This window comes from Nothoprocta perdicaria, unplaced genomic scaffold, assembly GCF_003342845.1.
Source record: "Nothoprocta perdicaria isolate Ctin4 unplaced genomic scaffold, notPer1 scaffold_197, whole genome shotgun sequence".
In the NCBI taxonomy this organism is placed as follows: Eukaryota; Metazoa; Chordata; class Aves; order Tinamiformes; family Tinamidae; genus Nothoprocta; species Nothoprocta perdicaria.
Genome location: NW_020455171.1, coordinates 1,192,852 through 1,255,362, shown reverse-complemented (window position 1 = coordinate 1,255,362; position 62,511 = coordinate 1,192,852). Strand labels below are relative to the sequence as shown.

At 45.5% G+C, this 62,511-nt stretch overlaps 2 protein-coding genes across 5 annotated transcripts in view; one reads left to right on the top strand and one right to left on the bottom strand.

Moving 5' to 3' along the window:
- The first annotated feature begins 1,905 nt into the window (after positions 1-1,905).
- Positions 1,906-38,475, top strand: FRMD1 (FERM domain containing 1). Of its 4 annotated transcripts, none has more exons than XM_026037387.1 (14): positions 1,906-1,940; positions 12,222-12,396; positions 17,910-18,000; positions 24,333-24,412; positions 25,467-25,543; positions 27,351-27,537; positions 30,074-30,229; positions 32,179-32,244; positions 32,444-32,512; positions 32,710-32,884; positions 34,205-34,540; positions 34,677-34,805; positions 35,476-35,555; positions 37,448-38,475. In XM_026037387.1, the coding sequence occupies exons 2-14, from the start codon at positions 12,301-12,303 to the stop codon at positions 37,733-37,735; spliced, it is 1,830 nt and encodes a 609-aa protein (XP_025893172.1). In that variant the 5' UTR covers positions 1,906-1,940; positions 12,222-12,300; the 3' UTR covers positions 37,736-38,475. The 4 variants fall into 4 exon arrangements, with proteins under 4 accessions (XP_025893172.1, XP_025893171.1, XP_025893170.1 ...); XM_026037386.1 differs by lacking the exon at positions 1,906-1,940 and adding an exon at positions 5,944-6,013; XM_026037385.1 differs by lacking the exon at positions 1,906-1,940 and adding an exon at positions 6,836-6,896.
- Positions 38,476-54,726: 16,251 nt separating this feature from the next.
- Positions 54,727-62,511, bottom strand: part of KIF25 (kinesin family member 25) — a 41,015-nt gene continuing 33,230 nt past the window's right edge. Inside the window, exons 12-15 of the mRNA XM_026037375.1 lie at positions 60,464-60,615; positions 57,678-57,875; positions 56,368-56,523; positions 54,727-55,118 (exon numbers count right to left, since the gene is read on the bottom strand). Coding sequence (XP_025893160.1) covers positions 54,961-55,118; positions 56,368-56,523; positions 57,678-57,875; positions 60,464-60,615 — 664 coding nt within the window. The 3' untranslated portion in view covers positions 54,727-54,960. The remainder of the gene's footprint in view (positions 55,119-56,367; positions 56,524-57,677; positions 57,876-60,463; positions 60,616-62,511) is intronic.

The following is a 62,511-nucleotide window of genomic DNA, read 5'->3' as shown; positions in this document are numbered from 1 at the left end:
TCCTGGCACTGCAGCCCGTGGCTCGCGCCGCCGCGCTCGGCGCCCCGCGGACGCTGCCCGGTAAGCGACGCCGTCCCCGTGCCCCGGTTGTCCCGGGGCCGCCGCGGTGCCCGCCGGGACGGCGGCCGTTGTGGGAGCCGCGGCGGGGCGGGACGGAGAGCGGCACCTGCCTCCCGCCGCCGGCTCTCGCTGCCGCCCGGCCCCGCGCGGCGGCCCGAGCGCCCCTCGGAGCGGAGCCTCGCCCGGCCGCCGCGGCGGGACGGCGGCAACGGGAGCCCCTCCAGGTGCCCGGTGTTTATTTAGGACTTTTGGTTGTCTTCCTCTTTTCTCCTTCCGCGGCGCTGCTTGTCCCGCCGCGGCGGGCCGGGCAGGTCGGGGCTGCGCTCGCCTCGCGGCGCTGCCGCGTGTCCGTGGGCGCTTCCCGTCGCAGCTTCCTCGGGAAAGGATGGCGCTGACAAGGGTCGCTTCCCCTTGCCAAGATAAGGAGCTCTCGGGCTGTTGAGCCTTTAGTCCAGAGTGCTTGAAACCCTGTCCAGCTCTGCCGTGAGTTCTGTGCATTGTTGTTTATTTAGTTTCTCACGTGAAGCACTTGGTCCTGCAGGGTTCTTCGGGAATGGCAGCTGGCGGGAGCTTCTCGGGTGGGCTCGCGCGGCAGATCCTGCCCTGGCTTTGAGGGGCATTGGCTGCGGATGGCGGTGAGGGGGGAAAGGCCCCGGCGGCTCCGTCAGGGACGAGCCCGCAGCCCTGCCAACCTGGAGGCGTTTGCTTCAGCCCCTTGGGCGCCGAGCTACTGAGATTCTTGAACATGAACGGCAAAATGCACCTTTGCAACTTGGTCAAAAAGAGACTGTTCAGACTTCAGTTGCAGCTAGACTATAAATGTTATTTCTAGTTTTATTTCATTATCAGTTAGTTTTGCTGTTGAGGTAGTAGCGATTTTGAAGTATTTTGAAGCAGTGGCAACTCCTTGCGCCCTCAGAGCCGCCCGCGTTCGGCTGGTCTGGCCGCATCCCCAGGGCATCAGCRGGCTCCGCAGCACCCCAGGCTCCCTGTCCAGACCCCGGCTGTTCCTGCATGGCAAGGGCAGCTTGTGGCCACGCGCTGGGGCTGCCCCGTCGCCCCCCGGCACTCAGCGAGCAGCCTGGCTGCGCCTCGGGTGCCCGCAGCGCTGCTTTGCTGCCCTGGGCTCCCGGGGGGCTCCGGCCGCGCCGTGCGGCGCTTGCGGCAGGCGCCCGGGCTGCGGGTGCCCCGGGCGARCAGACAGGCCCCGGGAGCTGCCCCGGTGCCCGGTGCTGCCCCGGGCAGCTCTCGGAGCCGGGGGCCCAGCGCCCGCGGCGGCTGCTCTGCGTGCTCTGAGGTGGGTGCTGAGACAGGCCCGAAACGGGATGGGAGGGGGAGACATCCCGCTTGGAGCATCCCAAGACGCACGCAAGGGAGCAGGGGCTGTCAGAAGGCTCTGCATTTGATTTTCTCTCCCTTTTAATCCTTTCTTGGCACTTACTTACATCAAAGGCTCTGCGTTTCCTATGCTGCTTGTATTGAGAAGCCGTCACCCCCTGCATTGACAGATTCTCTCCTGCTGCTCCGCAGTGACAGACTCTTCAGGTCCCAGGGCACCATTTACAGGCAGCAACAATTTTTTTTCCAGCACACCGGGAAACTATAAGGTGCCATTTGAACCTTGTCACTTCTTCCATGAACTATGGTGGTACTCAAGCCTTGACCATAAATATTTCAAAAGCATAGGGAATGCTTGTGTTTTAAGACTATATCCAAAGAAAATCAGTGTTTACTTCTAGCACTGGTAATTTGGGGAGAARTGTTCAAAAAGAAACTTTTTGATTTGTTTTCCTTTTATTTTGTTCCTAGAAAACTGGAGTGACAACAGAATACATTGTCCTCATATCTCAGTTAATCAGAATGCTCTGTTTTCAGCACAGGTAATGTTAAGAATTTGTGTAGTAACCAGTGTTTTGACTTCAGATGAGGAATGTCAAATCAAAAGAAAACATAATCCTAGAGGATATTTTTTCCCCAGAGTTGCTTTAAAAAAAAAAATGGGGGGAAAGCGGGAAACAAAAACAAATCTATAAAATGCTGTGAAGGAACATGGGTTGTAACAATTCTTTCCTGTGATGTACCAAATTTTCTGCCCATATTCTTTGGACAGGATTTTGTTTTAAGGATTTTTGTTGTTGCTGTTTATGCTGTTTATATAAAAATGGATTTAGTTATATTACAGTAATTCACAAATGTGTATAACTGTTTTTCTTTTTTTTAAAAAAAAAAACTTTTAAACTTTTAAAAAAAAGTTTTAGTTGCATTTATGTGTGTTTTTCTGGTGTAATTCTAATCTTTCATGGTAGAGGAAGATTTTTAATAGCAGAGGTAGGGTCTGATTCTTCTTTGAAGCTACAATGCTTTTCATTTCCTAACACTTCAGGTAAAAAGTGTATGAATCCAGTGATTAATTCCATATCAATTAACTATTGTAATAAAGAAGGTGCCCTGCTGCTAGACTAATTCAAGATAATGGAAATTACTTGCATGCCTAATGTGCTCCAAGGTTACAGTTCTTTATTTGCAGAAATTCCTGTGCTACTATGCTGCTCTTTGATTATCTTAGTATTATTTAGCAGCAATATCTTAATTCTTACTATTGTAGTTAAAAACTGAATATGGACAAACTGAAGAGTGAGCCCAAAACAAGTCCTCTCACTGGTAGTGATCACTTTTTTTTTTATATTTCCTTCCCTTTTCTTAAACTTAATTTGTCCTTTTTTTTCCTAATGTCTCTTTCTTCTTTTTCCAAAACTCAACATCAGCACCAAAAGAAGAGACTGTTGTTTCTATAGTCGCTTGTTTTAGTTTTATTTTGTGGTTCTGTTTTGGGCTTTGTCTTTCTACTTCACCATCCTTTGCCAAAGCTAATTTCTAGCAGTAGCGTGGATAATATTGCAGTTGCATCCAATCTTAAATACTCTGTTGTTTAATTTTGTCAGGGTTTTGGCAGACTGGTGATTTCACACTTGTAATGAAAGCAAATATGTTTCAGGCTGTGTTATATCTATTCTTTCTGAAAGCCTTTTCATTTTACATAAACATACTCAGGGCAGGTAAGAATATTGATTTAAGACTATTGTTACTTTTTAGGGAGAAAAAGAAAGGGAAAGAAACTGATGCAGAATCTGAATAGTTGGTCTGACTACTTAAACTGTGATTTAAATGTTTTAAGAACACCAGTGGATTTTCTTTCTTTCCTTCTTTCTTTCTTAGTAACGAGTTTGTTTCAACTTGTYCGTATTCTTGCTCAAAAGAGTTCTCAGTGTGGCAAACTGATTAAAAACATGTCTGTTCTTATTCATCCTGCAACCCCAGGTATTGCCTGTAAAGTTATAATGATGCTTATTTATTTACTTTCTTAATTCAGACTTAGTCTAGTTACTTCTGGAGCTCATGTAAGACATTACTTGGAGAGGGTAGAAATGAAGATTAATGTCCCCACACCTTTTTGACAGCTCTGCAGAATACTTCAGGTGGTTTGGTGGTCTCTTCCAATTCAGTCTGGCCCAGCTCAAATGTAAAACTATTTGATTTTTAGATCTGATTGTCACCACGGTGTAGCAACTTCTTCAGAATCAGCCTTGTAGAAGACTGTGTGTCAGCTGTTTTATGCAGGCCAAGAGGAGGATAAATTTGCCTGGGAGAAATATTCATTATAGACTTGGTAGACTTGAAAAAAAGAATATGCCTCCAGTTGGAGGATTAGCCCAGAGGCTTTTGGGTGACAGCATCTCATGCGGTTCCAGTTTGCATGCTGTGGGAAGATGCCTCTCTGTTGAGCTGCTAGTAGCGGGATGATCATAGAGCTCTTCCCACGCGTGGAGGGAATGCAGCCTCCTTCTGCCCTGCTTCAGAGGCCTTGCTCTGACTCTCCATCCATGCTCTCTGCAGCTGATAAACAGGAGCTCTGTGTTTACGAGCAGACTTTGCAGTTATTTCTGTTCTGTGTAATGGACTCYGAAGCGTCTTTGCAGCCTGTTCTGTGCTTCTTTCTTGTGCTTCTGCAATTGCTCAAGTTGCTCATTATTTTCAGTTGTTTCTAAACCCTAAAATTCAATTCATGTGTTTGATTTATGAAGTCTGAAGAAGATGTGTAATGATTGTTAATTGGTAAGAGGAGTCCAGTTACAGATTATATAGAAATAAATAAATTCCTTACGGTGAAACACTTGATGTTGGTAGTTTGGCACACTAGGTATAGTGTTCCTTTTATCATTTACTGAGAAGATGGGATTACTTGATCCACTGCTCTTCATGCCTTTGGCAAGAAGATGCTTGTCCTTCAAGGAAAGCCTCATGCTGGAAGAGGAGGTGCATGTTGTCACCGCAGGCTTCCTTGTTTCAGACATGCACATTGCTAAGTTTGGCATGTTTTTGGTGAACTGGTGTATTTTAAAAGTCTCAAAGTCACTCATTTGGAAATGATGGGGAACATCTAATGGACCCTGTCAGATCTTAGCTCATCCCCTTTTGCTTGGGGTCTTTAATGCTCATTGCGTGTTCCTCTCAAAAGCTTTCTGAGTTCAGTTTGAGTTCCTGGGAAGGAACTCAGTCCTGCCCATGCCGCCCCTCGCCGCCCTGCTGTGGCCCTTCCTGGTGCYCCTGGACCTCTGCATCCGCTGCTGCTCTGTGCTAGGCCAAGCCTTCCCTCTCTCCTTGCAGCCTCCTTCCCAGCACCACGATCCGACAAGGGTCCTGAAACGCACACCTTCCCACTTGGCTGCTAGGAAGCACTGCGTTATCGACGGATGGCAAAGCTGTCTCATCTCTAAGGTGAGGTCTAGGGCTCCACACCAAGTAGCGTGACAGCGTGATCCCAGGTAGGAGCTAGAGTCCCAGGAAATTTGGGGAGAATTGTTTCCTCTTAGCCCTTGTTGTGGGAGGCAGCATGCAAAGCAGAAGCGTTACTAACCCGCAGCRCACCCCATGCCCTAGGATGCGCTGTTAGCCAGGGGCGCTGCTTGGCTTGAGCCTGGGAGACCTTGCAGCACGTGGGCGGAGTGTGGGCAGTCATGCCTAAGAGCTGTGTCTAATCTTGCAATGAAGGCCAACAACAAAGCGTTTTCCTCTCTATTGTTAAAGCTCAGTGTCATCAGAGTGCTGTTTGTACAGGAGGAAAAAAGATGTCGTTTGGTATCTAAGAGCAATGTTGAGCAATTCGGCCAGCTGTCCCTGAAGATGTGGGATGAAGACTAAGTCTGCTAGGGCTCCCTGGCTCCATTGCTCCTTTTGAAAATCCCAGAAGAGGGAGACAGGCCCACATCTCCCTGCAAACAGAGCACTAAGTTCTAACAGATGCTGGTAGTAGATGGAGCAGGTTACCTGCTGTCACCTTTTCCACATCTGCGGACCGAAAACCTTTTGTATTTGTCAGTGTTACATCTATCCTGTGGCTAACCGAGTCACRCTCATTTTGGGATCTCACTTTCTGCCACTGAAACAGGAATTTTCTTTCCTTTCATGTTTCCAGAGAAAGTTTCATCCCCTCTGAGAATAGTCAGAGGTGTGCACAGTCTTAAGTTCCTGATGCTAGGAAAGATGGACACATACCATCTGTATGGTTTTACTTGCCCAGGCTGTGTATTCCTCTCCTTTGCAGATTGCACTGGTGTCCAACTGGTGTCTCCGAGATGATAAATATGTAGGTGATGTAAGTTARTTCCAGTTTCTAAGTCTGTGTTTCATGATCAGTGTAAGCAAGGCAACCTAGAAGTAGGCTGACTCCAAATTACAGGTTTGCCTCCAGATGGTTCCTCGAGCAGTCTTGTTGCACAGCTGGCTTGATTAGAGCTGCTTAAGCTGATTGTGAAACTGCASACTAACAATCTAGTTGGCTCCAGCTTGTCCAGAAGAGTCTTAACAGTTCAAGGTACTTCTTGACAGGACTCTGTAATGCCTCTTCAGGCTAAAATTTCCTGCTTTGGCCTGGGATGTTGAATGGACCAATCTGGTAAGCTTTCTTCAGGAAGATTCTCGGTGTTCACTATGAGTGCAGTTGCCAACTTGTACCCAAATATTGTTGGAGGGAGGCCCTCTTTCGGATGGGCTACCCTTGGTGTGGCCCAAAGTTCAGCAAGGGGCAAGTCCTTTCCATGCCATCGTGTTACACTGGCTATGGGGGTTCCGTTGCCCTCTGACGTCCTGCAGTTACAGTCCCCTGGAGCTGCCCAGTATCAGCTGGGGCTGAGGACTGTGGAGGAAGTCCCTGGGACAGAGCAGCACCTGGAGGAACAAGAGTTGCTGCTCTGTTGGCTTAGCAATATTGCTGAGCCTCCCCTTGGTGACTTTTTTTAGGTTCCCTGCCCCTTCTCCTGGCCTAAGGCCGGCATTTACATAATGCAGCAGTGAGCTCATTCTGGAAATTACCCTGAAAGAGAATTGTGCTATAGTAGGAGCAGTGTCTTGCTAGCTTAGCTCCTGCAAGAGTGCTGGATCGCTGCAACTGGTGCTCTGCAAGATGAGGCTAGCCCAGATCCTTCTGGAAAGAAGATGAAAAATGTGGAGCACAAGAGAACTGGATTTAGCAGGAGAGGGGGGGAAAAAAAAAAGGCACATCTGCAACCAACCTCACTGGTAATTGCTGTCTGCAGGAACAGTTTCAGCTGGTGTCAAATTAGCTCATATGCATGAGCTAGTTCTTCAGAACAGGTTAAGTTTGCAACCTGAGGTTGCAGTATGTGAGGGGAGTTGTGTTAKTTCCTCTGATGAGTGGCTAAATAGAGGCTTGTTCTTTCAGGTGGCAGGGTTTTTTTGGGAAAAGAGGAGCCAGATTTCAAATTTACCTGTGAAATGCAGTAACCTGTCATCTCTAGGGGAAGCTGGAAAATTATTAGGTAAGTTGTTGTACTGGCTGTTTGACCAGTAACTTCTGCACAAAGGCAGTGCAAATGTTTTCTAACTCTGAAATGACTGATGAGGAGTAAGCTGTCCAAGCAATCCTGTAGGTAGGCATTCCTGAATCTTTTTTTTTTCTTGGAAGCCTCAGTTATTCTGCTTGCTGAAGCAAATTTAAGCAATTCTTGCTTTTACCAAAGAAATGCTGKATTTCTGTTCAGATTCTAGGAAGCAGCGAGTCTTCGCACAAGTCTGTGGAGAGAGAAGGGGAAGACCAGCTTTTTGCTTAATTAGCTTTTATGACAGTGTTTGAGCTGCTTAAACAGAGGAGTCTTGAAATTAATGACAGATTATTTTCCAAAGCTCTGGTGCACATGTGCTTAGGTGAAATAAAATAAACAGTGCTAAATAAACTGTGCTATCACTCTGACCACTAATGAGACTCTGGACGGGTACCAGAAGCATACAAATAAATAGCATCTTTGACTCTTTCACTGATAGAGTGCAGGGACCTTTGACCAAGCCATTACATCTCAAAATGCCCTTCTCCAGGAGCTAAAACATGAAGTGATGTTATTTAGAAAAACAAACAAACTATAGAGTGTCCCAGAGGAAGATGATTGACTTCAGCTTTTATTAATTCATCTGCAGTGCCTTTGCAGGAGCTTTTAGGGTTTAATTGAGGTTAAGAGGTTGGAATCTGTGGTAAACAAAAGAATGGCATATGGGCAGTCTGAAATTGTGTATATTTAAGTAAGAGCATTCCTTCTGGCCACTTGTTTTCGTAGAGCAGTTATTCCTGGCTCACAACTTAAACAAAAAAAAAAGTGTAAACATCAATGCCTAGCAAGTTAATAATTCATTACATTTTATCACATTCTAACATACCTCTAAAGAAGAGAAAGCTGATCTAAGCTTGTGTTTGACCTCCTCCTTAAGATTAAGGACATTGCTTCTTTAACCTCTTACTTGCTGTTGCACGGTCAAGGAGCTGATTTGTTTTAAAACTTGAAAACAGTAACACCTTCTCTCTATTCTTTTCTCTCTATTCTTTTTTACTYTTTCTAACAGTCCATGGTTGTTCCCTTAAAAATGCAAATGGCCAAAGCAAACTTTCCAGCAGCCCTTTTTTTATAGGAGCTGTGAGGAGTTGGGTTTCAGTCTTGAGCTGTCCACAGAGCTGTATGTGTGCACGTTGCCAGGGTTGTTTCCTTAGTTGCCTTTTCTGAACTGTGCCATAAGCTGCTTGAATATATTTGTTAGACTCCATCTCCTCTTGTGAACGAGAATGAGTAGCAGCTACTGCAGCAGTTTGACGGTAAAGATGCACCTCCTTGGGCTGCAAGGTCTGAGTCCATACTCTGAAGCCTTTATGGTCTCCATTAAATTTCACGGAGCGTATGACATCGGCTGACCATAACAACGGCGACCTGTGGGCCTCRGGCCATTTTGTAGACATCTGTTATTTATGTATGGCTGTTAATAGTGCGTGACCTAGAATCTAAGAGGACTCATCAATATAATTATATTGATAAGAGAGGATAAATGAGAGATTTTCTCTTAATATTTCATCTAGGAGCAGCTTTCACTGTTATTTTCCATGAAGTCAAATGTGCTTTTCTTTTATTCCTTGCTTAAAATTTAGAGCAATCTTCTTTTTTTTAAAAAAAATACTAATTTTTAGACTGGAATTCTGATTTTTCTTTCCCACTCTTTCTGAGTGGGAAAAGAAGCCAGAGGGTGACTGCCTCATTTTGAGAGCCGTAATGCATTACGTGTGATTTATGTGTATTTTTGTCTATAATTGAAGCTGTATATAGAGAACTTGGGCAAAACATGGTTAGTTAGGTAGTATTGTATATACCAGTGCAATGGAGGAATTGCATGGCACAGCTTTTGTATTTGCAAAATAATGCTTACAGATCTTTACTTGTATTTAAAGTTTTAAAACAATAATAGTTTAAAAAAAAGTAATATTTGAGCACAGAATTGTAAAGAGGAGGGTAAGATTTTTTTCCTCTGAATTGTACTTTGTCTTCCTTACATTTTCCATGCCAGAATATTTCCACTGTATTCTTCCCCTGAAACAAGACAAAGTAAATTTAAATGCCAAAGCAACTTTGTATAATGTTTGAAACCCTTAAAAAAAGTGTGCCTATATATATACTGTATCTCTCTCTATATATATAGACTGTATATACTGTGTGTGCCTCTCTCTCTATATATATGTATGTATATATAGACAGACACACATATAATATAGAGATTTTGTGTGTGTATATATATATAAAATTTGTGACATCCTGTAAGCACAATTGAGTGTCCCTGTTTAACCTCTTTTTTGAAAGAAAGTGCTGGCTTTTCCAATTTATGAATAAGATTAAAAATACCTTCTGTGACTGAAAATATTATAAAGCAGAATGCTTATGAGGGCATCTTGAACTTAAGATAAATGCAAACTAGATGCAAAGTTTTCTTCTGAGAACATTTGCTCTGTAGCGTTTCTCCTGTGTGGTCAGTGTAGAACGCCCTGCTCCCTTGCTGCTCCCGACCCTCTCTGTCCCTGCGCCCGTTTCCGACGCTGCCGGGACCGTCGCCGCTTCCCCGTGCGGCCGCGCGTCCCGACGCGTCCCCTGCGGGACACGCGCGGCTCCCGGCAYGGCGCTTCCTGGGCACCCCGGGCGCCAGTCACAGGGCCCGCGTTTCACTGCAGAAATAAGTCGTGTGTCAGAGTATCTTGTACGTGGTGGAAAGAAATAACTGACGTGTTGTCCTTGACCTTGGAGGTGCAGAGCAGGCCTCGCAGAGACCCTTACTGACTTCTTCAAGAAGCAGCGTGCAGTGGTTTAGGCACTGGGGCAGCAGTGGCAATTACTTCCTTTGGATCCACAGGCAGGTTGACCTGGGCTGTGGACAGGTACAAGGAGCATTCTTGCTCCCTTCTGCCTTCTTTTAGCAACCTTCTGTTTTGTCCTCTTGAGCTRCACTGGAGAGGCCAGGAACACTGCTGTTTTTCTTAGTAGGATAGCCACCTGGAGAAGGAATAGTCCTTTGAAAGCTAGGAGATGGACTGTCTGTAATGCTGGGTTCAGCAACCCCTTGTTGTTGTACTCCCTTCCCTGACAAGATAGGTCATGCTAGGGGGAGTATATAATATCCCGTCCTGCCCATCCTTTGCATAATACTAGCCTGCTGGCAAGAGATGGGGAGCCTTGCAACATGCGCTGAGGATGGGCCCARTCCTCCAGAAACGAGCTCTGCAGCCTCAGGTGCTCAGAGGGAGAGCTGGCCCTGGGCGAGATACCTGTGGATTTTGTGKTGGGCCCCCTCCCCAGGGGGTGGTAGGTGTTGTGGCAGGTAGTGTCCTCACTGGGRGAGGTACCTGCTTTATAGGACTGGTGAAGAGCTGCTAGCAAACAGGTTAACGTCGTGGTCCTGCAGAACGTAAGGCTTTTCAAGCCCGCTTGAACTCTTAGTTGGAACTTTATGTTGGATCTGTGCTCTGTGTGGTCATGGTGGTTCGGGACCCAGTACTAAATGCCTTAAATCTGAACTCTCTGTAGTTGTTTGACTTGTCCTGCGGCAGCCCCTGTGCAGAACAGGTTCTGGAGCCTCGGCACTGTGTCTGCTTGAGCCTGCCTGGGGTGAATTGCACTCGTAACCTCAGCAGGGAGACCAAGCTCACCTGGCGCTAAGGTGCACCAGGAGCATGTGCATCATCCGCAAGAGGTTCTCCACAACCTCTGGCACAGAGGTGGTGACAGGCAGCTGGGAAAACCGTAGTACCTTGAGCTCCCATGGACATTTCTGCTACTACCTCTTCTGCATCTACCTCTTGCTGGCTTGGAGTGCACTTAAAAGGGCAGGAGGAGCTGGCTGAAGCCTTCTGGGCTGTGCRTTTCCTGCMCTCCATCACTGCTTGGTGTCGAGCTAGCTCAGTGTCTGCCAGCATTCACCCATGCCCTTCCCTCAGGGAGCCTTCCCCTTCGTGGCGGACTCGCTTGGGCCATATGGCTTCACRGAGCAGCTCAGGCTGCTTAAGACACCCTGATGTCTCCGTAACAGCCTCAGCTGCCTCATGGAAAAGGATTTGGGTCTGGCTGTTGTCTCTGAGCTTTTGGTCTGTCAGCGTGCTGATCTATACAGCTGCCTCGTGTGCTGCTGTGAGGGAGTTTGTCAATTAGAGCTGTATAAATAAACCAGCCAAGTGGTCCGTATGCATCTTCCATCTGCAGCTGCCAGGTGCCCTAGGATGTTTTCTTGAACTGGAGAGCATTGGGGTGGAGAGGGCTGCAAATAAATGTCATGAATTGCTGAGGAAACTGTATTTAACCTGACTATAATGTGAAGATGATATTGGCTACTGTGCATTTGGGAATKAATGGAATTTCTGCTGTCATTTTTGTAGCTATTATTGTAACTTCAGCTCTAAGATATTTGTGTAATATTCCAGACTGCTGCATTTTTACATCTGCAATTTCAGCATCTTTTACAGTGAACTGAAGAATATAAAACGGTGCCACTTAGGCTCAATTTCCAGGAAGAAGCTGTCAGTGTTTGTCTTGCAAAAATTATTAAACAGTGGCTCAACCTTTTCTCTCCTGCAAGTTTGCACAATTTTCCCCTTGGAGTTTACGCATAGTCTCACAGTGGTTTCCCAGAACAAAGGGCAAGTGAGAGAAAGATGATTCAAATAAAATGCTGAGYCCTCCTCATCAGCGTACACATGCTGTCTATTTTCATCAAGAATGAGATATCCCATTAAAGAATKGGCTGCTCCCTGCCCCCATCTCCGTATGCCTCTTCAGGAAATAGTCTGTGTTGTCATCTGTTTTATTACTTGCTGGTGTCATGAAATCTCTTTTCTGGTTTGGTTTTCTAAGTAGATTTAATTGTTTTATGGCTCTCTCCTGTGATTCCTGGGCCATTTAAAACGTTGCCTGGTTTACGCTGTGAGTTTGTCAGAATCATTAAGGGCAGCTCTGTAAAATGAGTGACTCAGAGGATGGGAACCCAGAGCAGGTGCCACCTGAAAGCCCCATACAGGGATTCACTGCGAGCGTTTATATGGTTTGTGTTCCCACCTCTGGGGCAACATGATTCCCCATAATCAGCATGGGGGCTGACTAGCGCGGGATACCCCGTGACGATCACTCTGTGTGCRGCCTTTGCAGATGCTTCTGTTTTGCCTTTTCTGTTAACACTTTTTTTTGTTTTTCCCCCCAAGAGGAAAACGTCTCGTTACACGTGGGCTGCCTGCTGCTGCCCACGTTTGCGGCCCTCTTCCGAGCAGCGTGGCCCTGATGCTCTCCCTTTCCTGGCAGGTGTGTGGGATGAAGGGAGCCGGAGCGTCGGCAGAGAGGAGCTCCCCGCAGGCGCGCCGGGCATGAGGAGCTGCCCGCGATGAGCAGGACGCTGCTGGCCGGCAGGATGCAGCACGAGAGCCGGAGCATGTGCGTCTTCCTGCCCAACAGGGAGCAGCTCAGCATCTCCGTGGGGGTGAGTGAGGAGCGAAGCTCTCGCCGCGCTCCTGGCGTCGCGGCCGCCCTCGCGCCCGTTTCCACCAGCCTCTGTTGTATTGTTCTCTCCAGGGCGTCGTGTCAGTCTGCTGACCACAAGGCTATTAGCCAGCTTAGTGTAATTAGTGCTCCGTTTTCTAATTGAGCAGTTTCAAAACACTTGCAGAGTTTATTGAAAGTCTGTCCTGGTTATGTTTTGGGGTGGCGGTGGGGAGGGGTTCCTTTGGTTCTCTTTTTAATTATTGCTTTTTTGTTCCGAGTGGTTTTGCCACAAGTAACAAACGAGTGATTTTAAAATTGAACCTGAAATGCCTTTATCCTTAGACTTAGTAGGCATTGCTAATACAGAGCATACCTCTGTTTGCTCTGGCATTTTAGCTATTTTGGGATTTAATACTTTGTAGATCTCTTCAAAGACTTCATGGTAGGGTGGATGGCCTTTGACTTATTTATTTTTTTTTAAGTATTTGTATGCACACAAACCAGAGGTAAGTTAAGTCATTTCATTTCTTTGATCGTAGCTTCAAACATGTAAGTGCGTGTGCAGAAGTGATAGCAAAGCCAGGCTGCCAGTTGGCTGCCAGTGTGGCCCAGTAACCACTGGAATGCAGTGCCCCTTTGTGTGATACTCATTGCTCTTTAAGCTTATGAAGTACTGAGTGTGCTTCAAATTCACATAACAAGCTAGCCTGAAAGTTTACTACTCTTATGAGTGTGTGCATGTATTATATGTGAGTTGATGAGGTTTTGCTTTGTTTTTCTAAACTGGGGATGGGGAGAAGATAGATAAGGTAAGCTGTTATTTTAAGCACGTGATTAGAAATGTGGCTTTTTGAAAGTATGCATGCTAATCTTTAAAATCCGTGCAGGAATTTTCCTACCTGCTATGCTTAAATGTGGCATTATCAACAGAAACCACTGCAAGGACTGGGTAGAGCAAGTTTTAGCTGTAAAATCTGGGAATCTCTGCTTTTTAGATCACTAGTTCAAATCCAGTCCATGTGGACACTCACAAAATTTTGCTGTCCACCAGCTTTTTGCAAGACACAAAATGATGATTCAATTAAGTTCTTGGAGGCAGGTGCCCAGCGGAGGGTAATGGTCCAGTTCGACTGACATTAAATCTCCGTTGTTTATAGCTTTTATCGGAGAGGCTAAAGATCGCAGATAATGGAGCCGGCCCTGCCTTGCTGAAGGTGCTGACTCGCGCGCAGACGTGCAGGCAGGACCTATGCAGTCGCTGCTCCCTGCTGCCTCCCTGGCTCTGTACCTCATGGTGCAGGTGTCTGAGCAGAGAGCACTGCCGTAAATGACCGGCTGGGTCGTGCTCTGCCCTGTTGAATCTGAGCACTGCTTAGTTCAAATGGTCACTGCTTGAATAACTGCAGTTTCTCATCACTGATGCAGGTATGCAGGGGAGGGCAGGCTGGGACATGGGGGCAGCTGGGGGCACCAGCAGGTCCAGCCATCACTCTCTGGCCAGGCTGGTGTGAGTCAAGTGGTGACTGAACCGGAGACACCTGAAATATTCTCCGGTTTTGTTCCTCTGTTCTGGCTTTGATGCATGTCCCTGGCTGCTGTTTTAAGTACAGTGTCATGCATCCGTTCTGACTGCAAGCTTAATTCTCTTTCCAAAGGGTGTGACATCCACAGGTCTGTCCCAAGTTCAGGGCTTTTGAACTGGCCACCCMCCACTGTAGCTGGGCCACAGCAGTGAAGAAATCCTGTCCCTGGCTTCTGCCCTGTCAAAAAATGTTCTTTTACCACCACTAATATCCATGTGAGCTATTTATCCTTTCAATTTGCTATTGTCAGACTGAGTCATGTTGGTGGAGACCTTCTGCTGGGGTTTTCTGAGCTAACCCCTGTGCCTTACGGCTGAAAATTGCGAGCTCCCACCAGCAGCTGCCCTTGAATCCTGAGAGAGCGGGATTTCCCGGACAGCTGGGAGCAGGAGCAGGCGGGGATCGGATGGAGAGGCTCCTGCACACACCTGGAGGTTCCCAGCCCTGGGAGCGGGGAGGACCTCGTGAGCCCTTACCTGTGTGCCTGTGGGGGTTACAAGGTCTCTGGCCAGCAGGTCCGTGTTTACAAGTTCCCTGGAAGTGCATCAGGCCGCAGCAGGTTCATAAGCACGGAAGTCCTGCTGGAGCTGAGCTGCACCAGGCCAGTGGGAATGGAGGGAATGTGCAGGGTCTCTACGGCCGCTTCTGCCTGCCTGTCCGAAGGGCTGCAGGGTGGAAAAGCACCTGGGCCTGCAGGGTCCCTTTATAGCTCAGTGCCGAGCTTGGTATTTTGGGCCTTGGGTGTTTCCTTCCCCCTCCCCATGAATGCATCTATAACATTGACATATATAACATATCTATATCATCTATAACATCTGTCAGTAGCCCTTTATAAAGATATTTTCCCTTTTCACTCTTGTTTCTACTTGTTTTAGTAGCTAGAAAGATGGGAAAATGTGTACTTGGACATGCACGTGTGTGGAAGAGAATATCTGTCTAACTGAAAATGTGAGTTCTCAAAACATAGTTCTGTACTAATTGCATAAAGAGTGGAATGTGAACTGATATAACTGGGCAAATCACCAAAACTAGCTTTTTATTAGACTTCTTTCTTTATCCCACCACTCCTTCAAAACAAAAACAAAAATTGAGATCTCACAGTTGTAAAGATCTTTTTAAAGGAACATCAAAGCAATTTTCTATTAATGAAACTAGAATCCAAATTTAATTAACACAACCACAGATGATACTTTTTGCTTCTATTCCAATAATAATGCCACTACATGGGATTTTCAAAACACTTTAACCTCTGTGGTGTGGAATGCAAATACCAAATAATCTTGCAGCTCTGTGTGGTGGGTGAGAATCATTATCCTTCCAGTAAAGCATAGTTCTTGCCTTTGATAAGCAAAGGATTTATGCACATAAATCCTGCCCCTGCCCCACCATGTAAATTCCCTCCTAGATAAGAATTTTCCTATATGTGTTTCATGTGGTCAGGTTTAGACTGAGGTCTGTTCTTCAAAACAGTTTTATTTTCAAGCTCCTCACAGACATGAATGTTGATGGAAGAAGACTGGGAGCCGTTTTGCAATCCCTTCACCCGTTGTGAGATATTTAACTTGTTAACTAGGTTGTTTGGGGGGACAGTGAACAGGGAAACTCTGTGCTCATTATCAGCTGTGATCACTTAGAAAAGCAGAGCAGGGAGGAGCMGTAGCGGGTGCTGCAGCCACCCTGAGGACATAAAGGGGAGGCTTCTGCTGGGAACAATGATTTTTTCTAATGCTCAGTTTTATATATCTAGCTGTACGGTATTATAGTTTTTATAGTGTTCTGGATTATCTTTTATCTTCCTGGTACTTGAAAACCTGATGATCAATATCAACTTGTTTTTACAAGTATCTCCTATTTTTTTTCCTTATTTTTTCTTGATGGCAGCATCTCAGTAAGAGAATGAGACCTATTCTGGTAGAGAACAGGTTACTTCATGAGTGAAGCAGTACAACCAGCCACTCTATCTGTGTTTTGGTAGCTCCAAGTTGGTCATAAATAGTATTGCTTCTTGCCAACTCGGTGAAAGGAAGCTCGAGTACAGCAGCAGTTTGGGAGGGRAAATCTGGGGAAGTCCCTTAGGTTGGGGAGGCACAGGCATAAATTTTAAATATTCTCATCTATGAGCAGTGGAACAGAGGTTTTAAAACACATGAACCAAGAAAATTAAAAAGGTAACCAATACGTATAAAAATTTTCACATAAGGAATAGTAGTACTTTCTGTGAACTTATGCTTGGTTTTACTGTGGACTAAACTTCATTTATAAAGAAGCTGTGAGTCTGGTCCTGAGCAGAGCTGAGACTCAGCCCTTGTCAAGGGAGGGAATGATTCATGGAGTACCCGAGATTGCGTTTGATAGAAGAACTGCACCCAGAGGGAAGAAAGGCCAAAGAAACCAAACAAAATACAAATGCAAAGGGAAGAGTTGGTGGTTTGGGGCAGTGGTGAATGCAGAAGGAGGGAGCAGAGGTTACAAATGTATTCAATATTGCACAGCCTGGAAAGTTGGAACTAAAACTTAATACAGACATGCCAAAATGAGAATGGATTGGATAAGCACTCCCAGGCCTACTTCAGAGTTAAATCTTTGCTTCAGAGTTAAATGTCACAGAGTCTTTACATGTTCAGTTCAATAGAACTAAGTATCTTACTCCAAGTTTCTCCTCCATGTTCTTCTATGTGTTAAAGTATACCCCCAAGAATGCATCTAATTGTATAGCTTCTACATACAATCCTGTGTAACTAGTGATTGCTGCATGCACATAATCATTTTGGTTGCTAGTAAGTCATCTTTCTCCCAGTGATTTTTAATTTTTTTTAAGAGCTGAGGAAACCTAATTTTCCCTCCAAAAGGAGACAGGCCTATGTCTAACTTTTCCTTCCAATTGCATGTTGTTGGCAGCTGAGCAAATATTCCTTCTAGTGTAAGACTGAACCCTGAAGCTTTTGGTTCCTATCAAGACTATTCGTTACCTTTCCGCCTGCCAAGCGCGCGGGGGCCGCGCACGCGCCTTGGTGTCGCRCGCCCAGAGCTGCCAGGGAAGTGATCCTGGGCAGCGGCCAGGGAGGCTTTGTCAAGTGGAAAAACTGAGCGCCTTCCCGAGCTCCCGTTTCCAATGGCCCAGATCTAGTGGCAAGGTAAAGCCTTGGGCACGGAGGGTTTCCCTGGGGCGCAGCGCTGCAAGGGCTGGAGGAAACGAGCGGGCGGAGTGAGTTGTGGGCGGGCGGGCAGTCTGCTCTGCTCTCTGCTGCTGCCGAGGTGGCTTTGCGTGCTCTCCTCCAGAAGGGATGTGTCCACTGCAGCTGCTGCTGCTGTGTTCCGTCCCGCGGAGACAGCACCGTTGAGATGTGACSCGTTTCAAAGCCAGAGTTTGGCGCACACAGGGCTGAGCACAGGCTGCTTGTGTCTGTGTTGCTCTGCACTTGCTCTTGCTCAAAATTCCTTTCTCGGGTGCCTCGAGGGGCTGGGGCTGAGGGGGCTTTTTATGTTTCTTCTCCTGCTTAATCTGTTTGTCCCTCTCCCTCTCRTCCCACATCTGAAAGCATTTGTTTATGAAATTATTGCTTTCATTTCGTGGTTACAAACACGTGCTCTTTAAGAAGACGTAAAAATAGCCTGGTAGGTACTGCATGAAACTAGTGCTCCAGCCTGATCTCAGCTTTACTTATGCAGGATGCCAATAGATAGGAAGCCTTAAATTCAAATCTTACCGAGCCAAGCCCCTTTGCAATGTAAAGGAGGGAGAATAACACTTTAATAATTCTTCTGTGATAGTAATAATAATGAAAACAAAGCTTGTTCTGTGTTTTCTGTTGTTTAATTGTTTTATTTTTTATTTATTTTGGTAGCCAAAGGATCAATACATTGAGGAAGAATTGCTCCATCCAGGTGTATGAGCCCTCTGTAATGCTGGATTGGTTGTTTCTTTCAGGTCAAAGCCACTGGACAGGAGCTCTTTCAGCAAGTTTGTGATTTAGTGAAGATTAAAGAGCCTCACTTCTTTGGCCTCAGCATTGTTAAAAGTAAGCAAACCCAGTGCGCAGAGCAAACGACTTGGCAGACTTCCACGGACCCGCTTGTGTATTTACAGTGTGTGCATATGTACACACTGGCCATGCCTGCGGGGAATTTGATTGTAATAAGGTCACAACGTATGTAGATTATGCACAACCTTCTTGGAGCTCCTTTGATCTTTGCTATGTGGGCAGGCGCCTTGGGAGAAGGGGGGATTTTTGCTCTCCTGCTTTGTTCTTGTGTTCTGCCTCTTTGTGGGGTTCTCTTTCTGTGCTGCAGCTAAGGGTCTAGCGAATGTATTTGCCACTTTGAATTCAAACTGCCCATAGTTGAGCAGGAAGAGATTCTTTAAATGACTTGGGAGCCCAATGTGTTACTTCTAAAATCCTAAATAAAGAATGAGGCACTGGGGAGTGGAAATTGAAGTGACTTGAGGATACTAAAGTTGGACAGGGGAGGAAACAGGGTTTTTAAATGCTATGTGGGAAATACGCAACTTAAGTCCGTGGGTYGAAGTCCAGTCTGCCTGGTACTGTGCCCCGGTGTTGACCAAAGGGCAAGTGGTGTTTTAAGGAAGGAGCAAATCAGTGCACCTGGAAAAGAGGGAGTGAGTATAAATGTGAGTGAGTGCACTTGTGTGGTGGCACCTCTCCCCATTCTTAATAATCGGATGTTAACTTATTATTCTCCTTTCCTGCACCTCCAAAAGTGTGGGAGGGACTTCTTTTCCCTCCAAAATACTTAAGTGTTTTAGTATTTACTGTTGCAACTTTAAATACTGATGTCATTGAGATGAGATGTCTTTTATTCTCAAGCCCTCTAAATAAGGTTTCTTTTGCATCCTTACAAATTGTGTGTTAGGGTTGGGGGGGAGAGAAATGAAAATAGCAACAAAAATGTGCAAGTCGCAGTGCTGTGAGATCTGAACTGCAGATCTYGAGGCAGCTCTTCTAGCAAACATTACTTAAAGGCTAAAAGAATTTGGGATTTTCCTTCACTGCTGATTCTTACAAACGTGGAGGGTGAGCTCCAGGATTTTAGATAACCTCTCTGCTTTTCACCTCTCTGCTTTTTTTCCTTGTCAAAATGAAAAGCATTTCAGYGAATAGTTTCAGAAGAGAGCTTGCATTTGCAAGAGGAATCCAATCCTTTTGCAAATGAAGCAAATTAAGGAGTGTACATTAGTGGGAAGCCACACTGGCATGAAGWTTGGGACATGTTGCTCTTCTGGTTTTGCCAGAGATCATCAAGCAAGCTTTGCTGTGTGCTCTGTTACTACTTAAGAGCATTTTTTCTCTTGTTTTTGGCTCAGTGAAAAGACCCTATGACTCTCCCAGGTTCAACCTGACTCCATGGGCTTCAGCAGCTGGGTCTTGTATTGTGGCTACTCCTGCTGGGTCAGTCTTATCTGTGCCCTGCAAGAGTTTTTTTTCCTCTTGTTATCAGAAAATGCGTGCAGTGACATAATTCAGTCTTCCAAAGCAAAACTGATTGTCAGCAGACAAAAACCAGCCAGGTCTCCTTTGTTATTGTAACCTGGATCCCTGTGATCCTGAATCTTGAGCTTCTCCTTTCCTGGGGAAAACCATGCGCAACCCGAACAGACGGAAGTTGTAGATTGGGAAGGAGCAAGCCGGCAGCTTCTGCACTCCACCACGCTCTCCTSTCATGTCCTCTTACCAGTTTTAGTCTGGCTTTCTAGTAAAACCAGACCTCTTTGCTTCAGCTCCCTGTCCGAAGGGTCGCCCTTGTGTTACTGCAGCTCTGGCTGTTCGCTTTGCTGGGCCCACGGAGACCGAGTGYGTCCAAGTCCCGGTTACACGTGTGCCTGGCAGAGCTCGCTGGGTGGTTGTTCCCAGACGACCGTATCTGCAGTTACCTCTTCTGTGCTTCATAACGTGATGTTCATGGGTAGAACATGCTGTCCATTGGTTTTATATTCTGTGGGTATCTATTTTGCCACCTTGTCTTTTAAGGCAGATGACAACAGAATTTCTCCTCAAGTAGCCTCTTATGGTTTGTACATCTCAGTCCTTCCTCGCTACCTGTACCAGAGCCAATCCTTTCTCCTCCCTCCAAATATCTGCTTGGGTAGCTGTATCTYCTTTGTGAAGGAAAAGTGTCCATATGGAAGGCCATGTTATAATGATTTGGTTATCCTGAGCAAGTGTTAAATGCAATATAAGGAAAATGTGTGCAGACACACATCAGCTAGAGAGAATTGCAAGCATTCAGGTGTTCAAAAATTGTGTAATTCTTTGTAGCAGTACTTGCACGATCTTTTCCTAGAACGGCATTTTTTCCTGTATCTGTTTTGGATTATTTCTCCATCAGTATCAGTCCATCATCCAGCCAGGTGCTCTACAGTCTGAGGACCAAAAGGGGTTCGTTTGCTGCTGGCTGAGTAGTGATGGGAATGGTTCTGCAACTGTTCCTGTGCAGAGGAATCTCTTTGGCCACTGTCAGAGACCCAGTGAGTTTCTTGTGGGTGTGCTCTGTTGCCAACTGTAAGATAACAACATAACACTTACAAAGGCCTACTCATTCCTGAGGATTTTTCTCAGTCTTCAGACTGTGAGAGTTTGTAATAGCGGAACTACCATAAATTTTTCGTTACTTCCTTTCATTCTTTCCTCCATATACCCTCTCTCCACCCCATTTGAACAATGCCACAAAGGTGGCTACCTTTGTCACCTCATTCCCTGCTCTTGAGCATCAGGTAGTCCTGCAGAGCAAATATGATGCAGGAATTAAGATTCCTACATCACCAGCATATGGAAGCTCGGGGAACTCCACTTGGAAAAGGAGCACAGAGGCCATTTTGTGCTATAACCAAGAATAAACCTGCTGGCATTCAGGGGAGTTGAACACGTGAGGTCTGTGGTAGGTGCTATGAGGCATTTCGCCTGTTTTTTACTTCAGCTCTCTCCCAATGCCACCATCCTCCTCTTCTGGTCATGGTGCCTTTCCTGTTGCCTGGGATGGATGTTCTTGGAGCAGTGGCATCATCTCCTCTCAGCAGGTAGCAGTGATGGTGCTCTGAGGTTTTTCAGCACCATGAAAAAATTGGGTGCCGTAGCCAGAGACAATTTTTTCCGTCCATTCAAAGCAGTAAAAATGCCTGCTCTATGTAGCTATATGGCTTTGCACTAATTCATGTTTTATTTAAGTCCTAAGCTCCTAGGCTGTCTGAATAGTGATAATATTAAAAGATACTTGATTCAACTAAGTGAGTTAATGGGATGTTCCTGGCTGCCAACTGGGATGGAGTTGTTTCTCGTGGTAGGACTGGTGCATAACTTATCTCTGTGCAATTTCATAGCACTATTAGCCCAAAATGGGCATATGAAGGAAGCAGGTCACTGGAATACACTGTTACTTAGTGATTCTGCAGGAGCTAACCTTTCATAAAGACAAAACAGGGAGGCGCACTGCTTAATATAAAGGCTTTTAAAGTAACTGACTTGCAGCTTATTTCTATGTATTGCAATCAGTATTTTCCATTCCTGAATTCCCTGCRTTGTAGATAATGCCCGTAGCAAATTTGCACAACTCATTGGAACTGTGCCATTTTATTCTGATTGGAGATACCTCCCATTATTTTTTGCAGCAGTGCACATTCAGCATTTGCTTAAATACATCAATGTGCCAGGTTAATTTTATAGAGTGGGAGCCCTTCAATGTTTGCATTTCTGTTGACTGCGTAAGTTGTGGCAAGACTTTTACACTGTGCACTCTTTGCAGTTTATGCAGGGGATCTTGCCAGCAGCAGAGCAGTTTTCCCGTTTCTTGGACGTGCCGGCTGTAGAGCGGGTGCGTTGGGAGCGCGGTGCCGTGGCGGATTCCAGCAGGTCTGGTACCTGGACTGGAACAGGCTGCCCAGGGAGGTTGTGGAGTCTCCTTCTCTGGAGATCTTTAAAACCCGCTTGGATGCAGCCCTGTGCCACGTGCTCTAGGCGACCCTGCGTGTGCAGGGGGTTGGACTCGATGACCTCTGAGGTCCCTTCCAACCTTAACCATTCTGTGATTCTACCTGCACACACTCATGTGGGAGCCCTTCGGGAGCGTTCGATGTGACGCTGCAGCGGCAGCGTGTGGCTCTTGCTGGAGGCATCTCTGCCTGTCCGTGTGCTTTGAGGGCAGCTTCTGCTTTGGTCACTCAACTGAGGCCGGAGGAGTTATGGCAGTTTATACCTGCTGAGGATCTGGTGCTGTTGGGTTCTGCAGGTTAGASGAGTTCTTCCCTGTAAGGGTGACCATCTGTGCGTTTCTTTATAGGCCTTTACATGGCTGTTTTGAGGTGCTACAATTCGATGCCTTCACTCTGGTAAAGAGAAAAATGCTTTCAAATTAGAGAATCTCAGCATCAGACAAAGATCTCTAAGAGCTACCACTAATCCAGTTTAAGAAAAGCAAAACAAACAAACAAACCCACAACCCACTTCCCACATAGTGCTGAGGCAGGAAATAGCTCTCTGTTTTTGCAGACTGGGGCTGCACAGCAGGCTGGCATTCCTGCAATAGTAACTTCATTAGAGCAGGAATGTAGCGGCGCATTCCTGCGCTGAAGGGAGGAYGGGGCAGGATGCTGCTCTGCACGGGGGAGGAGCGGGACCCCAGGGAGAGCTGGTGCCTCGGGATGGGCCCCTGCCCAGCCTGGCGTCCGTGGGGTGGCGACGGGCACCTCTGTCACCGTGCACTGGACCTCACCGTCGTGTTTGGAGCCTCAGCCTTCCCTTTCTGACCAAACTGATACGCACAGAAATTAATAGGGGCTGTGCAGTGTGAGCAACTAATCTCTTTGCTACTGTGGAACTGCTTTGTTGTCCTTTTCACCTCTTCTATCCCAGCACATGTGTTAATAGGATGGCTCGGAGAACATCTCCTGTTTGTGGTCACTGTCTTTCCTCGCAATCTTCCCTAAGCGCCTCTGGGCAAGGGATCATTCCTGACAAACGATGGAGCATGACCCTGCTAACTTGTTGCAAAGGAGAAGGTTCCCTACCCTCTTTACAAGATCACGGATAAAGCTGCAGTATTGACAGAGCCTGGGTGAGACCTTAACCGTATCTGAACCAGTCGGAAATGCTTCTGTGCAGCAGTAACCTGCCATGAGGAGCAGTCAGGGTCTGGCTGCAGGAGCCTGTTATGAGTGAGCACCTTGACTGCTGAGTCCACGAAGGGACCTGTGTCATGCTTGTATTGTCCCCTTCCTATTGGTAGCAGTGTGGCTGTTTCCCCAAAACACACATTTAGTTACTTTTTAGGAAAAGTTTTGTAGAGAGACACTTGTCATTGTACAACAAGGGGCAGGGCAAGTCTGAGGGAGGTGCCAAACCTGTTCATCTGCCTGGCCAGGTTTTATAGCATACTTCTCAAAGCAGCATTTTCTGATCTCAATGGGCATGAAGAAGTAAAGGTGGCTGCTGCCTGTATATCCCTGCCTACCACCCCGCCTGGCACACACAAGCGAAGAGGGAGATGCAAGACAGTCTGTCTGTGATGCTGAATCCTGCCTCTCTCCTTGTCAAAATAGCAAAGCAACCTCTGTATCTCATTGTGTGCAAATCRCTTTCACTCCACTCACTAAAATTCAGGGCTTCTAACAGTGCTGTTAGATACTGTTCTGTATTACATGCCTGGGAGATGTCAAATAAAGCAGCAAGTAGAAATGTAGATGTATTAATGTTACAGCTTTGATCAGTACACTGCAAGAAAGACCATAAATGAGGAAATATGATTTTTTTAAGGGRCTGTGTCCTCTTTATTTGTTACTGATATTTTGCACAAGACCATGTGTTATTGTGCATGGAACCATGGATTCTGGCTAGCACCAGATTTGATTTCTATTACCTGAGGGGGAAGGGKTTGGAAGTGATGTGCGGGAGGTTGCTTTGCTTGTATAAAAGCTCGCCTAAAAAGATTTTTTTTCCCATATTTGCACCTGTAAGGAGTTTTGATGTTCTGGGAAGACGACATTGTGACTTAACTCACTTGAGTATCTCTTCTAATGCTAGTCCATGCCAGTCCTTCATGTGCATTAGAAACACAAGTGTAAACTTTCCTTCATTTGCAGTTTGCATTAGGGTAGTTTCACTTCTGTTCTCACRTTCTAGCTCATCTCTCTGAGTTTGGTGCAGCGAGGTTTCCTCTCATGCTATTGAAGCCAGTGTACCTGCTGCAGCCCGAGTGCCCACTCTTTCTCTTGCCCTCTCCAGTCTGCAGTTCAGCTTTTGTTTTAGAATGCATTGTTTGCAAACAGCAGGTATGTTTCTAAGTACTTCATGAATAAGGATTTTTGCTTCTTTAATATTAAATGCTTTTCCCTCCTGTCTTTCAGATAATGAATATGTTTTTATAGACCTGGAGCAGAAGCTTAGCAAATACTTTTCAAAGGAATGGAAGAAAGAGACAAGCAAAGTAAGACAGGTGTTTAATTTCAGAAGATACTGCATTGGGTTTGGTTTGTRCAATAAAGTGGAAGCTCTTAAAATAAGATCCGTTAAGTATTTCTTGAATGCGGTTTGCAGGAATTTCTTCAGTAGCAAGGTTACTTGACTTGCCGGACGTGGTTAATATGCTGAGTTACAAGTAGCTATAGTAGCATCTTCTAGTAGCATTTTGCCTAGTCAGTGGTAGTCATGTGGTTGTTGCTTAMTTGGTGCAGCAGGGGAGAAGGTCAGTCAGTCTTCCATTTGAATGACATCCCGTCTATGCAAATCTGGAGACATCCAGTTGTGCATGAGCAAAACAGGCTAAATGACCTTTTGGGACGTGAGCCATCCTGCTAGACATGAGCTGAGCCTGGCTTTCTTCTAGCAAGCRTCTTAAACATGAGCCAAGCATCAATGTATCCCATCAGTCTGTGGCAGTAGGAAACTGAATAACTAAACAGTAGCACTGCCAAAGAAAAAGACAACCAGCATCACGCTCGTGAGCCTCGGTCTCTGGCAGTGAAGGCTGATGTGTTACTCTCGCAGCARTGCGTGAATCCCTTGTTGTATAATGTGGTTATATGATCTCTGAGCAGAAATAATAGCGTTAGCTCTAGGTGTGTTCTGGAAATGGGGCAGCRGTGCAAGCGTGGCAGGCTGCCTGGGCTGCTTGCCTGGTGCTTTCAGGAGGGTTATATTCGACTTGCTGGGTTCAGCATTAATGTGCCTGCAGAGCTGCCAGGTGCTGAGCTAAGTAATGTTGAGCTAAGCTGGGTATCCCCAAGCTATTGAGACTCCTGTATATCTACTTATCCTCCCAGTTGAAATTCTCCTGCTCTCCACAGGATGTTTTGCCATTCGTCCTGTCTGTATGTGTTGTAATGCTTCATTGATGGGAGATGATCAGATTCCCCCAAACCCTGCTGAACAGCTAAGCATGGAGAAGGAAAATATTACAGGGAATGAGCATGGGAAGGGGAGTGTTACRAGAAAGTGATGATTTGTTTTGTTTTTTAACATGCCTTCTGCCTCTCCTCTAGGGAACAGAGAAATTTAGCCCACCTTTTGTGGCATTTTTCAGAGTGCAATACTATGTTGAAAATGGAAGGGTGATAAGGTAAGTTCCTTTCTGCATTTGTTACCTGTGTTCTAAATTACTCATTGTGTTCCTAAAGCAGGAAAAATCACGTTTATTTTGGTGAGCTCATCTCTGTGTGAGGACCCAAAAAGTAGTTTATGGACATTTGCCCAAATGGTTCTGCCAGTACATTCTCTGGAAAAATAATAAAACCAACATTCAAGTGATGTCTTTTAGGTAATTGTTTAGGATTTTATTTTCTCCGCAGTACATTGTTTTGAACCTAGCCCCCTTTTTTAATTTTATTTTGATTTTACATCTAAGTAACTTGACRATTGTAGTTACTGGATATTTTGGGTTTGCCAGACAGAAATTCTGTATTCTTTTTATATATGATTCTACCTGTTGCTTCTTTGGGCTACTAATATGGCAGCTTGATTTCTTTTTTAAGGTCATCTCAGATGATCTTACTGCAGCCAGGAGTCTCCTTGTTATTCCTAGGAGAATTCTAAACACTTCCTTCTCTGTGTCTAGAGAACAAGTTGAATGGTGACAGTATTCAAATACCTTTAACAACCTTTTGGTAACACCTACAGTGTGACAAACATGAAATATACAAAAAATTGTTATCTGTGCTCTAGAACACCTAATTTTTTTGGCTTTCTTTTGTATCTGAGCAGTTCTGTGTGACCTGCTCCTCAAAATGAAAGGACAACTGGAAGCAGACAAAAGAAAGAGTTTCATAAGTTAGGATTTTGTGTGCGAGTGGGATCCATTCACATGGAATATGAAGTGCAGTCAGCACAATCACTCTTGCTGCACCGATGAGTTAAAATCTGTCAGGTGTTTGTTTTTATTAAGAACTGAGARTATTCACGTGAATTAAGATAAAGCATTATTTTATTATTTTGGCATTTGTCATCATCTAAAACGAAGTTTATTGTTTTTCTCTCTTTTTCTTTTTTCCCCTGCACAGTCTGTCTTTTTGAATGTAGGGGAGTTTTCTGGAGTCTGTTTATTTTTAGGTGTTTTTCATTTAGTTTAGCCCTTTGGTGCAAAGACAGCRTAGCCCGGCATTCTGTACCCCTTCATACCCATTTGCACTAGTAATTTAATCGGAGAGGTTTCTGGAGCCATGCACAGTTAGGTATGTGACACCTTTCAAGCTCCATGCACGCACCAGTACAAGAAGTTTCAGAGTGCAGCATTCCAGCTATGTGAAGCTGTCAGTGCCCTGCTTCCCTTGTGCCCCCCTAATGGGGCTCGTGTGCACTATTAATGGCATTTAGCAGTTAGCATTATTAAGCCATCCCTGGTTAGAGGCTCAAGGAAAGGGACAGAAGGAAGCCCAAGGCTCCCGTCTCTTTTGATCTACCTTGCAGGAACTGGCAGCTGAAAAGCACCTTGAGCCTAAGGCAAGGTGAAATGAAAAAGCAGTGCCAGCTTTAGAGGGGAAAGGCAGGCAGGTGTGTAAGAAGCAAGACGGATTCAAGGTGGTTGATTCTTATGACAGTGCTACAATCTTTCCAGAAAAAAACAAAGTGCCTGATGGTAGTCAGTCTCTGGAACAGGTGTGATAGGATTATCTTTCATCTACCCTCTGCCTTAAATACTTATATCTTTTGCTCYTACAGACAGAGGCTATCACTTCCCATGTCTGTTCAGAGCCTGGAGTGAGGATGCATTGATCTTGGCTTGAGGCTGTCTGAAAGTGCCTAGTTGTGGTGACAATGGCACACATCAGAGTATCAAAGTTTAATTACTTCTTTTGCATGAATTTGAGAGACCTCTTCTGAGCCTGACCTTTTTCATCTTGCTCAAGRAAATCTCTTTCTGTGTCTTGCAGTGACAAGGTGGCAAGGCAGCTCTACTACTGCCATCTCAAGGAGCAGGTCCTGAGGTCTCGGTGCAACCACAAAGAAGAGATCTACTTCCTCCTGGCTGCCTACAGCTTGCAGGCAGACTTGGGCAACTACAAGGAGGAAGTCCATGCTGGCAAATATTTTGAACCCCAAGCTTATTTCCCACAATGGGTAAGTCTGAGAGGTATCTTTCTGTCAGTAGTTTGTGTAGACAGCAGGAGCTATGGAAAGGTGACACCTGATTGTGCCGCACAACCTCCCTGGGCTCCCGTTGCAAAGGATGGGCAGAGCTTTGCCCGGATTCTCCAAAGCTGCATCCTCTCTCTTCGCTGAATGTAGCTGCCCAGGCCTCCTGGGTTCCTCCTGAGCAAGGTGGACAGTCCATGCTCTCCTCAGAGAGGAAATGTGTTGGTGTCAAATGAATGACTCTGACAACAAAGCTGGTTTTGTTTAAATCTCTGTGACTTAAAGGGTTGTATGTATGGTATTGGCAAGATCTGCACAGCCTAAGATCTATAGAAAACCTCAGGGCCATGAAGCTAAGTAAATTTCTCTTTGGTCTTAGCTCTTTAATGTTTACCTGTTGGAAAGCTAGATCCAAATCCTCAGGGGTAGTACTGCGTTAAAGTGCCTTTGGTGCTTGCTTTGCCATTTATATAGGGCCTGGTTGTAGAAAGAGAAAAGGGAAGGGCCTGGAAATATATGTTTTTTCATGTTGGTTTATAATCATGTGCATGTTAGTGTGCCCTCAAAMAGCAGCAAACAGCTTAGTGGGCCAAGAGTCGGTTTAGTCACTGGACCAGTGCAAATTTGCTGTGACTCAAAAGTTTTAAAAAGTAGTCTCTGAGAACTGCAAATTCACTACAAGTCTGTTCTTGTAGTGAAAAGGTCAAGAAACTTGTCTGTAAGTACTTCAATGACCATGAAAACCGAAGGAGAAACTAGGTTTGTTATGGACAGTGGATCAGTGGTGACCGCTCAATGTCATCTGCTGATGAAGGATATTTCCCTGGAACCAGACAGACTGTCCTGCCACCCAACTTAGTTTTTGAGCTCCCTTCTCTGCTCAGAGAAGTGCAGCTGGGACCTTGGGATAGCAGTGGTGTTAGTGCAGCTGGGACCTTGGGATAGCTGCCAAAAAGCCTGGATTCTCTGGTGATTGGATGTGTGCCCCTGCAAGTCTGCCCTGCAGGGCGGTGCAGGGAGAAAGTTCAGAGCAGTAGACAGACTGTGTCAGGGAAGCAAAGCTGGCACAGACTCTTGCATGAGTCCTAGCCCACCTGCTTTGCTATGCAGAAATGTTCCTTTCTCTGGCACACCAGGCCTTCATCCCGTGCCTCTCCTAGTTATCGAGTGCCTGGCACTAGGTAGTTTACAAAGGTCTGGAAAAGATGGGTGTGATGTGCACTGTTTATGGGGCAGTTAGAAATCTTATCGCAGAGCCTTGCTCATCTGGCAAACACTGCAAATGCTGAGGCACAGCCAAGCTCGCCTGCGCTCAGCCACAGCCCTAAGCCAACACGTGGGTGCCTTATCATTACAAAGAGCAGAACCTGGCAGTAATGGGGACGCTTCTCTCCCTGCCCCCAGGCTGCGGTGGGGAGACAGTGGGAGATCTCCGCAACACCAACACGTGCRTGAGATCATTTAGCCGAGGGCTGCTGCAAGCCAAGCCTTGTGCCAAGCCTTGTGCGAGGGGGCAGACAGAGCTGCCCCAAGCGGGCAGCCCAGCTCAGGGCTGGGGAGCTGCTGCTGCTCTTGGTGCTCGTGCTGCGAAGCCGATTGCATCAACGTGGTTCTTGAGAGAGCCCAGCCTTCCTTGTTRGGAGGACAAGTAGCCATGTGAACCAGCCTGCCGGGAAGGGCAGGGATGTTACAGGATGGATGAAACAAGGGGCTTCACTCAATGGAAGGGGAAACTGATTGATGAAGTTTTGATATTGCAAGCTAGGAGAGACTGCTCKTGGCAGGGTGTTCTCAGGTACTTGATGGGGTCTAGTTTATGAATAGAAATATTCATAATTAGTTTATGTTCAAAATAGTTTACGAATACAAWCCAGCCAAAATGCCCCTTGTTTCTCACTGCTGCTCCCAGTCTAGAAAGGACCTCTGTGGTGCAGAAGGAGTCTGGGCTGCACTGCAGTGTTGTAGAGACCACGTGCAACCAGAGGTGGCTGCTTGCAGGACAAGAGTTAAARGTCCAGTGCAGGATTTCTTGCTGCTTAAGGAAGCCATGTGTCTGCCAACTGCTCTAGATGGGTACAAAATACCTTGAGGTAGTGTTTTGGCCTCTTTTGAGGATGAGAATGCTAAGTAGGCATAATGTTCTTCTGGTCTTAAAAATAAAACCCTAACCACCTTGCATTTCTGTAGCATTTGAGGAWGTTGCTGCTGATTGTGGTGGCATTCAGAGCAATATCTTTTTATCTTCCCATGTTTTTAAGCTTAAGAATAAAAAGAGTGGACACAATCCCCATAGCCAATCTGTTATGGTTTTGGCATCTRGGAGTCAGCCTGGAGACATCGCTACCATCTGGGCTGCTTTGAATGCTTTTTCTCCAGGGAGGTAGGGGTGAACTTGAACTAACTTCTTGAGAGAAGATATGAACCTCCTCCAGCTCCAGTCTAGCCCTTGCTGTTGATCACAACTACCTCCCATGGGGATTACTGAAGAGTTGCTGACTTGTCTGTTTCCCTTGTGGTTTAGATAATTGCAAAGAGGGGGAGTGACTACATCTTGAAACATGCCCCTGAGATGCACCGAGAACAGCAAGGCATGACCGCTAAGGACGCAGTGCTGAAGTTCATTAAGGAGTCCTGCCTGTTGGAAGATGTGCCTGTCCACTTCTACAGGCTGCAGAAGGTTAAAAAAAATGCTTCCTATTTTAAACTTTCCTCACTCTTTTAAATGGGTACACTTTGTATTTTTCATGTTGTTTATTTGTTGCTACTGGTACTGAAAGACTCTAATTTTCAGCCTTTTCTTACTCAAGATTGTTGAATGCACATTATGTGCTAAGAGAGTTTAGGGASAGAAATAGGACTAAAGAGATGTTTTCTGTTTCGCTTAGGTGAGTGAAACCTGCTCATGCAATTAGGATTTGCATGGAACTTTTTCCAAAAGGAAATAGCCCACTTTCAGACTTAGAGTTAGGCTCTTTAGCTGTTTCTACTTGGTCAGCATCTTGTGTGGGAGGTATATGTGTCCTTTGACCAGATCTCAAAACTCTACTTAGCACAGAAGCACAGAAAAGAGTCTCATGTCCTCTGGAGGAAATAAGTTCTGGTTTGGTCTCTAATCCAATGTTAGTTTAAATTCYTCACAAACCGTAGCTTCCTTTTCTTTGTCTTTGATACTAATGCTATTAATGATGCAGTCATAAGAGAGTGTGGGTTACACTTGAAGGCTAAAAGAAATCCAGCTGGCAGGACATGATACAATTTATGTCTGAAGGCACTAAGGGCGTGAAATTGGTTGCCCTTAATACCCAGATTCCTGACTTGAACTTATTTTATGCATTGTTAACTCCTTTGTGTGTTGTTGAATTCACAATGTACTTTTCTACCTGCTGTTTAGCATGCAGGAATATTGTGGCTAGATCTGTTCCTCCTTTGTGATACCTGCGTCGCAGAGCTCCTGATCAGATGCACAGAGGTGCTGGGGTGAAGGCTTCAGTGCCACTGCTTTGGCTGCCCTAAGATTTCAGGAGCTGTCACCTTGTTTCAAACCATCCTTATGTCTCCTGGGATTGGGGAGTCTGGGGAAAAAAAAACCTGACTGCCCTAAGCTCTGCATTTTTCCTCCAGAGCAGATGTATTATGAAAGCTCTTTACCTTTGGAAGACAGAAACTATTTCTTAGTCACTTTAAAATAGACTTCTACTGGAAATGGGTAGTAAGAGTAGGTAGAAGGTGAGATAAATGTGATGCCTTGACAAGACAGATGAGGAGAGAAAATTCCAGTGTGAAGTTTGATGTCTTTGACTCCCAAAACTTACTCCTCAGTAATCTTCTTCCTCCTTTTCTTCCTATCATGACAGCAGAAATGAGCAAGCTTGGGATTTTCCTTTTTTTTTTTTTTTTTTTTTTTTTTTTTTCCCCCTCTCTCTTTTCTTTTTTGGGTAGGGAGTGTGAAGAGGGAAGGAGGGTGGTCTTCAAGCAAAACAATGTCCTTATCAGAGAGCAATTATGTTATATCAAGGTACAGCATGAGGAAAAACAAGTCAGTTTCCCTGCTAAGCCTGGAGTATTTTAAACCATTCACTGCCTCCAGTGAGATCAAAAGGTTAAAAAGAAGGTCCCCATAACCACCGCSCTCCTGCCTGGTGAACATCTGTGGTCCAGCAAGTACCTGGGTGGGATCAGGTACGCTGTGGCAGGGGGACAGAGATCCTTCTATTTTGGGCTCTCTGTCTCCTGGAGAACCATCAGGGTTCATGGGGACAGCAGCACATGGCCCTAAGAGGGAACGTTCCACAAATTATCTCTGAGCAGCAACTGCCCGTGCGTTCAAAGCTGCAGGATTCCCTGTGCAGGGTAGTCTGGAGTGCTGTCTGTTTCCTATTGGTGAAATGCTTCATACCCACAACGTGGGGGATACTTAGGTGTTTCTTGCTGCAGAGATTTTTTTTTTTCCACGGCCAAAAAGACAATGTGCTTTTTAGAAGCATAATGAAAAGTAAACGAGCAGGATAAAATGTTGGTGACAGTTGCCTGGTGAGCAGTCCTGCTACCTCTCCTGCAGTAGGTGCCAGAGCAGGAGTGTGGTCTTTGTAGATTAACCTTTGACTCCAGGCTCTTCTGTTCTCTTAGGATAAGAAGGAGGACCGCCCGACAGTTATCCTGGGCCTGACCCTTAGAGGAATGCACATCTATCAGGTAACAGGCTGCCCTGAAAGCCTCCTGGTGCCGTGCTCAACTCTGCGGCCCTCCTGCGCTCCCCCGTCACAGCTCCGCGGCCTGCAGAGCCAGGCTCCGCATATCTCGCGTTCCCAAGTGTCTGCAAATTCCTTGCACATCCCTGGCTCCACCCTGTAGCTGTCAATCCCTGTGTCACTCCAAGTTTGATGTGTTGCAGGAGGTGAATCACGTTCGTCAGCTGCTCTACGACTTTCCCTGGTCGCACATCGGGAAGCTGGCGTTTCTGGTGAGTACGACAGAATGGAGGCCATCTGGCCCCGGTCCATCAACCCGGGACCTGGCGTGGCTGCTGGCCTCCCCAAATTGCCTTCTCAAATTCTATTGCTCGTGTGCACGAGATTGCAGCCTTCTCCGTTAGTTACATGACTGAAGAACTGTTCTTGCTCACGGCTCTGGTATTGCTATTTCCCCTACTCTACGCAGGGGAAAAAATTTGAGATCCAGCCAGATGGTTTGCCCTCTGCACGGAAGCTGGTTTACTACACAGGCTGCCCCTTCAGGTCACGGCACTTGCTGCAGCTCCTCAGCAACAGCCACCGGCTCTTTCTGAATATCCAGCCGGTGTTGAAGCAAATCCAAAAACTGGAGGAGGCTGAAGGTATGTGACAGGAGAGCAGGTGATAACAGTGAAAGTGTGGCATGTTAGTCTTTCCCTGTGGTCTTGCAGAGGCTGCTCTCTAACTGGTGGTATTTCTGCCTTAACAGAAGACAGTGAGAACAGAGGTCTTAGATTGATCTTYCGTTTAGTTCCTCCCTTTAAGAGGAGTTCTCTGTTCTCTGGGTTGTCACATTTTTGCACATTTGACACATGCCCCTGAGATAAAGTAATCTCAGATAAAAAGCTTTCAGTTGAGATAAGATCTTGCTTTGTTCAAGGAGCAGTGCAAGTTGTGAGCCTGTGTCTTTGTGTGCCCCTTTACTAAACAGTGTTTGCARTTTAGTCTGTAATGTCCACCAGTTTGGTGCCAGAAGCAGTCAGAGAGCAGATAAGGGCTCCCAGAACTTCTCTGATGGGATCMCCTTCATAGGGATGATGTTTGAACTTTGAGAGTCCCTGGTATCCCTCTAAGGAKACTTCAATCGTTGCATCCCATCCCTGTGTGTTTTCTTTCCCTCTCTCTCCTCTGTGGGACCCTGGCTCTTGTGTAAACTTCTCAGTTTGCCTTCCCCCAATCCCTGTTTCCAGATGCATTGCATAAATCCTATCTTGGAGGATTTCTGKTTTTTTTTGTTTTGTTTTGTTTTKTTTTTTGGTAGCCTTCTTYTGACTGCTGTGTGTACCAGTTCTTTATTGGCTATGCTTCCCTGCATTCTCCATTAATGTGTTCTCCATCTTCTGGGCTTGTAAGACTTTTATCCGTAGCTTTAAGTCCATCAGGAAGTAGAAGTTAATAGAAGCCAGCCAGTAGTAATTCCTCTTGTATGAGGAGGTAGCCTGTTCCATGCAAGGAGAAATCGGGAGGAAAGCTTCACCCTTAGCCCAGCAGTGAGTGCCAGCAAGGCAGCCCCTGCAGCGGGTCTCTTCTTGGCTGTCTCCACACATCAGTGGCCTTTTAGAGGGACGGTCAGTGTGCTGTTTTAAACACTGAGAACTTATCCAGAATTATGCAGTTAACTCGTGTCTTGTCCCACCTTTATTCTGTAAGCTAATATTTTCTACACCATAACTGTCTATACCTGCCTGTTCTAGTTCATGAGACACTGGATTTACTGTATCTATGCAGACTGTAAGTCTGTTAATATCCAGCTGGGCATCCAGGTATCTGAGCGAACAGAATGCAGAATTCCCTGTCTTTGTTCAGTAACTGCAGTAATTGTTTCCTAATTGCCAAGTTTTGCCAGTGTCAGAATTTACTCTTTTTTGCTACCATTCCTTCTGTCTCGCTTAGCYTCCCTTGGTTTCCTTTGTCTTTCTTAGAGAAGAAGCGCTATCGGGAGTCCTACATCAGTGACACGTTAGACATGGACCTGGACCCATCGGACAAGAACTCGCGGGGCAGTGGGAGCAGCGGCGGGAGCCAGAGGAACAACCGTCTCTCGCGCCAGTCCACGGGAAGTCACGGCAGCTCCCACACGTCGGGCATCGAGGCTGACTCCAGGCACCGGGTATCTGTGGAAATGTCGGTGGATGAGCCCTTCAGCATTGATAGGATACACAGGAAAGAAAAGTCCTGCAGCTCAACCATCAGCTACGGTAGCTCTGGCATTGACAGTGGCAGCAAAGGGAGGGCTGAAGATGACTCTCAAGATGATGGTAAGGAATTTGGAGATGTAGGACAACTTTTAAGAATGTTGCTGTCTTCTGTAGGAGCATGGGGAGTAAGAGAATGTGAAGCATCCTAGAGCAGAAGTGTAATGCTAACCCTTCTCCTGTGGCTCTTTCCTGCTAGAGCTTGAGCTGGCAGTAGATGAGCCTGAGGAGGTACCTGTAGATGAGCCTTTAGAGGGAGACCAGTTAGAGGAGGCCACTGTGGGAGAATCTGTTGGTTCCCTTCGTCTAGATGCTGCTAGCTGCCAAGGTGAGATGGCTTTCTGCTATTGCTGAGTGCTTTTCTGCATCTAAGAAAGCTCTATCTTCACTGCTGTACTACAACTAGATTTTAAGCCAGCTCTTCTGGAGGTTAAAGGCTTGCATCCTGTACTGTAGTGCTCCTCTCCTGTTTGCTCCTCAAGGTCTCCTTTTTCCAAATTTAAAATGTTTTATTTATATTTAGTTGATGACAAAAAAAAAAAAAAAAAAAAGAGGCAAACCTTTGGTAGTGAAGGAATTTAAAATCTTACCACAAAACAGCTAAAGGGTTCAGGTTGCTAATTAATGGCACAGGTTAATGGGCCAGGACAGGAATTACAGGTGAAGTCCTGTGGCTCATTTTACAGGGAAGGCTGCACAATAGGCTCACACAGAACTTGTCTGGTCTTACAGCATGTGAATGACATGTAGTGAGGTGAGTGCATGTGGTTAAGCTGTTGAAAAGTTGTGGGTTTGCAGGGGGAGCAGAGTCTAACTTTGGTTCTTAAGGGCAAAGAAGTACTTGTTAGTCAAACTCACAGGGCACTGAGGCTGCTAGTGGATGTATATGAGAACGAGTTATAGTAATAGAATATTGCTGCTTCAAGGTAGCTTATGAGAATGACTTCTGCAGTAGCCAACAAAACTCAAACTTGTCTCTTTGTTTCCTCCCTTTGCAGCTATTAATCAGGAATCACTGTCTGTGGTGCAAGTTACACTAATAAAAATGAGAGGTCAAAGYGTGGAATCTCTTCATCAGGTAAGGAGAGATGCTTGGCAGGAGGGCTTGTGTGTGGGCATTCAACCAGTTTCCAGTGTGATGGAGACAGCTGTAAATCAGGTGAACTTGGTTGGTCTGGATTTAACTGACTTAAAGAGGGTAACTGAAAACAGCTGTTTGCCAGCTAACCCTATCAGGGATAGGGTAACAGCAGCGTTTGAGTGCATAAAAGCATAAAGAAGTTTGGAGCGATCAGCATGGAAACCAGCAGTAGCAAAYCAGCTATTTATTCCTTTAGGCTTCCAGAGAGGAAATGTAGAGTAGGCCAACATTTTCTGTGCAACGTAGAGCCAAGACCATCCATGCTTTGGTGCATGTGTTCCAAAGTTGATCCACTTTCCTGTTCCTGAAGCTAGAAGGAGCTCCCACTGGAGCAAAACCAGACGCTCAAGTTATAGTAATTAGAACTTGTGTGATTATACTGTGTGTGCTGGGCTCTTTGTTGTCAACATCTTATTTTTATCAAACCCTTGCAAAAAGGCAACCATGTTTGGTAAAATATGTTATATCATAGATTATGTTGTGTGGATTTCTTTTTTTTAAGCCAAACATTATTACTTTTCAAACTGGAGCTGTACACACAGGGGTAGATATATTTTTAAATGGCTCTATTGTTTCTTCTGTCCTGGAATCCAAATCAGCCTTTATCGGCTCAAAGGATTTAAAAAAAAAATCAACTCCTCCTTTTTTGCTTTACTCCAAGTTCTTTTCTGATCAAAAACTTCAGTCACTTAAGATTTTTTTTTCCTCTTATGCCTCCTAGTGGACCCAGTCAAGAATGATAACGAATTTTTACTTGGCACTTAACAGGCTATTTAACTTTGTAATTGTTGGTTTATCTTCTCCCCAAAGATGAATGCTGTGTAATACAAACCCCAATGAACTTATTTCTGTATTTCAGTGGAAAGAACTGAAATGTGCAGGGCAGAGAGCGAACATCCTGCTTTTAAAGTGTATGTTTTTTTTTTAAGTAGTAACTAAAAACTACAGGACTGTGTTTCTTGCTGTTGGCTGGACCAGACAGTGTCTGTCTGCTCCTGAGAGCACAGTTAGCCAGCATAGGGTTATAGGGTTTCATCAGAGTGTGGTGGTGGGTTTTTTTTTTTTTTTAATTAAAAGCCAGAATGGAAGAGTAGCAGGACTGAGAGGCAGTTTTCTGTATTGCTTACAGGAGTTTTTCAGTTTAAACGTTGTATTTTTGAAATCGGCCTTAAAATTAGCACATGAAAGCTAATTGTCAAGAGGAAGAACAAGAACAACTAGCTGAGAAAGCTGGAAATTTTTCAGGTGTAATTCCTCCATAGAAGTGAAGCTGCTACAGCTCGTGTACAACAAAGTTTGCATCCGAGAATTACTGTTGGTTCCATGCCTGTTTTCTTCATTTCTAAATGCTATGTAGATAGAACTGTATGTGGCCCTTGGTGAATGCTGTACATCTTAACCTGTTTATTTGCATCGTTCCTATCTCGACTTCTTTCTGCTCATCTAGTATGTTCAGGCACTTGGGATTTCTTTGTTGCATTTTGGTTTTTTAAACATATACTTCACTCATGACTGAGGCTGACACCTGTACCAAGAAGTGTCAGTTCATTAGATCTATTAGATCAAGTATTTCATCCACACTATTGGATGCTGAGGACACAGTGTACAAAGATCAGCATCTGGCTCAACACAGCAAGGCAGCAGAGTGTACTTGTAATTTTTTTTAATGGTTCACAATTTCTTCATTAAGCAGTGCCTTTCAGAAGGCCAACAGGGTGATTTGAAGGAATGGGAGAACAGTTTTGGAAAGCGTGAGCTTGCRCAGCCAGCATGCTAGGCTGTGTCTGAGCTCATCGCTGCTGTTCACGCGTGTCCCGCTAACCTGGCAGGTCCGAGCGCCCAGGGGCAGGAGCGGCAGCGAGCAGCACAGCCAGAGCCTGGACGACGTCCGCCTGTACAAGCGGCGGCACCGGCCGCTGGGCGCCGCGCTCTCGTCGGACACGTCGCACAGCTACACGTTCGGCTGCGCCCTGGAGGACAAGCTGGCTCTCTACGGCTGCGTCTACTCCACGGCGGACTGCAAAACCAAGTCTGCCCTTTACGGGAAGCGCTCCATGAACTGCCTCTCCTTGGATCTCCTGGGAGAGGACCAGCTCCCGGAGGAGTTTGTGGTGTAATGAGAGTGGAGCTTTTCCACATGAGGGAATGGCTCATGGTGGAAACAGAAGTGATTATATATACCTCATTAACAGGCGGGATGTCAGTCTGSCTCTTGCAGGAGGCTCTAAGTAGCTTTGTTACTCAGCTCCGCAAGCAGTAAGTGACATCGCTTCTGCAGACCTGACTACAGGGCAAATTAACTGGAGTGCAGCACTTAATTTGGCATTTGAAGCGTCTGCTGAGAAGAAAATGGAAGCAGCCTGCACCATTAGCAGTGACATATCTGATGTCAAACCCTCCAAAAGTGGACCAGAACTGATACTGACTTGTTAAAGAAAACACTATCAATATTGATTTATCGGAAAGAAAGGAAACAGTCCATGTCAGTTTAGCTTTCTGCCTTTATGCTATGATCCATTTATGTTAATGCTACCACACAAATACATTTGTTGCCTTGAGTTCGTGCAGCTTCAACACTGCCAACAGCTGTGAGGACAAAATATACCCCGAGTTTATCAGGAGGTGGGTATGGAAAAGTTCAGTCTCTTCTCTTTGTAATGAACAAAAGTTGCCCATTTGCTCTGCTAGGCACAAGACTCTACTGTGACCTTGTTTCTAGTTGTTTTTCTTTTAAGCATCCAGCCAAATRCAGTGTGAGGTTTCTGTTTTACCTTCTCTCTTTTTTAATTTTCCATTTTTTTTAATGTGGGAAATAACTGCCTACTACTGCCTTCCATGATTAGATTGSTATCTCTCCTATATCCTAGGAGAGATGGGGAAGAGGAGAAAACAAGTGACCTGTKTTTTCCTCAGAAAGAGCCAAGATGATGGTGCCGGTTGACTGGCTCTTGACCATGGGAGTGTGACTGGAAGATTTGTCCAAGCATGATCACTCCTTACTTTGAATCACACTTTATGTTGTTTATTTTTAATAAATCTGTTCCTTAAAAATTGTTACCCTTTGCTTTGGAGGCAAGTCTCACCWGGAGAAAGTTGCTTTGGAAGGACAAATCAGGTGGTTGTTGGTGACTTTGTCTCGTTTAGTCCTGGATAATGTGTGCAAGCGTGAGTGTTGCTGCAGGGCCTGCGATGGTGGAAGTGCAGTGGGGTTGTGCACCAAGACAAGAGAATGTGCATCATGACTGAGTCCTATGGAGCTGAGTATACTGGCTCTCACTGATGCAATAGCTATGATTATGCTGTTTGATTAAAGCATTTGTTCGGTAAGAAAAGCATCTTGTTACTTTCTAGAAGCCAAATAAATGAGCATTTATTTGATTTGCTTCTCTACCCCCTCCTTCTCCTCTCCCTTCTTCCCAAGTTGATTCCCAGCATTTTTTTTCCCCATTATTTCAAACACAGCCAAAAATGCTGTTAGAAAATACTGAAGATATTTTTCCTGTTTCTAAAACAAACTCTCCTGAAAGCATCTAAATGGTTTAAGATCAACCCTCTGCTCATGAACAGGCCAGTGTCACTGCCCGCTACCTGGGGCCTGCTGGGCACTAGTGTATGCRGAGGGACATGGCCAAGGCCACACGGCCAGCCCTGTGACTGTGCTGTGGGGAGCGACCTCGTTCTTCCACAGAGCGAAACCGCCTGCCACGATGCTGGTGCCTTATTTGAAATGAAAGGCACCAGCATCAGRGGTTTTGATGTGACCTGTCTGCTTAACTGTTGCTCTCCCACATATGCTGAYGTATTCCAGCCTCTACGGGGGTGGGGGAAGGGGGGGGAAAAAAAAAAGGCTTAAAGTGGGAAGAGCTGTTGGAAGGCTGTTGTATGGCATATGCTCACAGCCATTCACACTTGTTTTCTCAAAGGCAATCACATTTATACCTGCTAAAAGTCTAACCAGCTTTGCTGAAATTTAGCTGAAATGCKTAATCAGCTTGGGTTGTTTATTCTTCCCTGCTTCCCTGCTTCCCTTCATCAAGCATTAAATTGGTGTGAATGAGCTGGTGTTGGAACTCTGACTATTTCTGTTGAGATAACATGAAAACAATATTTCTGTATACACTTGAACTCTTGCTGCCACTATTCCAAAATGCTGTATAGTGTTGCTGGTTTACAAAGTATACCAATGCCTAAAAAGAAATGTGTTTGGTTCTTGCATGTGCATTCATTGCTTCTGCTGCCTGTATGTGCTTGGAGTGGGAAGAGAGAGGGAGAGAGGTATCTATTCATGGCTTGTGGGGAAGGAAGACTCTCCGAGTTTGACTGTCGTCTTTCATTTGCCTACACAGCTCCCTCCAGTACTGTATGTTACATATCTAGATGAAGGGGGAGACTGGACACTTTCCTTGAGCGTGTGTAGACTGAAAATGATTTAATGAATATCTTACAAGCACTGTGAATATCTATTATGCAAGTTTTTGTATTCATATAAAAATGTTAATGGTAGTAGCTTTTGTTATCTTCAGACTTAGGGTTTTTTATTATTTTGTTTTTAATTAGTTTGGTAGAGGGTAATGTAAGCATTTATTAGATGATGTTAGAAACTAGCTGACACTGTATATATTTGTAATATACTCATGGTATAATCACTGTATTTTAAAGGTAAACATTTCTCCTTTCCATGAAAGGAATTTCTTGTTTAAAATAAAATATAAATAATTATATGTACACCTGCAATAAAGTATGGATAGAAAAAGGCAATTGTGTGATTATTTTTTTTCTCAAGAGGTACATGTCACTGACATCTTTCATTAGAGATAAATGTGCAAATGAATCTGCTATCCGATTGCAACACACAGGAGCTCAGTTTGGCAGTCAAACCATAAGCACTGTAAGCAGTGTAAAAAGCTGGTTTTTCGCTTTGCCTGTCTCGGTAGCAAGCTGCCACGCCAGTCTCTTATGCAAAAGGACCCAGTCCAGCTGGTTGGAGTCAGCAGGAGCACTAGTGGGACCTGAATCTACATAAAGAGACAAGTTAAGCTGCTGTGGGAAAGAGAGGAAACACTCTTACAGTTAGTCAAGACACAGTATTTGGGCAACTCTCCATGGAGGAGAGAGATCCTGCAGCACCCTCCCTAGGGCTGCACCTGATGCAAGGCACACCAGCATGCGMTTCAAAATGCTGCTCGAGAGCTGCCACCTGCAAGTAATCTAACAGGCTGGCCTAGTCTGTGGTACATATGAAGGAAAAAAAAATGCTCTGGATAAGTGTGTGTTGTTCTTTCCTAAATTATACAACATGTATTTTCYCTTGGTACTCTTTCAAAGATTTGTCCCATAGTAAACTACCTGCATCTCCTCAGAGTAGCTTGTTGAGTAGAATTCCCTTGCCAGTTCATTTACTTTTTCTGTGGATTATTCATGCTAGCATTCAAAAGAAAAACTTTTTTTTTCTAAATGTATTTCAGTGTTCTATTTCAATGTTGCCCGCAATCTTGTGAGCCCTTCTTCCCCATTCTTCACCTTTTTTTCTCTKGTAGCTGCTGTGCTTCTAGTGTATAAAGCCGCAAATGGTGACTTTAATGTAACTTCACCTCAGCCTGCGGGGGTAGTTAAGGGTTTGGTTTCAAATACAGTTTTTCTACATAGTGTTATTGTGCCTCCTAGCAGCCTAGGAYGAATCTGGCTTGAGCATGGACTGCAGCTGGGAAAGCAGAGGCAGAGAAATGTGCTCCTTTTGCTGCACCAGGAGAGGGGAAAGCAACCCCTGCACCCTGCTTGGTGCCTTGCTGTAGCTGTGYGCCCTACACCTCCCCAGCCTCCCTTTCTGGTTTTACTCTCCTCCTTGGGCAGATTTGCTTCTGTGCATTGAAATGGCTTGTTCTCAATCACAGCTTGGCTGTGCCTGCTCCTCCCCTCCTGTGGGCGCCACTAAGGGCTAAGGCACCCTGTGTCCCACAAGCATCAAAGCGGGGGTCCCTCCCTGACCGGGGACACGGCGGCTCCAAGGGATGCAGGGGCGCAGGGTAAGGGCTCAGCCTGACCAGAAACTGTTGCTTGTTTGGACAAAACAACAGCGCAGGCTTGGCAAAGCTTGACTGAGCCCTGCAGCGTTGGGGGCCTCGCGCTACTGCCCCTTCTGGGAGCGTTTGGGGAAGGGCGGCAGCCGCGACCCGCCTGCGGCTCCAACCGCCACCGCGCGGGGCGGGGCCGGGCACCCCCCCCCGCGGGGGGCTGCCGGCCCCGCGGGCAGGGGGCGCTGCCGCCCCGGCTCCCCCCCCCGCGGCCGTTGCCGCGCGGCGCGGCCGCCCCCTCGCGGGCCGTGGGGCGCGACATGGCGGCCCTGCGGCGAGGCGCGGGGCGCTGCTCGGCGCCCCAGCTGCCTCGTACAGAGCTGCCTGTTTCACCCSTGCCAGGCTATGACGCTGAGAGGTGGTAGCAGGGGCACTAAGGCTGCGTGCCTGCTCSGTTTCTTTGCTTTCCCGTAGTAGTCTTGCACGAGCTGCTGCTGGTCAGGGGACACAGGTGTGGATAAGCCTTGGGTGTGACACAGCAAAGGCTTTTTCCTTTCATTGCCGAGCTGCCGCCTCTCCTGAGACCATTTGCAGACATCACTGTCACTGAATTGATCCCCTAACCACACACAGAAAATCAAATTACAGGCACAGAAACGTACACTAAAGTATTCAGCCTCAGTGATACCTACATCTTACTTATTTGTTTATGTACTCTAGCCTTCAAAAAAGAAAGCCTGTGTGAGGCAGGATTTTTCTAATCCCCTATAACAGCCTTCTAGCTAGTACCCGTTTTGCCAAAGCTGAGGTTCACAGTTCATTTTATTAGAAAGACAGATCTCTGCACTTAGAGCTTTTCCTTCTCATTACTACCAGCTGCGCTKCAGCACAGGCTTGTGCTATCAAGGCAAGTTATTTTCCCTGTGACATCCTCTGAAGCCTGGCCTGGCCCTGATGTCCTGCCAGTCTGCAGCCTTTCTGTCATCTGCTTCTAACAGACTCCATCCTTAGCTGAGAAATGGGCTCCATCTTCTGGCGTCTGTTACCAGTTCTCATTAGCAAACACAGAAATGAAAAGTTGCAGTACGTTTTGATAACACGTCCATGCCATTACAATAACATCCCAGAGACCTGGTCTGTTTGGTGGTGTCTCTTTTCAGTGGTGGGAAACCTCTCTTTTGCTCTGCACCTTCAGCCTCAYGCTCACCAAGGTTGCCAACCTTAGTGCAGGATCAGGATGTCTCTCACACAGGAGCATCCCTGGGCACTAAGTAGCAGCCCAGAACCGCTGCCATCAGCCCAGGCTCCACAGAATCACAGCTTGGTTGAGGTTGGAAGGGATCTCTAGAGATCGCTGTGAGAAGAGGCAGGGACATGGCCTTATGGATACAAGGTGCACGGAGGTGCCTTCCTGTCAGCAGATGGCAGAAGGAGCTGACAGGAGATGATGTACAGATTAATAGTCTAGGAAAGACTGTTTCCCCTCGTATGATTTCACTTCTCACAGACAAACTGTTTTCTAAAATGGCAGTGAATTCACCTCAAAGTAGCCCCCTTCTCATTTGGTGGCATGTATCCTGTCCTAGCAGCTCCTGCTTTGGGGGACTGGAGGTTGGCATGCTCAAGCATGTGCTGCACTGGAATCACTGCTGCTCTTCTCAAAGAAGACGCATCAAAGGCATGAAACCTATGGGTGTGGGAGCACCACGAAGTTTTAGTGGGTATTTCCCATGGCTATGCAGCATTTTCACAGTGATGTTCAGCTCGTTACTGACTGCTTCGGTCCTTATGGGCCTGGAACTTGTCTCTGGGAGGAGGAAATTGTAATTTGCACAATGAGAAACAGGCAGCAATCCTTGCATTGAAAGTCTGCTGTCCTACCACTGAGGTGTAATGGGCAAAAAATCATATATAGGCTTTCTATAGGCCAATAGGCCATATAGGCCCCCTGCAGGGGCAGTAGAACGTAGGCTATTGAAGAGCACAGCTGTTGGTATTTTAAAATTTTGCTTTATTTTTATTTCTGGRAATATCTGCCTTACATTTTTATTTTAAATAACATAAATACATTTATACCAATCTTTATATTTCTTTCTCCTGATCACTGCTGTTCTCAGTATACAATGAGATAATTGGGCAAGGCATGTATGAGAAATCTTAGGTCTCAACTCAGCATGTGGAAAATACCACTGAATATTTCAGAGACAGCAGAGAATTTAATGTAGGAAAAATTAGTTTGCATTAACCATAGAAAATACCCTGCTTCTTTACCATGGCTAGTTAACAAATAGCCTGAATTTTTTGAGGATTGTAGCAGCAGTGACCCACAGCCATGTTCCTCACCCGATAGAAACATAGTTTTGAGTGTGGCTTGTACTCTATAATGAATAGATTTCAAAAGAGAAGACTGTCTGTCCCCACTCTTACACCGGATACAGACTTGAGCGCTACCCTCTCCTACGGATCATCTTAGACCCAAGCACTATATGTGCATTAAAGAGTCTAATACTCCAGGGAGGGAGTCCRTGCCTTCTCAGAGACCCAGAGAGCCATGATTCTGAAGCACAGGCCTGGGTTGCGCTCCCTGTGGCTTTTCTCCTCCCTTCCTGCATTTTCTGAATTTCCTTTGTTTTAGGTGCTGCGCATGTTTGTGTGGCGAGGAGCACTGGTTTGAGCTCTGGCTATTAGAATGGAGATATGTGATCAAAAACATTCATTGTAGGAAGCTGGGTATTTTTCTGTGTAACTTGGCATCCAGGGATGAGAGTGAGGGGACGTTTTGCCTTCTTCTGAAGCATCAGTGCTTACCCACTGCTAGAAACAAGTTATGTGGTGCACTTTGTTGTTATTCCTGGTGACTGAAATCTCCCTTGTCTGGCTTGTGGGTTGTGCTCCTATACTTAGGGTTATATTGTTTGCTGTAGGTATGATGGGGAGGAGTTGAGGATTTTTACCCTGGATGTGCTGGAAGTTCTGGGAGCCTGAAGGACTTTCATCAGGGGTGTCTGCTGAGGTCAAACCTGAATCCTCTGCATTTGTAAGACCAGGGCTGTCAGCCCTGCTGCCATCTTCTCCCATGGCACTCATAGCTCCGTGCATTGCTGGGATCATGGAGAGTTTCTGCCCCCTTTAGTGGGGCCATTGTGGTCAGACATGTACAGGGGGCTCCCATGTCCCCTTTGTTCAYGTGCCAGTGGGTTTCGAGATGCACGTTTGGCTGCTACTGCATCAGCCCCAGCGAAACAAACAAATGGTCAAGGACACACCAGTCACTGGAGCAGATGCACTGAGGCAGCACTTGGGTCCACRTGGACAGTATTTACTGCTGCTGGCTTGAATCACATTGATCTCAGCTGCTGCAGTGTTCTAGGTTTTCTTCTAAATCTCCAACTCCTTGAGTCACGTTCTTGCATAAGACCTTCTGCTTTCCATTTAAAAACAAAATAACAATAAAAAAAAAACACCTTAGCAGCCTACCTGCCAAAAAGGAAGAGTTTGGGAATGGGACTGTTGAAAGAGCCTACACTGGTAGGGCAGTTAAAAGAAAATGTAGTTTTCTGAGTGTCTAGAACTGAGCTTATGCTTACAAAATGTTTTGAGGTTGGTTGTGTAGACACTGGACCTTTCTCTTGGAGCAACCACATCCGTGACTAGTCCAAACCCCAGCTTGGCTACAAGCCCTTGGATTCAGCTAGCCACGTCGTGCAGCAGGAGATGGCTGTCTGGCCATGCCATGGTTAACTGCAGGACTTGCTCTGGGAGCAGCTGGGTATAATTTTGTTTCACATTTGCACTACAAATAAMCCAGAGGGCACAAAACTTTTCTTTGCAATTTGCTTCAAAGCAAACCACTTTCAGAGGCAAAACAGAACTACTGCTGAAAAATATAGGGCGAGGGCTAGTGTAGGAAGGGAGAGCTCTGTAGCTGTTGTGAAGTTCTTATGCTGTTTTCTATACTTTTTTTTGCTATGTAAGCTAACASAGCAGCATAGGAGCTCTTGAAACTTGGTTTTCCCGAGGGCATTGACAGAGCACCAACWGAACCTTGAGATAACATAGTACCTTTAAGGTTAACAAGCCTTAAAGACCCCCACAGCTGCTCCCATTGCTCATCAACATGGTCCCGCAGCCTCTGAGCTGCCAGCTCCAGGCAGGTGTCCCTAGAGCTTCCAGGGCAATTCCTGCTCAGGTAGGATGTATGAACAAGACATGGAGCCCAAGAAGCCTGGTGACAGCTGGGACAGCCACTCCACTGGTAGCATCCCAGGCCTGGGGGAGCTAAGTCTAACAGTGCATGGGGAGTGTAAGGTGGTTTCTAGTGTCCCTTTCTTAGGCTGCTCCCCTGTGCCCCGGTACAGGGGCCAGAAGAGGTTTGCAGCAGCTTGGAGGTTCAGGTGCTCACCCAGCTGCAGAGGAAGGCAATCAGAGCATGGAGAGCAGCTGTCCTCTGAAGGAAAAGGTCTGTGAAAGGCTTCAAGGTGTGGAAGTGCCTGTAGTGTCTGGTATTGTGCTCTAGGGGATTAGCTGCAGAAGAGAAGTAAGGAGAGTTTCGGTGGTGTGGTGGAATGGRGGATTGCTTGATTCTTGGTTTTGCCATGATGTTGTTCACTGCGAAAGTTATAAGCAGTTATCAGAATGAAGCCTGGAAAACTGTTTCCTATTTCTTGGCTAATCATAGTGATAAAGCTACTTGGTCTTATCCAGGATGTGCGAGTTTAATAACTAACCTGCAAGGGTTGCACGTGTTGATGGTGTGGATGAGGCTGGCCATTGCTAGTCAGGACCCTCATGAGATGCTCTTGGGTTCCTGGGAAGAGCTGTAAGGTTGGGCCATCGCTTATCTTGCCTCTGACTGTTCTTACTGTTTTGTACTTAATGTCTGTCTTATATTGTTTATCTGAAGTCCTTGTCCTGCTGTGATTCTCGCTTGAGGGCTCTCCTARATGGGTGGCTCTGTGGTCCCAGCCTCACAGGCTGTGAAGGGCTTAGGCTTCCTGTCTCCTGACAAGTACCTTAACTGTCCAGAAGTGACATCTCTTMTGGTGTGTGAATGTGATCTCCTTGGGAGCAGACCTGTGGTAGTGAGAGCAGCAGTGGGGTCCTGGCAGCCCCACATGTGGGTGGCAGGAGATCTGCAGGACAAACCTGGTGGCAACACTGCTAGTGATGGTGGGTAGGGGATGCCTCTGCTCTCAAGGTGACTGCCTGACCTGCTTTATTAAAAACAGGTGCTTAAATTGAGAGTCTGGGAAGGGTTTGGCAAAACAGCCCTGGGGATCAGACCTCAGCTGCATGGTTTAAAGCACTGACTTATCCAGAGCTGCATGGGCTGGAGCAGCGCTGTGCTGAGGACTTTAATGAGCCAATGTTACCCAGKCAGCTTCGTGCATTTTCGGAGTCTTGTGTCTGCCAGAATTTTATTGGCACTCCCATAGGACTCTCTGCACTTTTCYGTTTGTTCCCTCTATGCTCATGGTGGCAACTATGGCGCCTAAATGTCACTGGCTTTCTTCGCACGTTTGCTTTTTCGTGCCTCTCGTGAGGACTGAGCGTGGCCGTCGGAGCTGCCGTCGCTGCTTCGTCGTGAGGGGTGGCGGCGCGTGCGAGCCCCGGCGCGGCTTGCTGCAGGCATCGCACGCGCTGCTTGCGCCCAGTTCTGCCCAGGGCCGCGCGCTGGGCCCGGGTGGAAGTGCTGCAGCCTCTCTGACTCCAAAAGAGCTTCTCTTATGTCCACGCCCTGGTGCTGGACTATGATTATTGGTTGTCAGTGATGCACGTAACTTTAATTGCGTAATGGAAACACCTGTGTATCCCCAGATAACAGGTGGCTGCTGCCTTGCTATGTATATGTTTGTCCTGCTCAGGAGTCCAGCATTTTGGGGTTCACTGTGTCTTGTGACAGTATCCTGAGTGCTTGGTCCTGTAGCTCTGTAAAGACCTTCTGGCTGAAGGCAACTCAGTCTCACCCTGCACAGCACAAGGCTTGCCAGGACTTGGGAGCTGCTATATAGAGAGGATGATCCCAAACCAGGAACATAGAGCCACTGAAAAAGTACAGGCTCTTTGCTTGCATTCCACTTAAAAAGGATGGCTGCTGCGCATTGCAGGCAGCTGTAGCGCGTCCATGGCAGTATATCCATCAGAAGCCCCTGAGAACAAGGCAGTGTGCCACATGGAAGCCCTGATGCTGGTTAATGCTYGGGCAGAATTAGCTGCATTTGGACACCACACTGTCACCCTGCCCCTTGCTGTTGCAAATGCTGCGCAGAACTATGCAGGTATACCAGATCCTGGTGAGGAGGACTTGGATCCAACTGCAGATGTCTCCTCTCCCTTCAGATTGCCACTTGMCTGTGTCCCAGCTGCTGGGATGGCAGCTGGAATGGGCAGTTACAGTGAGCCTTCCCAAGCCAAGGCAGCAGGAAGGATCACCTGGGGCAGGTGACATTCCTCTGCTCTCCTGGCATTAGGGAGTCAGRGATAGCAAAAGATACCACTGTTGCACTGCAGATGTTTACCTGCTGGAATTACCTACTTTCAACCTATTTCAGTCTCTATCTACTTTATCAACTCTCCAGGAAAAGGCATAAAAGTCTTTCTTCTCAATGGAGATTAGAGAGGGAAGCAGATGGCACACGTGTGGCATCCACAGTGCTGTGCTGGGGGCAAYTGTCAGGAGCTGCGATGACCTTGTGTCCTCCAGGCATTTGCTGGAAGTAGCGCGGGCCACAAGGACCGCCAGGCTGCCTCTCCTGTGGCCTCTGACCAACTGCTCTTGCCCCTCTCACAGGCCGCACACCCGGGCATGGCCGATGGGACCCGCTCCTGGCTGTCTGGCACCAAGCCTGGTCTCCCTGCGAGGCACGTCTTGTGGCACCCCTTTGGTGTTGGTGTTCCCTCCTCCCGGGCACGAGCCCTGTGCCATCTCCATACAGCAACATGGAATTTCCTCCTGTGAACTTTGGTTTGCCTCTGCGTGGGAAGCGCTTGCCGCAAGTCGCACACTGTAAAATAACTTCTCGGATCTGGCTGACTGAGCTCTCTTGTGCTGTCTGGAAACATTAGGAAGGGGCTTGTTGTTCTCCATGGATTCAGGCTCAGCAGCAGACCCAACCAGAGCAGTGTGGGCTGCTTCCCCAGCTACTTTTTAAATAGTGCGTGGATGATTGCGTGCAGGCTGTGTGTGCCGAATGATCTCCCTCCAGAGAGGGCTTGGAAAATGGGAAAAGCCAGGGGGAAAAGTAATGCAGATGCTTGGATATCCAGCACAGATGAAACTCATCAGAGCACATGCAATGTACGTTGCAACTTGGGAATGTTGGCACTCCACGTCCAAAATTCTTAGGCTGTATCCCAGGCCTGTGGATGAAGCTATAAAGAAGGACTGCAGGACTGCTTGCTAACGTGTCAACTGCCCTGCGGATGCTTGTGTTGCCGAAGCCGAATGTGGAGTTACTCCAAATGCCAGCTCGGAGCATGAAGTGGGCAAGGCAGAAGTGGGCAGAAGTAGTAGTGGGCAGAAAGAAGTGGTGGAGATACTTTTGCAAAGAAACCAAACCTCTGAGGCAAGGGAAGCATTATCACATTTTAACTTCTCATTCTTTTGGATCTTCCAAAGCTTCTGGAGTGGCTTCCAAAGCTTTATATAKTAGCRGGGTTTTTTTWAAAAAAATGTTTTATTGTGATTTGCTGTTAGAAGAAACTGATTAGTAAAGTCCAGAGAAAACGAGCAAGAAAATTATGCTCTTTTTTCTCTAAGTGAACTGCTAGGGAGCAATCCATTGCAGCCAAGACCCTAATACTGTGTAGCAGAAAAGCTTCAGAGGAGGAGACATTTGTCAGGATTAAGCTGGAAAGGTTGGGAGGATGAGGTGGATAACACTGCTTAACCATGCTTCCCCAGAGAAAAGAGGTCTGATTTAAGCCTATGATCTGTGGTTAAGATATGGCAATTTCAGACTCTTAAAACCTAGATATTTTTTCCCCTATTTTTTTTCTAAGTTGATCCTAAATACTTGTTCTTGATAGTGGGAAAACTGGAATTCTGTTCTTCTGGTGCTCAGCTTAAGCCTTGGTATTTTAGCTATTAATACAGATATTTGAATGTGTTTGATCTCTTGACTGTTTAAGTATTTTAGAAGGTTTTCTGGAGCGAATTTTCAAGTCATAGAGATATGTCACATGGATCAAGAAACCTAAGGTTGTGCTGCCATTCAGAGGGACCTGGACAGGCTGGAGAGCTGGGCAGAGAGGAACCTCATGAGGTTCAACAASGACAAGTGCAGGGTCCTGCACCTGGGGAGGAATAACCCCAGGCACCAGTACAGATTAGGGCTCGACCTGCTAGAAAGCAGCTCCACGGAGAGGGACCTGGAAGTCCTGGTTGACACCAAGTTAACCATGAGGCAGCAGTGTGCCCTCGTGGCCAAGAAGGCCAATGGGATCCTGGCCTGCATCAGGAGGAGTGTTGCCAGCAGGTCAAGGGAGGGGATCCTGCCCCTCTCCTCAGCTCTGGTGAGGCCGCACCTGGAGTACTGTGTTCAGCTCTGGGCTGTTTAGCCTGGAGAAGAGAGAGCTGAGAGGGGATATGAGTAACATGTACAAATACCTGAAGGGTGAATGTAGGGAGGAAGGGGCCAGGCTCTTCTCACTGGTGGCCAGTGATAGGGGCAATGTGTGTAAGTTGAAACACAGGAAGTTCCATCCCCATGTGGGGAAGAACTTCTTTACTGTGAGGGTGACAGAGCCCTGGCACAGGGAGTCTCCTTCTCTGGAGGTCTTCAAAACCCGCCTGGATGCCACCCTGTGCCCCGTGCTCTGGGTGTCCCTGCTGGAGCAGGAAGTTTGGACTAGATGATCTCTAGAGGTCCCTTCCAACCTTAACCAATCTGTGATTCTATGAAGGTGAATTTCGTTCATCACACCTCACCTCACATATTGTTAAAGCACTCAGTCTTGTATCTTTTTTTCAAATCCTTTGCCTTGATCTATCTCAAACCCTTGAGTATGGGARATGGAGATTGACCAGCCTCTTTAACCAAGATGTTACATAAAAATGCAGTTGAAGGGGAGTTGTCTCGCCAAGTAAAGAGGAGGCTAAAATAACTGTCATATTTTCTAGCAGAGCCCAGGGGGAGGTTTGCAGCAGGGCGCAGAGGGGCCTTGCCTTGCTCTTTATAGSGCTCCATGCAGAGCCCACGCGGTTCCTGCAGCGCCACCGCCCTGGGCTCTGCCCGAGGTGGTGAGAGGTGCTCGGACACCCTTACAGCCTTGGGCCTTGTGCCTGGCAGACGTTCATGCAGCACAAGCAGAAACCTTCAAGTTTGCTTGAAGGGGGTTTGTAACCTCCTTAGCTGCGTTCCCTCTCCCTGACCCCAAGCGGGCTGTAAAATATTTGCTTCTGAATGTCACCAAAGAGCAGTTCAGGGCAGCTTTAGGATAGTTACTGTTTGGATACATTGCCAACATAAGTGAAAACCATTGGCACCTTGCCACTTATTAAAAAGGAATTTGAATTAACAAAACTGAATGCAGCTGTACGCTAACCCCATCTAGTAGGACAGATTCTTGCATGAATTCAAGACCATCTAATTTTTTTTTCTCACTCATAAACTGATTGAAAAAGGGCAGATATAAGGCAAAATAGAACCTGTTTTTTTGTTTAAAGAAAGAAAAAAAAATAGGATGCAAGAGAGAAAACATTTATGCAACGCTTCCTCCTTCAGTTATGCCCTTCAGTTGGATCCCTGCGTGTCCCTCCCTGTACRGTCTGTGGCTTGCGTTTTTGTCTAGCTGGGGCTATTTTTAAAGGCACTGCACAAAAGTCAGGCTGATGATCCATGATACCCTTAGGAGTCCTGCACCCTGGGCCTGTCTGGTCCTCTGTGAGCTGCTGCTTCTGCTTCCTCATTGAAAAGCAGCTGCAAACTCCTAAGTTTGCAACTTACTTTATCTAGAACAAGAGTCAAAAACCTTTCCCACTAACTAACTACCTCACTCTGCCTGTTTGTTGCGCTCTATACATGTTTGGAAAGGTGCTTCATAAAATGGAATCAGCAATAAATACTTAAAAGCAAATTAAACATTTTGTGAACTTTCCAGTGCTGATTATGGTTCTCCTAGCCTGGCTAAAATCAAGAGGAGCCTTCGTGGTGTACCTGCTGCCAAGGCCTGAAGCTACATGTGGAAAATAAATATATAATTTTCCAACTTCAGTATAGGTCAAGGTTTTGTTTAAGAGTTGGCCAAGGGCACCTGCTCATTGAATTGTTGCTTTTCTTAACCCCGGGCCACGTCACAGCAGGTGGGTGGTTGTGCKCGTTGCACGTGCGCATCTCGCCGCTCCCGTAGCGGCGCCAGGGCTGTGAGGAGCCGCGGGGCCCTGTCAGCGCCGCGCAGCCGGAGGGCTCTGAGCTGCTGTGCATTTAAGGTACACATTGAGCATGAGGCAGCCCTTGGAGCATAGTAAGTTGCCCTGCATAAAGAATAAATAAATAAAATGTCCCCACATGCAGTTAACGTAGAGCAGCTACTGTGCACACCCTGCTCCAGGTTACTGACTGCTGGCTTCCCCAGGATGAAACACTGGGCTTGGCAAGTGGTAAATTACATCTGTAATAAATCCACTGGGAACTGTAGGCAGCAGACTGTAGCTTTGGGCTGGATTCTGGACATGTACCTTGAAAGCTTTTGTCTGATTYTAGGTATGTCTACGTTTTTTCTGCTAACTTCGTGTACTTCTTACTCTACCCTAGACAAGCACTTGCTGCTATTAAGACTTGGGGCTGGGTCCAGCTCAGTCGCAGCAGCGTTCCTGCTCTGCCATCTCCTGATCTGCAGGATGACCTCACAGCTTGAGCACTTGTTCATTAGAGGTGAGATGTGAGTCAGAATACTCTGCGTCGGAGCTACATCCCGAACTTCTGCTTCCTGGGATGGTGCTTGGCCTGGGGTGATGTGGGGTGAGTAGGGCACAGCCCTGAGGAGTGCTCGCAGTCTCTTGGTTGAAGCTGTTTCTCTTTATGTAAGACAGGAATTTGTTGGCATGAGCACTGGGCTCCAGACCTCCCAGACAGCTGCTGTGCTGGTATCTGGGGTTCAGCCTTGCCGTTGGAAGTTAATGATGTGGACTGATCTCTCAGGATAGGTTTTGGTTAGCAAAGCAAATCTTAAATGGGTGCTTCTAAAGAACTCCATGAATATCTTTCACCCCTGCTTTTCTAACAGCTAGCTTTTATTTTGAAACATATAAAACCTGAAAGCTAAAAAACTATAGCAGAGAACTAGAGGACATGGCATGTGCACTTTCCCTTGCTGTAGTTCCACTTGTCTGGAGACTGCTGCATCTCTATAAACAGATCCGAGTGTGAGTCTTTGTGCAGAAGATGATCCATGATTACCTGCCAGAGGAAAGCCCTTTCATAGAATCATAAGAATCCTTAAAGTTGGAAGGGACCGTTAGAGGTCATCTAATGCAAACTCCCTGCACGTACGGGGTCACCTTCAGCATGTGGCACAGGGCTACATCCAAAYGGGTTTTGAAGATCTCCAGAGAAGGAGATTCCACAGCCTCTCTGTGCAGCCTGTTCCAGGGCTGTCACCCTTCCTGTCAAGAAATGTTTCCTTAYACGTTCCCGTGGAATTTTCGATGTTTCAGTTTGTGGCCATTTCCTCTTGGAAGCTTCATCCTTCCAGGCTACAGCTTTCACCCTTCTGTCTTTCAGTACCTCAAATCTGAAACGGGGACTGAGAAATCCAGTCTTTATAACTCAGGAAATACCCAAACTGGAAGTTCTTGGAGCAACATGTTAACTTTGCTGCCCTGCATATCCTGTGCACTCCATCGGGTAGGTCAAACGGAGAGTAATATGCTACAGTGACAAGGAAAACAGGAACAGTGAATGCCGCATATGCACAATTTGGCAGAGTTCATGTTAATGTAGAAACTTAAACTTCTGGTATTTGCTGATATTCAGGGATTTTATTTCTCATCCTTAACAATACACTGTTGCTGTGTTTTTTTTCCCTACCACATAGATTGTAAATAAATGCCAAGTTTTGAAAAGCAGTTTCAGAAAAGAAAACAAGAGTTCATGACAACTTTCATGTGTAAGTACCACTTTAGAAAATGCCAAATCCTCAGAAATATTTCAGGAACTTGAAGATACTGGTGGTATTAGCTAACCCTCACTTGTCACTTAACCCCTTCTAGAGCTCTAATCCTGGGTGATTTAGTAGCCTGACTGTCATGACTATGGCAGACTTGAAGCTGTCTACTCCCATTTTTCATTTAATAGGCTAACGTTTCTCCATCTCTCACTTTATGTGAGACTGCCTTAGTGACTTCAGCTTCATAAAGAAGTTATGCATCTGGATTTTTCTGCCCTTCTGTTTCAGCTGGTATCAAGTAAAAGATTTTTSTTTGCAACACTATTTAGAAAAACAAGTGTTATTGTAACTTTCCAGTTGCAATGCTAACGCTCTGAACACCACAGCACTGCATGCCGTACAGCAGCTGTTATATATTCAAGGGTGAAATTCCAATAGTAGTATGCTATATAATCTCTGGATAAATATTTATGCTTGTGAAGGTTAAGTGACTTAGAGTACTATAAACTCCCATTTTGGGGCAGGCAACTGCAACTTAAGCCTTCTCACAGTGACCTCCCCATGACCTCTCTCCTGGTTTGGAGGCGGAGTTACTGCTAGATGAGTCCTGAGGACCCTGCTGAGCAATAAACCGTCGCACAGGACCCATCAGATGTTTCTAGACCCCATCTAGTTATCCCAGAAACACTTATCTTAAACATTGCTTAAGTTTATTTGAAACTGGTCCCATAGCTTCATTCAGAAACCCCTCAGGATGTGGTTTCAGCAGCGCTCACACAGAATGTCCAGGTTCTTGGTGTTTCATCCAGTTGTAGCTGGGAAGCTTCTATTCATCCTTCAGGAGTTCTCATTTGCTACTTTGCCTTTCTGAAGAAGTGAGCCATCCTGAATCAGGGCTCTGGTGACCTGGTTCTTAACTTGCCAAAAAAAAAAAAATTAATCACCAAAACTATGTCTTGAAATATCTCTATTTTATTTATGTGTTTATTTTTTAAAGCCTGATCAATTTCTGTGCCATTCCATCATGGCTGGTAGCTGTGGTCAATACTTGCTATGCCTGGAGCAAGAACATTAGCAGCAGGCTTATGGCTTGCTAASGCCATATTGAGGAATGTTTATTTTATCTGGCTGTTGGTATCTACAAGAATGCCTTTAGGACAACAGTATACATTTCAGTCTGAGGAACTCATTAATAATACTTTAATCCACAGGAGTCTTGGGTTTTATTTTGCTTTACTCGGTACTGGGAGATTTTTTTTCTTGACTTGTCCTCTCTGAACTTGCCGAGCACGAGTTCCAAATCCCAAAGACTGCATGGATTCTGCTAAGTACTTCTGACCGGGAGAGATGCACAGCATCACCAGCAACTTGGCATCACCTCCTAAAAGGAAAAAGACAAAAACCACCCCATTATTTTCAGTAAGTTATAAACAGATAACATACTGATCTAAAGGCAGCATAGGATGCCTTTGCCTTGGGCAGCAGAAGGCAGTATGCAAACAAAACCACTGAAAAAGGAGAGCTGCTTACAGGGAAGCCTGTATCTAAAAATACATTAGCTTCCTCAGTAGCAGAATAAATATTTCACCATTTATAGAACATAAAATTCTTTCTCTTTACAGCTTTATCAGTTAGTCTGCATGTACATTATTGGTCTGGACACTTCACTGAGCTTTGTCAGATGTTTACAAATTCAGGGTGAAGGCAAAATGGTTTATTTGTGTGCCAGCACAGCAAAATGTATTTATTTAAAGTCTACAGTGACTAAATGAACATAGAAATTGCCGTTTTAGGCATTGCACCTAAACCATGTCAYATGCCAAGAATGATTAAAACCAGGCTTATTGTGCATACAGCCCAGCTCTTAGATTTGTTGCACTGGCTTCTCCCTTTCACAGCACTCCCTCAAGCAGTAGGGGAAATCAGAAGATCAAATACAAATGAATAGTCTTCTGAAATTCTGAAGAGCTGTTAACTCAGTTACCACTGCTACCTTAAACTGGAGACTTCTGGAGCTAAAAACTTAGCAACTGATTTGTTATGGCTGAAGGAAAGAATAAACAATGCACAACATGGACTTGACACAAACCTGAATTACCACTGAGGTTACTTGTAAGTAAAGCTATTTCTGTGTAGATTAACAGCTAGAGGAGAAATCACCTGAACACACAAAGAGGCTGGGGGAGACAGGCATGCAGGTGGGCTGGAGTCTTCCTCCTCTGTTTTGATAGCAAGCCCTGTAGCAGCAAGAGATTTGAAAGTACCTGACTGGATCCTGTACTAATTAAGATTGAAGCTTAACTTGTAAATTGTACATGACATGGAACAGCAGTGAAATGCAATCACTAGCCTTCACACTGCATTATTAGAGATGTTGTGGTTATTCAAAGTGTATTAGTAAACTGAACCTCGGAACCACTGAGGAGACTTGGCCACGTTCCGGAGTTGTTCAGAACTCACACTGTGTTCTCACGGAGCTGGGTATCGCGCTGCTCCAAACCTAGACTCCTTCCACAAAGGCTTGTATGCATACAGGAACTGTGTCAGCACGAGCTCAGTGTTCACTTCTACTCAACAAAAGAGGGAGAGAGTTGGGAAAAGAAGGCTATTTTCTGTTCAGTGCTGCTCACCGAGGGCGTCCTGGAGCAGGTGGGTAAGCTTGCTGTTGCGGTAGGGCACGTGGGGCCGCTGCTCTGCGATGGCTCCGAGGACGTCGGCCAGCGCGCACAGGCTGCGGTTGATGAACGACGTCTCCCTCAGCGCTGCGCCTGTCGCTCCAGACATCCCTGAGGCAATGGTAAGAAAGACTAACCAGAGCCGCTCTGAGTACACTTGGTGACATTCTGTGGCTGTAGCATCTACTTATAAGACAGCATTTTAATATATGTGTTCTGAAACGTGACTTTTAGCAGGGCAGATTAGAAGTAAGATGCAGCGGTTGTTTACTGCCCCGTTGCTGCCATTTGGGGAAGGGAAACTGGCTCTTTGTATTTAGCATCATATTATTTAAGTGCTACCTCTTCTTTGGGGTAGCAGAAGAGCTGCACATGTTATCTACATTGACATCCTATTACCAGAGCACATAGCCACGTGAGGCAGAGCTAATGCCAGGGTCGTGATCAGAACAGGCTACTGAGCCCAAACCACGAGTCTATTTGACCTGGTTGAACTGAGAGAGCAAACACACACACTGCTGCTCTGTTACACGCTTACCAAACAACTTCCAGCACTGACAGCAAATGAAAAAATAATGTTTCACATTATGCTTCTCTATAGAACAAAAGTTTAACAGTGAGTAGCAGCAAGAACCCTTGGCAGTAATGTTAAAGACTCTTTCATAATACTGGTTCAGTTTTCAAAACATTTTTTCTGGAATGGTACGTTTTGCTGATGGCTTTTCTTGGTAAGAAAACTTGTCCTTTAGGAAATAATCAAGTTTTTAAAATTATTGTTTGCACAGAGGAGGGGAAGGAAAGAAAATGCTTTGAAGAAGCAATGAAAACAGTATTATCTTCAACACTAACTTCCTTCAAGATTTTTTCAACAATGAAGGAGAGAAACCTACACATGGGGATATCAATTATTACCAACATTTGTAAAAATTAAATAATCTACATACTTTGAACATTCCTGTAAAAAGACATGCTCATTTTAAGAGTAGAAAAATATATCTAAGAAAAGCAGTTTGAACAATAATATACCTATGATACAGGTACCTGCCCTGGTCTGATTTTCAGTTAAACTACACCAGCAGTAAAAGTGAAACATTAAGGTACCAAAACTTCATTTATGTCAGGATCTGTGTGATTAAACCAATCCCTGTGGAAACCCATATCCGTATGTAAAGAGCTAAAAGAAAGTGCTTTGCTCCAGATCTGGGAGGATCCATGCTCATCATTCCTAACAGCTTTTTTTTCCACAAACAGCCACATTTGCTTACCGACACACTCACTACCAGCGAGGTCCACCAGCTGCAGTCTAGTTTTGAWTTGCTTCACTTTTTCAGTTGTTTCTGAAGAGGCTGGTGAAGAGGCTCTGGAAGAAAAGGTGGATTTATTTTCTCTCATTTTCTGTGGAACAGCGCAGGAAACCTCTTTATTTAGCTTCTGACTGGTTAGTTCATCTTCCCATGAAATASCTGGTTAGAGAAAACAAGACAAGGCGAGCTTCTTAGCGACACAGGAAATGGAGATGGCATCTATCRAGTCCAGTGTCTGCTGTTTCAGGATGTTCTAACAAAATCTATCTACGAGATATATACCCACATATATATATAATTATATATATTATATCCTATATTATAGATATACATATATATAAATAATATATTCAGTAGGCTGAACCGTTTGGTTTGAAACCTTGTCTGGCTTAAGGTTTTGCTCATCAGACTGATCACAGCAATTGTTAACAAGACCTGATGTAGGTTGTGTTTTATCTAATGTTACCAATACACACACTCTCTTTTATCTGGAGAGCAAGGAATAGTAGACCACTAAGGACTTCAAAAAGGCATTTTATCATGTTTTAGACTGACTGCAAACAAACTTTAGAGTGGGATTTTGAATTCTTAGGAGCAGTAAGCTCTGAAGTCTCTTTCTAAGCAGCTCCTCTTTCATGTTGTGCTGCTCTGGCCAAAATGGTTCATTCTGCCCCTTCTGTTCTTTGCTGCTGTTCCCCACAGACTTCCCTCGGCCGTGTTATCTCAGTGCTGCACCCCTGTCTCATGAGCTATTAGCCTTGTGGGCGCTGCTTGCACATGCTCAGGTGGGTCTACTTGTCCTGGCCCTCCCTTGTTATGTAGCTGCACTAGACTGCTTCACATCCTTCGCCTTCCTTCGCAGTGGCATCTGGCTTGCACTCTCAGCTGGGAAGAAACAGCAAGATAAATACTCTGGAAAAGCTGCTTTGGCATTAGCTTAGTGGGAATATATGCAAAGGACTTTCCCAAAGCAGTTCTTTTTTCTTTTCCTTCAGTGTTCTGGTTTTCATTCATCTTTCTCTATTGTAAGGAAAGACATAAAAGAACAAAATTTGAGGCTTTGCTATAGGTAATAGAGACAATGGCTTGAGGTCTTAAAGACCCTGGTTGCAAAAGGGCAAAGGTTCATGGTGGGCTGCAAAGCTGGAGCAGTGAGCTGACACAACTGGCTCGTAGAGCTCAGTGCCTCTCCAACTGGGCTGCTGCTAAGACCCGAACGAGCTGTTCACACTGCAGACTGAGCAGCCGTTTTGGCTTACACAGAATAAATGGCTTCAGAGAGTATAAAAATGTGGCCTCTCTCTCCTCTTCAAGATGGAGAAAGAAATGAAGAGATGAAGAAATGAAGTAACTGCCTTCCCTTGAACAACAGAAATTACTCAACTTGCTATAAGAGCTTAACCAARTCTGAAAAAAATGCCTGCTTGTCCACTCTTGTTTCATTGAAGAGCTCATCTTAGACATAATAACTTTTTGTTTAGTGACTKAGATCTCCAATGGTGAGATACTTGACAACTTCGCATAGATTTTAAGTCAGGATTTTTTCATTTTAGGTAGAATGCAGTCACATTCTCTTTTATCATTTGTAATGCAGATTTCTTCCTGCCCCACAACCATATTGCTCACCTTCATTCTTGCATTATGAACTGTAAACCTAAGAGTCTGCATTCAGCCTAAGTTAGGTATTTCTGTGGCATTTTGCTGCCTGCAGTGTGGTGTGACAGGGTGAGTGCAAATAGCAGTGGCAGAGGGAAGCCTGGACTAGACAAGGTGGCTGGTGTGGGCAAATGCTCCTCCTTTGGAAAGGTAACATCTGCCTGCTTGACAAGAATCTGCACCTGGATTGAGCTAACATCTGGAATGCTAGAGCTGCAGCGTGCAGAATGGTTGTGACTTTTGGCAGGGAAATGAGGGCAGTGTTTGTTCTCTCTTGCTAATATTGCCGGGCTCATATCCGATAGCAATCTAGAGAGAAAAAATGTTAAATGCTTTCCACTTTCTAAACCATGTTGTTGCTGCAGAATACGGAGGAAATAGACCACAGCACTGAAAAAGGAGAGTCTAATTACAACATGAGCAAAAGAAAACAAAGGTAACCCCTCAAAAGCCAAAGGCATTACTAAAACAATAAAGTGTTGATGTAGTAAGGAAAGAAAACAACAAAGGACAATTATAATGTAGGAATACAGGTTTTGACATACTAAATAAAACAACCATGTTGGCTGTTCCTGCAGTGACCTATTACTGATAGATCAAGAGATCCTGAATTTAATGCAAGTATTGCAAAGTAGCAGATAAAAATAATTCTTTTCACCCAGCAGCATACGCTGTTTAGCATTTGCCCTAAAACACCAGCAACATTGSTTAGCTTTACCACAAACTTATCAAGAATAAGAAGATATGTCATACTTTGTGATTTAACTACTGTATTGGAGTGCCTATTCACTGACGACTTACTGATCAAGTTCTATAGCAAGAAACAACTAGTGAAATAAATTTTAAAAGCTCCGTAAGTCAAGACATGAAAAGTAAGAAGTTACTATAATAAGATGTAATAAAACCAGTAGCATTCTGAAATCAAACTGGTAAAAGTTCTTATAAAGCTATTTGAAAGGTTAAACAAAGAACTGAGGGAATGGATTAAGCACTGGAAAAATGAAGAAAGAACAATACAATAATATTTCAGTTCACAGACTGTGTTTCAAAAGCACATAGCTCTAGATATATTTTAGCAGTATCCTACTTACCAAAGTTATCTCCAGATACAATTGTGGTTATGGTCAATGTAACTACCAGATGAGAACGAGAAGAATGAGCGTGCACCAGCGTTGGGTTTCTGGCTCTTAACTGCAGGCCCTTGTTGACTAGATGCAAGAATTCAGATGCATTCTCAACAGTTCTAGCAAAAAAAGAAASTTTAACTGATGCACAGTAAAAATGACACGAGAAAGCTGGCAACTTGGACACAAACTCATGAGTTCCTATTCCCTACTTTTCTAGCTCTTTGTACTATGTCTACACTGCTCTCAGTTTTGAGTTGCACAAGCTCCTGTGTTAGCCATTTTCTGGCTAATGTGTTAGCCATTTTCTGGTAGGACATAGMCCAAGATGAAAATTGAAGGCAAAAGCTGTGACTTAATACTGAAAGTGCTGAAGAAGTTGCCTRCCAGCCTTCTAAGACTGTAGACAGAGTACCTCACCTCTGGGAGCAATTCAGATGTATACAATTTTGCATGTTGAAAAAAAATACACAAATAGACTTAAGCACTCCTGAAATCTCTGGTCTTAAAGATTTGTAGAGTTTATCAGTTTATGTTATACAAGCACCTACCTTTGCTGAGGAACAGAATTAAGGGAAAAACAAAGCAAACAGAAAAAAAATTTGCTGGGCATTTGGAAAGTGCAATTCACATTCAGAATTAATTCCAAAATCCTTGTGGAAAAGTTCAGTACTGTTGCTTAGTGAACAGAGATTCCAACACAGTACCAGAATAGACAGGCATAAGTTTATATGGGTCATTTTATATTATACTATCTGTTCTGTTTTTCAATTGAAGGAAATAATCCAAGTATGAGCTGCTCAATGGTAAAACAGAAGACAAAATAAATAAACTCCCAGCATTTTCCCCAGATTTGCATCTGAAAACAAACGAGGTAACATTAGCGATTAAATGCTCTTCCTTAYCCGTTCCTTTCACTGCACTGCCTCATTCAATAATCTCTCAAACTATACCACTAAGCATTTGTTTCTAGATGGATATATAAATTATTGAGTGCTTGTCACTGCGTGGTTGAGGATGCCCTGTGAGTCACCAGAACTATTCCCAGCTCTCCTGACACGCTGCCCACCACAAACTTGATTTTGCGCTACTACAAAGCTCATGGTGAAAGGCACGGCCTTTATGACTTAGATTTTACCAATTTCAGTGAGAAATCACACTGGGYATCAATACCGTACGTGCTAATAAGAGACATGCTTGAAGAAGTCAGAGAAAAAAAAATATATACACCCCATTGAAACAGTTCACTATGAAAATAAGGCAAAGATATATAYACCAAAGAAGTGGAATACACTTAGCTATACCATAAAGAAGCCATATAAACAATTCCCTGAGTAATCCATCAACACCATAAACAAGAGCYTCAGGAACTACATGTTCCCTAGACTCAGCCTGTCACTCATGAGCCAYGTGTACTTGTGTCCCCTGCGATACCTCTGCCTCCATAGGCCTGGTCATGGCCTCCCAACAAGGCCTCCCTGGCTCACCCGGCCCGGCACAAACATGGGGGCAGCGGCCCCAGCTGCAGACTCGAGGCAAGTGGCATCGCCAGCACCATGCTGCAGACTCACCACGGTAGCTCCTTGGTGGGACTGTCTCTAGTGGYGATCTCTGGAATAATCTCTGCTACRGCATCATGCTGTATGGACCATACAGCAAAAGAGAAGCCCCATTGTGCTTAGGGTAAAAATTGGATGTTGAAAGTTCTCCAAAGTCAACCAGGTCATAAAAGAAGAAGGAAATTGAGGTTTTTGCAATTCACTAGGATGAGCACATTAACAGGAGACTACTGTATTTTATTGGACATATGGAGAAACCAATGAGACCCAGCAGGCCAGTATATTCTGAGATGAAATATTATCACAAATGAGGATGTGTTTTTATTCAAAGCACCAGCTGTTTACTTAAGATTTCAGGCAGCTGGGTGGCCTCACTCAATGGTTCCCTTACTTTGTTTGGATTTGCTTTTTCTTATTAACCTTTCTGTATAATTATTAATATAACTAACTTATGAA